Source organism: Marmota monax, unplaced genomic scaffold, assembly GCF_021218885.2.
Source record: "Marmota monax isolate L192 unplaced genomic scaffold, Marmota_monax_Labrador192_F-V1.1 WCK01_AAM20220418_F8-fsc00005, whole genome shotgun sequence".
In the NCBI taxonomy this organism is placed as follows: Eukaryota; Metazoa; Chordata; class Mammalia; order Rodentia; family Sciuridae; genus Marmota; species Marmota monax.
Genome location: NW_026692254.1, coordinates 3,842,125 through 3,907,577, shown reverse-complemented (window position 1 = coordinate 3,907,577; position 65,453 = coordinate 3,842,125). Strand labels below are relative to the sequence as shown.

General features: G+C 40.4%; 2 protein-coding genes and 2 non-coding genes across 5 annotated transcripts; 2 read left to right on the top strand and 2 right to left on the bottom strand.

Annotated features, from left to right (window-relative positions):
* Positions 1–9,156: 9,156 nt before the first annotated feature.
* On the bottom strand, positions 9,157–9,265 carry LOC124089563 (U6 spliceosomal RNA). Its single transcript, XR_006850794.1, has one exon. It is a non-coding gene; the product is annotated as a U6 spliceosomal RNA (small nuclear RNA).
* An 11,181-nt stretch (positions 9,266–20,446) lies between these two features.
* On the top strand, positions 20,447–61,952 carry Snx5 (sorting nexin 5). 2 transcript variants are annotated; one of them, XM_058576335.1, is made up of 13 exons: positions 20,447–20,466; positions 48,957–49,061; positions 49,908–50,018; positions 50,694–50,815; positions 52,334–52,457; positions 53,430–53,525; positions 54,668–54,773; positions 54,860–54,935; positions 56,175–56,214; positions 56,304–56,390; positions 57,652–57,811; positions 60,213–60,298; positions 61,758–61,952. In XM_058576335.1, the coding sequence occupies exons 4-13, from the start codon at positions 50,742–50,744 to the stop codon at positions 61,806–61,808; spliced, it is 900 nt and encodes a 299-aa protein (XP_058432318.1). In that variant the 5' UTR covers positions 20,447–20,466; positions 48,957–49,061; positions 49,908–50,018; positions 50,694–50,741; the 3' UTR covers positions 61,809–61,952. The 2 variants fall into 2 exon arrangements, with proteins under 2 accessions (XP_058432318.1, XP_046290512.1); XM_046434556.2 differs by lacking the exon at positions 20,447–20,466 and adding an exon at positions 39,201–39,338.
* Positions 21,931–39,569, bottom strand: Mgme1 (mitochondrial genome maintenance exonuclease 1). The gene is made up of 4 exons (XM_046439186.2): positions 38,834–39,569; positions 32,579–32,798; positions 26,425–26,557; positions 21,931–26,047 (listed from the first exon to the last, which is right to left on the bottom strand). The coding sequence occupies exons 1-4, from the start codon at positions 39,567–39,569 to the stop codon at positions 25,886–25,888; spliced, it is 1,251 nt and encodes a 416-aa protein (XP_046295142.1). The 3' UTR covers positions 21,931–25,885.
* Positions 44,124–44,361, top strand: LOC124089611 (small nucleolar RNA SNORD17). Its single transcript, XR_006850807.1, has one exon. It is a non-coding gene; the product is annotated as a small nucleolar RNA SNORD17 (small nucleolar RNA).
* Positions 61,953–65,453: the final 3,501 nt, after the last annotated feature.

Below are 65,453 nucleotides of genomic sequence, written 5' to 3'. Positions count from 1 at the left end.
CACTAAATTGCTGAGGCTGGCCTTGAACTTGAATCCTCCTGCCTTGACCTCCCAAGTCTCTGGGATTATAATAGTGTACCACTGCACCTGGCAAGGAAGCCAGTTTTGATGTTTGGGAAGAACAAATGATTGGTCGAAAGCATTGAGCAACAAGTTGGTGGGCAGATATACCTGGAATGGGAATACCAGGGAATTCATCCACTCTGGTCTTTATTGATGGCCTGGGGGCACCTGCAGAGGCCTTTGGCTTTTGGGGACAGGGAGTTGTTGGGTGGAGGCTCTGCTTCCTCCCTTGAGTCTGGCACTGGGTAAAGTATGCGGCAAACCCTGGAGCATGAGCAACCCGCTTGCACACAAGAGTGTACCTGCCTGGTGCAGTCTCCTTTGCCATCTCTGCTCACTTTGGATGCCCATTCCCTGAGGCAGGGGAGGTTAACAGTTAAGTCAAGATGAGAGTTGAGATGAGAGAGATAGGGCAAAAGTTGAGATTAGAGAGATAGGGCACGACAAAGTAGTTCTCAAGGTCCTTCCATGACAGAGCAGCAGGAAGGGTCCAGAACCCTCTCCCAGGAAGCCCCATGGTTGGGAGAGGCTTTTACTCAGACATGTGAGCTGCTGCCTGAATTGAGTAGGAATTGCTGATCAGCTGCTTTATGTTATCTCTCTGCCTACCCGGGTTCCCTGGGCACTGCCAGGGCCTGTCCTTGGTTTATGGAAATGTTGGGATAATGAGTCTATTTTCTTATTTCTTCCCTCCCCATTCCCGTCCTTCCCACTCTCTATCCTCTTCCTTTCTTTTCTCTCCTCTCCTTTCTCCTTTCATTTCTCTCCTGTACTCCAAGCCAGGCGTTATGCCAAGACCTGGGCATTTTAAGTGTTTTGCGTTATCATTTCTCTTCCAAATCTCTGCATTTCTTTCAGAAGGAAGGAAGCAAAACCCTTTTGTGAAACACCTGTGATGTGCCAGGTGGTGAGCTGGGCAACCTTCCCTGCACAGATGTCTTCTGGAACATCTGCAGGGCATCCCCAGGAGTCAGCAGTCTTGTCTCTACGAGCAGAGGAGGCCACTGCAGAGGCCTTCAGGTCTAGTTCAAACCATTCTATTTTCTCCCTCTCTCAAGGAGGAAGAAAAAAGGCTTCAGATTCAAATGGGAGCACACGGAGGTGGTTCCTGACTTTGGGGAACCTCATCCCTTTCAGCTCCCCTGACTGGTGAGGCTTAACCAGCCTGCAGGATCTTTTCTGCCTTACCAGAAGCCCCAGGTACATGAGTTGAGTTGTGGCACAACACAGTCTGACTGACCACATTCAACCCTCAGCAGTGTTGACCTGGGGACTGCAAATGGCACAGGGTGCAGCACGCCAGGAACATGAAGGGCTTGGTCCTAATTCCAGAGGACAAGTTGCTGACCTTGTATCTTCTAGCTTTTGCCACAGAGAAAGGTTAGAAAGCAGTTGACTTGTTTTTTGGTTTTTTTTTGCCTAATTTTTTTTTTTTCTTTTGCCTTAGTTATCTGGGTAATGCAGACAACAAAACAAACCTTCCTAGCAAGGAATATCTGTGGCAGGTTCAGACAAATGGCCTGTGGCCTGTTTCACCCAGGAAATATGTCCATCAACAACAAAAAAACATTTTTTTAAATGGCTTCAGCAAAGAAGGGAATGTACTAATTGAAAACTCTAGGGTTATTCTGGTTTCAGGGGTGGCCACAACTAGTACCTAAATGACAGCTTAATCTCTCATCTTTTCCTCCATCTCTAAGCTCTGTTTTACCCATGGTGGTTTCTTTCTCAGGCTCTCAAGTGAAGCCCAGATGGCTGTCCACAGTTCTGCATTTGTATCCCACAGTGCAATAACCTGGAGGAGGGTTTCTTTTTTAGCCTAAGATCTTGGGTTGGTTTGGCTCTGGTATCCACCCTGAACCATCACTCCTTTGGGATGTGTGCCACCTTCTTGGCCCAGGCCTCAGTCACATGCTCCTGCTTCCCCTGAATCAGGTGCAGTAAGCAGGTCAGCTCCATCCTAGCCTACAAGTGGTCGGAGGGTGGTTCCCCTGCAGCAAATGAAGAGGCCATGATCTGAGGATGGAATGGATGTTGGGAAGGGGATGGGTACTAGTTAAGATAAGGCACAGGTGCTCTCACAAAGATGCCCAGCAAATCCTGTGGCATAAAGGAGAAGGTTGTTTTTCACATAGCAGTTCTCGGTTAGGTGCTTCTCCCCCAGTGCATCACTCAAGAACCCAGATTTCTCCTATTGCTCTGCCATGTCCGAGGATGTTATCAAGATATGCATGGTTGAAGCTGGGTTTCTGTGGGTCTCAATGCATAGTCATCTTGGTTTCGATTCCTCTAGAAGCCAGTTGATTGCTTAGGAGGTGACCCAGGAAGCATCTGTAGGGGCCCTGACAAGTGGGACAGGAAAGAGAGACAGTAAAAGCAACAGAGTTAGAATTTCTACAGTGGGCAACTGGAGTTCATCCCCTCTGGGAAGCAGTGTAGAACATGTCTGTTTCCTGTGGTTGGGAAGAGGAAAGTCCACTAACTACCCATCCATCATTGGTGGAGGGACACTGCCATTTGGGGCATTCATTTCTGGGCTCTTCCAACTTGCCTGGTGCATTGGCCATGCATGTTTTATATGCCTGGAAAATCTCTATGCAGAGATAAATAAAAGCAGCCTTTAGCATATAGACCTGGAAGCTGACGAACCTGGGCAAGGTGACAGCCGTATCTGGTATGGGTATGGTAGAGTCACACTTGCTACCTGAAGGTGCTAGCCTGGATGAGGCACATGACCTTTCCACTCACATGAGAAGGACCCATGGGGAGGATTTTGCCACATTAACTAGATGGGAAAAAAAAGTCACACTTTTGTGTGTCAAAATGGGGGGATGGATTATTATGGCGGATGACTCACTGTCTCTCTCATGGCAGGCAAAACCAATGGATGTTCACTCTCAACTTTTCGACCCCCTCCTCATCCTAACCCTGCTGTGCTGTCCTGTCCTGCTTAGCCAGTTGCCAGGAAATCCAGCTAATGAGGCCAGGCTCATGATTTAGGACATTGGTTCAATGGCTGGTGGTCCTGGAACCTTGGGTCTATAGGTGGCGGGGATGGAGACTCATGAGTTGTTGACCTGTACTAAGTTTGCCCAGCATAACCTGTGTTGGTGGCAAATGTTCTTGCTAGGCACAAAAATGCATACTGAGCATTCATTTTGGAAAAAGGCATCTATTATCTTTCAGTGTGATTTACTTCATGGGTGTCTTTGGTTGGGTCCCATAAGCAGAACCAAAGACAGGGATTCAGAGGTGAGTAATTTATTGCAGGCAGCTCTCAGAAGAAACCAATAAGGAAGTCAGGGAAGCAAGACCTAACAGGAAGAAACGAGGCAACAATATGGGTTCACTAAAATCTAGTTGCAGCCTGATTTCATACATACGGAGGAGTGTGAATGGCACCATAGAAGTTCCACCTTGAGCAAGGAGCCAGTTATCACATGTGACTTGTACTCTAGTGTGTATATATGTGGAAGGGGAGTACATAACCTCTGAGCATTTTCAGTTAGCAGCAACTAAGCTCTTTAGTAACCAATGTTCAAAGCACCTAGGGGCTGATTCACTTGGAGATCTCCAAAGTGGGGGAGAGAAAAGACAGAATGGATTCTTAGAAGTAAAAAAGGATCTGATGATTTCTCCCTGGAATATTGGCATTTTGATGAAGAATCTGCTTTTGGAGCTAAAGGAGTGAATCAGTTATTGCAAAATTAGGTAGTGTTTTGGGAAAAAAATTAAAAATATTTCTATAATAATGTATGCAAGAAAAAAGTCATCTCCCTCATCTGCCAAATCTGTCCTCTCCCATCATAGTTAGCCACTGTCATTTGCTTCTAGTGTAACTTCCCTGAGTTTCTTTACCCATATGTAAGTAATATGAATGTGTATATTTGCTTCCTACTATTTTTGTAAAGTTGTAATTGACAGATCTTTTGTGTTTTTCTTTGTTTTCCCATTTATTATTATTATTATTATTATTATTATCATCATCATCATCATTTCTATTTGTTCTAATTAGTTATACATGATAGTAGATGTGTTTTTCTTTTAATAGTACATCCAGCAGTTCTTTCCGTAATAGTTCCAAAAAGTGTTCTTGTTCTTCTTTACAGCTATCTAGGATTGAGTTGTATGGATGCACCATAATTTAGGTTATTGGTTTTTCTCTTGATGGACATTTGTGTGGCTTCCAAAGGTTTGCTACTATAGACAATGCTGCAGTGAGTAACTTTACACATATGTCACGTCACATATGTGCAAATATATCTGCGGGATAAATTCCCAGAAATGCAATTGGCAGTGCTAACAATTTCACATCAGTAAGGGCCATTTGTAGTTCCCTTCCCCATTTGTTTTCCCCACTGGATTTGGTAGTCTTTTTGTCTGCCTAACTTGGGTGGGTTTTGGTTTTTTTTTTTTTTTTTTTTTTTTTTTTTAGTTTTGTACTGGAGATTGAACCAGGGGCACTCAATCACTGAGCCACATCCCCAGCCCTTTTTATTTATTTGAGACAGGATCTCACCAAGTTGTGAGGGCCTCGATAAATTACTGAGGCTGGCTTTGAACTTGTGATCCTCCTGCCTCTGTCTCTCAAATTGCTGGGATTACAGGGCTGCACCATGGCACCCTGATCCTTTTTTCTTTTTCTTTTTGCTCTGCAGGGGATAATGGACTAGGCAAAGGTTCTATTCCTGAGCTACATCCCTAACCCCTCTGCCTAACTTCTACAAGTTGTATATGTATGTGTGTGTGTGTTTTAACTATCAGAAAGTTTGGTCTTTTGTGATGTAAGCTGCTGACTTTTGTACTGTTGGTAGATAGGACTCCTTTAGAAGGAGAAAGTGCCAATTTGCAATGTGTGAGAGTCCCCATGTCCTCACCATTAGACCAATGTTGTGTTGCTCCAAGTTTGGATTTTTGCCAATCTGATAGGGGAGAAATAGTTTTTCAGTGTCGTTTCTTTACATTTGTCTTATTATGTGTGAGAGAAAGAGGTTGAAGGTCTTTTCATATGATTAAGGCCATTTGTGATTCCATTTATTGTTAACTGCCTAAATATCTATTTTCCCACCAGGTTTCTGCCTAATTTCTTGGTCTTTTTTCTTGCCTAATTTCTCAGAGTTTTTTATTTATTTGCTTGTTTTAATGTATCAGGCAGTTTAGACCTTTGGATGGTTTTTCTTTCAGATTGTCATTTAGCTTTTGATTTTGCTTATGCTAAAGTATTGTTTTGTTTTGTCTTTTTTTCTTTCACCAAGCAGAAGTTTTTGACTTTTATGTAGTTTGAATTGACCCATCTTTTTCTTTTATGGCTGATGGAAATTGAGTTGTAGTTAGAAAAGACTACCCACTCTAAGGTTATATCGGAATTCTGCCATGCTTTTTTCTAGGACTTTAATGGCTTCATTTTATCACGTAGAAATCTTTGATCTGTTTGGACTATTTCCTGGTGTATAGTGGGAGGTATGGATCCAACTTTATCATTTTCCAGATGGCTGACAAGAGATATTTTTTAACAGGGAGCTGGTCCAAAGCACACCAGAGAACACTTTCTTCAGGAAAAGGTCACGTGCCTCAGCAGAAGGTGTTGCGAATTATAGTAAGGAGCAGTTTTCTTTAATTAGCAAAGATTCATTTGTTCAACAAATATTTCTCAAGTGTCCACTATGTGCCAGATAGTTTTCTAGATACTGAAGCTAGAAAAAATAGACCATAGTCCCTGCCCTTAAGGAGCTCACGTTCTCTTGGGGGAAGATAGACAATAAATAAGCAAGTAAATACATTTATACCATGTTAGGAATTATAGGGAAGAAAGACGTTCCAGTTACCTTGGCTGTGTAACTAATTGTGCCAAAACATACTGGTTCTGTGGATCAGAGATTTGGACAAGGCACAGCACAGGAGCATAAGGGATAGGATAGCCGATGACTTTTCTCTACCCTTTGAGATCTGGGGCCTTACTGGAAGACCTGAAGGCTGGGGCCTGGAATTGTCTGAAGGCTCGGTCACTCATGTACCTTGTGATTAATGTTTGCTATTGGTTGGGAGCCTTGATTCCTTTCCACATGAATGTCCCCTTATGGTCTGTGTGGCCCAGTTTGGGCTCCAGTGATATGGTAGGTTCATATAGGTAATCTCGAAGAGTCAGGTGGATGGTGCATTATAGATTGAGACCCAGTTAACCAGTTGTGCAAGGTTGCTGCTGCCACAATTTGTCAGAAGCATGTTACTAAGGCTGGCCCATATTCCAGAGAAGGAAAATAAGGCTCCCTTTTGATGGGAGGAATGGTTCTTGAAGAGCTAATGGGACCATATGTATTGCTGTGGCCATTTTTAGAAAATACAATTTGCTACTGAAGCAAAGAAGGCTGGAATGAGAAAGAAGTGATGTTGGTGGAGACTGGTGGCATTGTATACAGGGGGGCCAGGGATATGTGACCCGACAGAAGTGGGGGAGGAAGCTTCCTAACTGGGGAAGGATTCCAGACAGAAGGAACAGCAAAGTCATTTTGGCCAAGAGGCAGAGGGAGTATATTCGACTTATGTGAAGAGCATGATGAGCATTAGCTTATGTGGAGCAGGAACAGGTGGGGGGCATGTAGACAGATGGGGGTCAGAGAGATTCAGGCAGCAAATCGCTACTGCAGGCTGGTTGTAAAGACTTTAGCTTGCTTTCTGAGTGAATTGGAAAACGGTTAGTTTTGAATTACTATAACAGAATACCTGAGATAACTAACTTATAAAGAGAAAAGGCCTATTTAGCTCAGAGTTCTGGCAGCTCTAATCCAAGATTGGGTTAAATCCATTGCTTTGTGCATCTGGTGGGGATACTGGAAGAGTATCTGCTCTGGTGGGAAGCACATGGCAGAGCAAACCGCTATTCTCATGACCAGGAAGGAAAAAGAGTCCTATAATCCTCCTCAAGGGCATGCTTGCTCCCAATGACCTAAGGACCTCCCATAAAGCCCCACCTCCTAAAGGTTTATAACACATCCCAATAAAGGGCCCAGTCCTTAATGCATGGGCCCTGGAGGACACTCACCCAAACTATAACAGAAACCAAGGAGAGCTTTGAGTGGAGGAATAACATGCTCTCATTTATGTTTTAATGGATTTGCTCTGGCTGCTGTGAGAACAGATTTGGGGGTGGGAGGCAAGGGTGGAAGTGGGGAGACCAATTAAGAAGCTGTTGCAAAAATAAAGCAGGACACAATGAATGCTTGGACCAGGATGACAGTGGAGGAGTTGGTGAGAAATGGCCGGATGCTGGATATATTTTTTAAAATAGAACTAACTGGGTTTGCTGATGGGCTACATGTGGGTTAATGGCTAGACCATACATCCTTATTTGTTTGGGGCACTTCTGGTTTATGTAATAAAGTATATGGTCATCCTGGTTAGAAGGAAAAGAGAGGATAACAGAATGACTCCAAAAGGTTTTGCCTTGTACAACTTGAAGAATCAAGGCTTCATTTGTATGGGAAGAATTGTGAGGGGAGTCGGGTCTGGGGAGGGTGTGAATCAGGAGTTCAGGTTTGGATTTTTAAATTGCTAATAAGACACCCAAGTGTCTCAAAGGCACAGGGACACAGTGAGTGGTGGATAGAGTTAAAGGAGGAGGGATGAGGAGGCAAAGAAAATTTGTGTTACTGGATCACAGGGAGCAGGAAGCCATAAGCTTCATGTCCTCAAGTTTTAGTGAGGAAGAATCAATGAGGGAGAGTGTATTAGTTGGTGTTTAGTCATTACAAGAAAATATCTGAATGGATTATGTATGAAGAAGAAGAGGTTTATTTTGTTCACAGTTTTGGAGGTTCAAGAGCAGGGCACTGACATCAGCTCAGATCTGGTGAGGCCCCCTATCCCAGCTATGTCATCTCACAGCAGAAAACAGTGAGTGTGTGAGTTTGCATCACCAAACAAGAAGTCAGAGAGAGAGAGAGAGAGAGAGAGAGAGAGAGAGAGAGAGAGAGGCTGGGGTCCCATAATCCATTCTGAGGGGAAAACTCCAATTACTTAAGAACTTCCCATAGGCCCTGCCTTCTAATGGTTCCTTTTCTGAATCCCACCACACTGGGGCCCAAACCTTCACCTGTAATGGACCTATATCCAAACCATAGCCACAGTAAGATGGAGCTGCTGTAGAAAGGGAGGGGAAGTGGTGGAAGTCAGTGGAGTCATTGTTATGTGGAGGTGTATTTTCTACAACAGGGTAGGTTCGTGATGTTACTTTTTTGTTTTGTTTTGTTCTGGGGATCAAACCTGGGGCACTTTACCACTGAGCTACAATTCCAATCCCCCCTCCACTTTTTAAAAATTCTTTTTCATTTTTTATTTTGAGACAGGTTGCTGAGAGTCTTACTAAGTTACTGAGGTTGGTCTTGAACTTGGATTCTCCTTCCTCAGCCTCCCCAGTTGCTGGGATTGCAGGTGTGTACCACCATGCCCAGTTACTATTTGTTTTGAAAGAGAAATTTTCTTAGGCATGTGTACTTTCTTATATTAAACAGGAGAGCAAATATTACCAGTTCTTTTTTCAAATTTAACAAAAATATTTAATGCTTCCAAACAAAAATATAAAAATACAGTAGGAATGACAGTTTGCTACAAAGTGGTCTCTCCTAACTTATTTCTTTTATGTCTTTTCTACTTTGTGTGTTGCTGGGATTTGAACCCAGGGCCTCATGCTTGCCAAGTGAACACTTCACCACTGAGCTATATCCCCAGCCTGTTTTCAACATTTCATACATGCATTTTAAAAAGCTTAACAATGCTAGAGATGGTGGCACTTGCCTTTAATCCCAGAGACTCAGGAGGCTGAGGCAGAAGGATTGCAAGTTCAAGGCCAACCCCAGCAAGTTAGCTCGCCTAGCATGTGTGGGGCTCTGGGTTTGATCCTCAGCACCACATAAAAATAAAATAAAGGTATTGTGTCCAACTACAACTAAAATAAAATATTTAAAAATATTTTTAAAATTTAAAAAATAAATTAAAAAAATAAAAAGAGCTGGGGATATAGCTCAGAGGTAAAGCGCCCCTGGGTTCAATCTCCTGTGCCAAACAAACAAACAAACAAACAACACTTAACAATACATAAAAGATATGGATCACTTCACAAATATGCACATTATCCTTGCCCAGGGGTCATGCCAATCTTTGCATGGGTCTGACTTTTTAGTATATGTGCTGCTGAAGCAACAAGCACTCACTGACTCACGCCACCAACTGGTACAAGGGATTGAAGCCAGGGGCACTTTACCACTGAGCTGTATCCCTAGCTCTTTTTAATTTTTGTTTTGAGACAGGCTCTTGCTAAATTGCCCAGGCTAGTCTCAAATTCACCATCCTCCTGTCTCAGCCTCCTGAGTTGCTGAGTTTACAGGTCTGCGCCACATGTCCAGCACCATTGGCTCTTTTAAGTAATGCCACAGATGTCAAATAATTTGTAGGCACATCCTCCAGAGTTGCTGAGGCCCCTGGCTGGCTTGTTCTTGCTATGCGGCCCTAGATATGCGGTGCTCTGAAACACCACCCTCTATTGCTTTTTCCTGCCTTTTCTTTGTGGCAGCTATTGTTTTCCTTCTTGTCCTGGGTCCCTCCTCCTTTAATCCTGGGTTTTCCAGGATACAATTGCTGATAAGGAGTTTATCAGGTGTGGAAGAACCACAGGTGAAGGAGGGTCTGTCCTGTGACCTTTAGTCACTATTTGAGCTGATTCAAGGCCTCTTCCTGCTTCCTTCTTCATTTCCCCTGGATAATTGCTTGCGGGAATGTGACTTTTGGGTAAACCAAGTGGAACTATAAAAGTTATCTTGTTGCTGAATCCATTCAGTCATTCCGTATTGGCCAGGGTCTTCACACATTGTGTCACACATTATGTTAGACCCAGCTGGGGCTACAAAGACGGATCAGTTCCTTTATATAACCAATACCAGTTGTGGGCTTATAGCCCAAACAGACAGCAATCCCTGCCTCTTTTGAATTCACATTCTAGAGGGAGAAGGACAACCACCAATATGATAAATGTATACAATATCAAGTATGCACATGGTGCCAAGCACCATGGAGAAATTGTCAAGCAGAGAAGGAGTATGGAGAATGCCAGGTGAGAACTGCACGGTGACACTAGGAGGCTTGGATCTTGTGGTCCTCTTGCCTTAGCCTCCTGAATCGCTGGGATTCCAGGAGTGTGCCACTGTGCCAGGCTACATTCCCACCCCCTTTTAAATTGTTTATTTTGTGACATTAAAGTTGGCCAGGCTGGCCTCAAACTTGCAGCCCTCCTGCCTTGGCCTCCTGAGTAACTGAGATTATAGCCAACACACCCAGCTCTGTCCTCTGATCTTTTTTCTTTTTTTGTGGGGCCTTATGATAACCTGGCAGCTTTTGCTTTTGAATGTTGGGAGCCCCAAGCTGCCATGTCTGGCCACACTGCTAGAAAGGTGTCGCGAGGTGGCAAAATTGTAATGCATGCAGTCGAGGGGAGAAATAAAGAATATCCACGCACTTCTGCCCCTTTCAATGCTTTATTCACTCAAATTACTTAGAACAATTTTACTCTATAGGTTCTTAATGCTAGGCACAGCAGTAGACATAATCAATTCACAGCAAACAATTCTAGATTAATTCTAAGCACTGCAAAACACACTTAATCATAATAGGCTAATGACAGACATTTCCTCTGCATGCTAAATTCAAATGTCAGATCAAAAGTCTTAAGCCTTAGGCTTTAAGTCCAGCTGATGACACTCACTTAGACTGCGGTGACCAGGTCTGGAACCAAGGCAGGCTTTTCCTGGCATGGAGTGGAAGACCGGTTGAGGAGAGGTTTTAGGGAGAAGTTGTGGCTCTCACCAAGGTCCAGACGAGGCGGTAGAATTTGAGAGCAGTAAGGATCATGCAGAGGATTAGGAAACGATGACAAGTGATGGGATGTCAGGTCCTCATCAGGCTCTCCAGTTCGAGTGCATCCTTAATTTGGCTGGCTGAATTCCTGTTCATTTGCTCTATTATTTATACTAAATTTGGGGGCTTTTGACCCCCCTTTCAATCCTTATCAGCTACCTCTGGATTTCTCAGTGACATCATTTACCCTGGGGTCAGAAACCCTGGACTGGTGGTCTCCACCCTGATCTTCTTGCCTTTCCCTCTGTTCAGGCGAGGATAGCCTGCCAGGGGCTTCACTCTGTTTGTCAGAGTGAGAGGAAGTAACTTGTTTGAGGCCATACTGGAGGGCTCTGTGGGTGTGCCTGGTGAGACTGCAGGTTTCAAACTGGAGTTTTTAAAATGGAGTTGCTTAGGCTCAGGCCTAAGGCCATCCTAACAAAAGGCCACACAGACCAGCCTTGTGTCAAAGGAAAGGACCTGAGACTACAAGAAGAGCCTAGTTGTCCCATTCCAACATCCAGTTGGGCCCAGGCTCTCAGCCATTGCCTGATAGGCCATAGAAAAGTGAATGAGTTGTTTTAGATGTTCCTGCCTGGTCAAGTCTCAGATGACTGCAGCCTCCATAAAATCCTGTGTGGATGAAGAACCATCTAGCAGAGCCCAGTTAGTCTGTAATTTTTTTTTTTTTGTCCCAGGGATTTAACCCCAGGGCACTTTACCACTGAGCCACATCTTCAGTCTTTTTATTTTTGATTTTTTTCAGACAGGATCTTGCTGAACTGCTTAAGGCCTCACCAAATTGCTAAGGCGGCTTTGAACTTGTGATCCTCCTGCCTCCTGCGACAGGCTACATCCCCACCCACTTTTAGATTTTTTTTATTTTGTGACACTAAGTTGGCCAGGCTGGCCTCAAACTTCCTGAGCCACTGGGATTACAGGCATGCACCACCATGTGTGGCAGTCCACAAAATCTTGAGAGATGATAAAATTATTGTCATTTTGTGGTGGTTTATGATGCCGAAACAGATAGCCAGAGTACTTTTGCTGACCACCCTCGCTCAAACTACAGCTTCTGTGTCTTTCTGTTTCCTTTCCTCTGCTTTGCTATTCTCCACAGCACTTAAAACATCCTGACATTTATACCCATATTGTTCATTGTTCACCTCTTCTAATCTCCATGAGAGTGGGGAATTTTGTGTGATTTGCTCATGGCTTTATTCCCAGAGTTTAGGACAGTGCCTAGCTTCAAGTAGGGACCCAATAAATATTTGTTGAATGACTGACTATTTAAGTATTTAATTTTCTAAGATCCAAATAGTGCAGGGTGTGGTGGCTATAATACCAGATACTCAGGAGGCTAAGGCAGGAGGATTACAAGTTGGAGGCCAGTCTGGGCAATTTAGCAAGACCCTGTCTTAAAATAAAAAAGAAAAAGAACTGGGGATGTAGCACAGTGATAAAATGCCCCTGGGTTCAATTCTCTGTGTGTGTGTATCCAAACAGCATTGCTTTTATAATGGCCTGGAGGAGGATTCATTCTTAGCTCACAAGGACACATACTGTTCCCTGAGGTGCATCCTGCAACTGACCTCATGCATGAAAATCCACATATTTTTGTTGAACTGCTACATGGAAGACTGATTGGAAAACTACACATAAATATTTTAAAATAAACAGCAATTTTAAGCAATCAGTTGTATGTTTGGGCATCCCCTCTGTTGTGGAGGGGCAGGAAGTAGTAACTGATGCAAGGGCTGGTTCCAGGAAGGGGCCAAGAGCCCTGAGGTACTAAGGAAGAGGGGGATGTAGGGCTCTTATCCAGCTGCTCATGCTTCCCAGGGTCTACCTCTGAGTCCCCTCTATATAACAACTGCCCCATGAGATGCCTCCTGGACTCCCTCTGCCCCTACGCAGAGGGGCAGATTTGTGTCACCACCATGGTCCACACAGTTGCTATTCTCTCCTCTTGTTCTATCAGCCTGACATTTCCTCAGCCGATTCCAAGCCCAGAGTACCATTTTAGCTGACGTGGGTGAGTGTTTCGCGGGGACAGCAGATGGATGGAATGACAAATAGCAGGATGGTGGGGACAGCTGAGAAGTGCTTTTTCCTATGCCGGAACTGTTGGCTGTGCACGTGTTCCGACGTAGTCTAGACACACTGTGGCAGCAGCAGTGTGTGCTAGGGGACAGCCGGCAAGCGGCTTCCATTTTACTGCAAAGCATACTCATCCACACACACAACCAGTCCACTGACTATCTTAGTCTGGGTTCCCCAAGAAGCAGACCTTCAGACAGTCATTTATGTGACCCCAGGAAGTGTGTAAGGCAGTGAAATGGTGAATAGGGAAGAGAAGAAAGCCAGTACCGAGTGGTTAGGGAGAGGTCTCTGCCATGGGAAATGGGGGCCCAGTACTGTTGGGCACCCTGGGTGACTGGCAGAACTTGGCCCAGAGTTGCTCTAGGCTGGCTGTTTATCCACTAACTCCTGATTTTCCTTGGTTAAGAATTGCCCCAGGGGTGTAAACTCGTGGAACTTTGGTCCCCTCTGCACCCAAACAAAACCTTCAGGCAGGAATTCTCAAGTTCTCCTAGGTGTGGTGGCCCACACCTGTAATCCCAGCTACTTGGGAAGTTGAGACAGGAGCACAGAGAAAAGTTAGTCTTTTTCTTATTTTTTAAATTATTTATTTACTTTGTAGTACAGGGTTTTATCCCAGGACTTCACATATGCTGGGCAAGTGCTCTACCACTGAACTACACCCCCAGCCCTTAAAAAAAAAAAAGTATTTTGAATAAAATAAAATAAAAAGTATTTTGAGATGGGTTCTTGCTAAATTGCTGGGGCTCACCTTGTATTTCTGATCCTCCTGCTTCAGCCTCTCCAGCAGCTAGGATTAAGGGTGTGCACCACTGCACCTAGATAGGTTAGTGCTTTTTATATTTTTCTGATCATTATTGAGAAGAAAACTTCTGGAGGTAAGAAGTTGGCACCTGACTTTTGCTGGAGTATACTCCCCCCTCCCCACTTTTTTTTTTTTGTATCAGGAATTGAATACAGGGGAGCTTAACCACTGAGCCACGTCTCTGGCCCCTTTTTATTTTTTATTTTGAGACAGGGTCTTGCTAAATTGCTTAGGGCCTTGCTAAATTGTACCTGCATTTTCTTTCTTTCTTCTTTATTTTTTTTTCCCCAGTGTTGGGAATTGAACCTGAGGCTTTGCACATGCTAAGCAAGTATCCTACCACTGAGCCACATCCCCAGCCCTGGAATACCCTCTTTTTTAAAAAAAGAGAGCAGCCCTTAGATTTAGCTTTTGGAAAGAACTGAGTTAGAATTAATCAATAGCCTTGTTTTGTTTTTATTATATTTATTTTATGGTCACCATCTATTTATGCCAAGGGAGAGCTATTTTCCACTGTAGTAGTAAGATAAATGTTTATTTTTGAAATAAATTTCTTTAAATAGTTAGCTGGCATGGGAGTCACTGAAGTTTAAGTAATATCGAGGCCAGGCGTGGTAGCACATGCTTGTAATCCCAGAAGTTTAGGAAACTGAGAGGGGAGGATCTCAAGTTCAAACCCAGCCTCGGCAACAGTGAGGCATAAGCAACTTAGTGAGACCCTGTCTCTAAATAAAATACAAAATAGGGCTGGGGATGTGGCTCGGTGATCGAGTGCCCCTGAGTTCAATCCCTGGTACAAAAAAAAAAAAAATTAAAAATAAAAATAAAGGAAAAGAAAAGAAATATCAGCTAACCCAATAGAGATTAAACTTGATCATTATTATGATAACAATTAAGCAGCTATTATTGAGTATTTGTTATATGCCAGGGATTTTTAAATTTGTCATTCTAATCTTTATTATAACCCTAAGGGGGATGAGAGGGTGGTGCACACCTATAATCCCAATTATTTGGAGGGCTGGAGGATGGCAAGTTGGAGGCTAGCCTTTGCAATTTAGTGAGACCCTGTCTCAAAATAAAAAGGGATAGGGATGCAGCTAGCAGTAAAGCACCCCTGGGTTCAATCCCCAATACCAACAAAACAAAATTAAAACAAGAACAATAGATGGGGACGTGGCTCAGTGGTGGAGTACTTGTCTAGTGTGTTCGAGGCCCTACCTGAATTCAGTCCTCGGCATTACAAAAACAAACCAACAAAAAACAAAAACAACAAAAATAAAGAAAACTCTATGTAGTATTTATAATTTTCCATCTACAGATGAATGAATGGAGCTGCAGAAGCTTTAGATAACTTGCCTGGGTTATGCTGTTAGCATAATAGATAATAAAAGTGTTCACAATTCTTTCCTTTCCTGTATCCACACCCCTTTATAACGTGACTTTTTGGCTCCTCTCGTGAAGAGGTGGAGTTTGTTTCTCCACACCTTGTCTTGGCCATGTGATTTGCTTTGGTGAGGGGGACAACAGAAAAAAGTCCTATAAAGTGCTTGTTCATAGGGCCTTGTTTTTTGCTGCTGCTGAGAACCCTCTGTCACCACTGCATGAACTAGCCAAGGCTAGCCTCTTGGAGGTTGAGTCACAGGCATCTCCCTGGCCACGGAGCCAATCCTTAGACATGTGAGGTCATCCTAGATCATCTATCTGGCTCTGGCTGAGCTGGCACGAATCAGAAGTGTTTAGTTCAGAAATACGTTTTAAACCAATAAATTTGGGGGTGATTTGTTACACAGAAAATGCTAGCCTTAGAGTTAGTGAAGAGAAGACTCAGAATAGAACCGGAGTGTCTCTCCTCCAGTCTTTCCTGTCCTAGCAAATAGCTCTCAACTGCTCATGCCTCAAACCTAGAAGTTGCTGTTCACTTATTGTCTTCCTCGTTCTATTCATCCGACCATGAGGGAGGGCTCCCAAAATACATCTCAAATTTGGCTCCTTTCTGGCATTTTCTGTCACTCCTCTAGTCTGAACTATTTACTTCTCATCACAAGTACATTGACAATTTTTTTCTGATGAAGTCTAGATAATAAATTAAGGCTTTGTAGGCCATATAGTCTTTGTTGCAAGGCTTAATCCCATTGCTATAGAATGAAAGCAGCCACGGATGATATGTTAACAAATGGCTGGGTTTTCACAAAACTTCATTTATGAACAAAGGAATTTAGAATTTTTATAATTTTCATGCATCATAAAGTATTTTTTTTAAAGAGAGAGAGAGAGAGAGAGAGAGAATTTTTTTAATATTTATTTTTTAGTTTTCAGTGGACACAACATCTTTATTTGTGGTGCTGAGGATCGAACCCAGCGCCCTGTGCATGCCAGGCAAGAACGCTACCGCTTGAGCCACATCACCAGCCCCAAATTTTTTATTTTTAGTTTTTCAGTGCTAGGGATCAAACCCAGGCCTCATGCATAATAGGAAAGAGCTCTACCACTGAGCTGTATCCCCAGCCCTACTTTTTAAATTTTGAGACAGAGTCTTCCTGAATTGCTGAAACTGGCCTTGAACTTGCAATCTACCTGCCTTAGCCTCCTGAGTTTCTGGGATTACAGGCATGTGCCACCACAGCTATCTTCTAGCCTTACTTTTGATACCTTTCAAAAAATTTAAAAATAGGGCTGGGATGTAACTCAGCAGCTGAACACTTGTCTAGCATGTGGAAGACCCTTAGTTGCCCAACCAGTCTCTTTGCTTCAATTCTTTTCTCCTGTATTCTGGTCTCCAAACAATGCAGATATTCTTGAAAGGGAATGGAATGATGATATTCTCCTGCTTATCCTTCCTCACCTTCCCATCTTATTTAAAATCCAACCTCTTCACCAGGAGCTATTGAGTGTGGCCTCACCCCTCCCCAAAGTTGGCAATCCCTTAATTCCTTTCCTTTCCTTACTACTTTCTGTCTTCCACGTGTAGCAACATACTTTCCTTTCTACCTCTAGGCCTTTGAACCCACTGATCCTTCCACTGGAGTGCATGACCATGTTGGCCACGTTTCATCCTTCAGGTTTCATCTGACTTGTTATGCCTGAGAGGAGCCCTTTCCAACTACCCAACCCAAAATTGCTATTCCCTTCTCTGCCTCAGTGATTCTCACTTTCTTCATGGAACTTCTCAATCTGTAATGTTCTTGTTAATTGTTTATTTTTTTTGGCATTAGGGATTGAATCCAGGGGTGCTATACCATTAAGGTGCATCTCCAGTTCTTTTTATTTTATTATTTTTGGTACTGGAGATTGAACACAGGGGCACTCAATCACTGAGTTATATCCTCAGCCCTATTTTGTGTTTTACTTAGAGACAGGGTCTCACTGAGTTGCTTAGGGCCTCACTTTTGCCGAGACTGGCTTTGAACTCAGTATCCTCCTGCCTTAGCCACCTGAGCCGCTGGGATTTTAGGCATGCACCACAGTTGTGGCTTTTTTTATTTTTTATTTTGAGATTCGTCCTCAATAGGTTGCTGAGGCTGGCTTTGAACTCATGAGCCTCCTGCCTCAGCCTCCTGAGTTGCTGGGGTTACAGGTGTATGCTACCACACCCATTTTGTTTGCTACTCTTTTAGATTGTGAATTTTATGGATCTAAAATTTTTATGTCTGTTTGGTGCCTCTCATATTTTGCACAAAGCTAACACAAGATAGATGCATATGCCCAATAAACATTTGTTGGGTGAAGGAATGAATTACCATTGGTGATGGTAAATTTAGTTATTAACTTGACTGAATTAAGGAATATCCAGGTAGATGGTAAAGCATTATTTTAGGGTGTGTTTGTGAGGGTATTTCTTTCTTTCTTTCTTTTTCTTTTGGTACTGGGGATTGAACCCAAGGATGCTTAACCATTGAGCCAAATCCCAGCCCTTTTTATTTTTTATTTTTTGAGACAGGGTCTCACTAGGTTGCTTACAGCCTTGCTAAGTTGCTGAGGCTGGCTTTGAACTTGCAATCCTCCTGCCGCAGGCTTCTGAGCTGCTGGGATTACAGGTGTACGCCATTGCACCCTGCCCTTTTGTGAGGGTATTTCCAGAAAAAAATACATGGCATTTGAATCAATGGACTAAGGAAGACCCATCTTCATCCAATGTGGTTGTGAGGAGGCACCATCTAGTCGGCTGAAGGAAACAGGTAGAACAAAAAGGCAGAGAGGAAAGGCAAATTCTTTCTTTCAAAGGCAGAACACACTTCTTCTGTCCTTGGAAATCAGAACTTCAGGTTCTCTGGTCTTTGAACTGCAGGACTAGGAGCATCAGGTCCCTGGGTTCTTAGGCCTTTAGCCTCAGACTGAGTCACATCATTAGTTTCCTTGGTTCTGAGGCCTTCTGACTGGGATTGAGTCAGCTTCCTTGGTTCTTCATCTTGCTGATGGCAGATTATGGGATTTCTCAATCTCCATCATCATGTGAGACAATTCTCCAAATAAATCCTCACTCATATACCTATCTACATATCCTATTGGTTCTATCTCTCTGAAGAACTCTCATTTCCATGACTTTTTTTTATTTAACAGAGAGAGAGAGAGAGAGAGAGAGAGAGAGAGAGAGAGAGAGAGAGAGAATTTTTTTTTAATATTTATTTTTCAGTTTTCAGCGGACACAACATCTTTGTTTGTATGTGGTACTGAGGATCGAACCCGGGCCGCACGCATGCCAGGCGAGCGCGCTACCGCTTCAGCCACATCCCCAGCCCCAGTTCCATGACTTTTATAGCATCATGTCCACTGTGTTGCCTCACACATCCTATTTTATAAATTCTGATCCACTATGTAGGACTTCTAGTTGACACATACCTTTCAAATCGAGTTCACAGGTGTACTCATAGCCTCTTAGTCAGGGGCTGACCAGCACTAACTGGAATATTTAAGATAAAAAAAAAGTCTCTGGTAAGTTATTCTGGCCCCTAGATCTTTTTCTGTCATTATGGGGCAGGGCAGTTTTCCTGTTGTTTGTCTTCTCTTATCTCTCTTAAGGAACCCTTCTATGTGGCTTTTGTATACTTCTTTCATTTGCTTGACTTTGAATTCAAGATGCAGCCAATTCTTTCAACTTGTGACTACCTGTACTACATATGAAGTTGTGTAACTATTACCCAAGTCTTAGGTTAAAAAGCAATGTGCACTTTCCCCACACCTCCAATACTGAGCCTCACACATGCTAGGCAAGTACACCACCACTGAGCTATATACCCCCCGTCCTTTTTGAAATTTTGAGACAGGGTCTAGGTTGCCCAGTCGGACCTCCAACTTGTGATGCTCTTGTTTCAGCCTCCCAAGTAGCCAGGATTATAGGCATGCACCATTGTATACAGTACAATACACACATTTAATTGGAGATTATAGTAATGGAAAATAAGGTGTCCACATGTAGGAAAATTCATTTAATAGACAGTATGCTGGATGCCTCACATTTCTTTGGCACTGTAAACATTTCTCATGAAGTGGGGAGATGATATTCATATCTGAATCGGTGTAGTGACAGACAAAAGTAGAAACAAAAAATTAAAGTGGGTGATAAAAATAGTGGCACCACAGGAGTTCAATGAAGGTGGAGCCAGTTCTGAGGAGGGACAAACTAATATTTGCCCAATGCCTATTCTATGTTGTTTGTCACATCTTCTCATGTTAATATCCAACAGCACTGATTTCACTACTCTCCCCAAATTACCACTGAAGAAACAAGCATGGAAGGGTGAAATGACTTACTTAACTCTGCAGGGCTGGGACTCACACCCACATCTGCATGATTCTGCAGCTTCCTCCTCTCTCCACTAACTTGCTTCCTGGGGAACAGGTAAAACTTGGGCTGGAGATGGGTAGGATTGGGGTATGGGTTTAGGCACTTAGACAATTAAAGATATGGCTGAACAAAAGGATGAAAGAAGTTGTTTTGGGCAAAGGAATCCTTACAAACAGAAGCTTAGAAATGGACACGAACCTGGCGTGGTGGGGCAGTGCAGATTGCTCTGAATGTGTTTCTAATTACAACCAAACTTTACTTGCTGTTGTTTAGGTTTTATTTTCTTATTATAAATTTTGATATAAATTTAGTGACAGTAATTTAAAGATATGTAACATTTCCAAAACTTTTTTTTTTTCTTTTGTGGTACTGGGAGCCAAACCCAGCGGCGCTTTACCTGAGCTACGTCCCTTTTTACTTCTGATTTTGAGACAGGTTCTTACTAAATTCCCCAGGCTTTCCTTGAACTTGCCCTTCTCCTAATTTAGCCTCCTGAGTTGCTGGGATTACAGGTGTGCGCCACGGCTAATGTAGTTTGTTTATATCCTTAACTCTCATGAACATTTTTGTACAGATATTTTAAAATGCATCTATGTCTTTGATGATCAATATTTAACATCTTAAGCATTGTTAACTTCTTTCAGACTGATTCCAGAAGTCTTCACAGCAGGTAATCTGAGGCCAATCTAGAAAGATATTAATGGCGACCCTCTTGAGTCAACTCAGCTCAGCCTTCTGTGGTGCTTGTGTGACTAGCACTGATGTTCACATTACCGTCTTTCCCACTGGAGATTCAAGACTGCTCAAGGAATGGCAGTCTCCTGCCCATTTGGTAAGTAGCCTTTTTCCTATTTTATCTCACTCCTCTTTTCTGAGCAGTGACCCAGATGCATTCAGCTGCAAGAGGCTTGGCTGGGCTTTGCAGACAGATCTTCCTTCATCTTGGACTTACAGAAAAGGCTATCACCATAGTAGAAAAAGTAAGAAGTACAAGCTGCCTAAAAATAGAGTAGATAATGGAAAAATCATGTAATTGATCTTATTCAAACCTAATAGCAACCAAAATTGCCTAATTTACCCCAAGATACAAGAAAATCTGTTCTTTTTTGGATCCTGCCCCATAACTGCAGTGTACTTCTCTCACCACTAGAGGGCAATCCCGTTTTAAAGCAGATTTCAAAGGCAAGCAGTAATGGTGTTGCAAATAAAAAATGAACGTTCACCCTAAAAGTAGGGACTAAAAGGTCTTAAGATACGTGGAAAATCAGGAAATTCCAGACATTACTCGTGGGAGTGGAAGTTGATATTACCATTATGAAGAGAAATTTGGCAGTAATGTTCAAGCTGTCACCGAGCAAAGACATGTCCAGGTCTGATCATTTGACAATGACGACAGCTGACATTTTGTTCCTGCTCTGTAGCAGGCACTGTTCTAAGTGGTTGGCTCATTTAATTCTCACAACTCTAAGGATTATTATTCCCTCTTGTTATGATTTAGATTGTGTGTCCTGCAAAAGCTCACAAGTGAAACAATGCAAGAAAATTGAGGTGAGATGATTGGATTAGGAAAGCTGTGACCTAATCAGATTAATGGGTGTAACTGTGGGCAGTTGGGTGTTGGGAGGAGGCAGGTCCTGGGGGAGTGCCTTTGGGGTTTATATTTTGTCCCTGATGAGTAGAGCTCTGCTTCCTGATTGCCACATCCTGAGCTGCTTTCCTCCGTGATACCTTTCTGCTATGATGTTCTGCCTTACCTTAGGCCCAGAGCAATGGAGACAGCTGTGAACTGAGACCTCTGAAATTGTGAGCCCCAAATAAACTTTTCTTCCTCTAAATTGTTCTTGTCAGGTCAGTGAAATAGCTGACTAAAATACCCCTGAATTTACAAATGAAAAAATTAGGTCAGGAGGTCAGGTAACAGAAGGTCACAGAACTAGTAAATGGCAAAGCCATGATTCACACCCTGCTTTCCACTCTAATTGCATATGCCTTGTATGTATGTACTGGGACACACATGCAAAGGTGTTCACTGCAGTATTGTCCATAGTACCAAAACATTGTCAGCCTTACAGACCATTAGTATTACAATAAAAAATGAGGAAATATTAGAGAGCAGCTAAAGCCCAAGCACTAGATCTAGAAGTGGTCAACCTGGACAGATCTCAGAAAGAAATGTTGAGAGTGGTGGGTTAATCTTAGTGGTAGAAAGCTTGTTCACTATGTATAAGGCCTGGGTTTGATACCCAGCACTGTGGGGGGAGGAGTCAAGACAAACCAAGTAAAAATTACAAAAGCATAGAAAGTAGGACTATATTACTCATGGAGACCATACATATAATAAAACTATAAAAAGGATACACTGGAAAGATACATACCAAATTTATGATGTTTGTCCCAAGGGAGAGGGAAATGGGATTAGGGAAACAAACACAAGGGCTTTATCTGTAATGTTCTATTTACTTTCTTTCTCTTTCTTTTAATCAAAAAAGAAAGACTAAAACCCTAACCCAGAACATCATTTTGATTAGTTTTTTCACAACTGCATTACTCAAACCTGAAAACTGTTAGTGTCAAGGTGACATACAAGCTTTTTGTTCAATAATGAGCATCTCCCCAAAGAGATTCTCTCAAGCTCCCTTCTATTTAAGAGGATCAGCTGGTTAGACATCCAGGAGCAGCAAATTTGTGCTTAACTTTTAGGCCTGTGGGACTAGAAGGAAGAGTCAGTTCTGCCTTTTATTTAGCAAATGTTTAAATAATGTTTTTCTTCAGGTATCAGCTCAAAACACCTGAAGTGCTTCTTTATATAAGTTCCCACTATTCCCTTGTTTCACGTTTCTGTGGGGGTAGGGAGGGAGGGTATAGGGCAGGTTATAATCAAATGTCTAATTGTTCAGGTGGAAAGCTGCAGTGATTTAAACAAATTACCCGTCTCCAGCTCCTTTTAAAGTCAGCAGGCAAATTGGTTACCTAGAAACACTGACTTGTGACAAACCCTCTTCCTGTATTTACCAGGGTCAACACATATGAAAAACCAGAGGTCATATGTTGACAAGTTTTCCTGGAATTGTAATAGAATTATAGGGGTTAATGTTCTCAGATTGTCATGGTCTAATGGCTCTGAGGAACAGACCATGTTTCAAGGGGGGAAAAAGCCATTCTTATATTTTTAAATTGAAATTGTTTTTAAGTACCACTTTGAAGCTTTTGTCAGCTGCTGAATATATTAAGAAAGAGCAAAATTACATCAGAAAAGGGAATATAGTTAGTTTTGAATCTAATACATTTTTTGTAAAAGTAAAAACTACAAGGTTATGTCCTGAACTTCTGTGAGGAAGCCTCCTAAAGAGCAATATTTATCTCTTTTAAAAAATGTTTTAATAATGCTTAATTAGAAAATCTCTCCTTATTGTGCAACCTCAGTTTCATTTCACAGAATTTTAATATGCTGTGCATCACTTAGGAGAAAAGGTAGTATCCAAAAATCAATAAGTTACATATTAATTCTTGAAAAATTGTGACTCAATTCAGAAATTCAGATTTGGCTTTCTCCTGTCTTAGTAGTGATAACTTTTTAAAAAAATTTTAAATAAAGAAATAGGGTCTCATTATGTTGTCCAGGATGATCCTGAACTCCTAGGCTCAGGTAACCCTCTTGCTTCAGTCTCCTGCACCATGTCTAGGGCAATAACTTTTTTGTTTTTTTTTGATGGTACTGAAGATTGGACCCTAGGGGCACTTTATCACTGATATAGTCATAGTCCTTTTTTATTTTCAGACAGGGTCTTGCTAAGTTACTGAGATTGGCCTTGAGCTTGCAATTCTCCTGCCTCAGCCTTCTAAGTCACTGGGATTACATGTGTGTTCCACCACACCCAGATGGTTAGTTCAACTTTTAACAGTTTCACTTGATTTTTAACTTTGAAAATTATTTGCTACAGGAATATATGCAGTATGGGAATCCATCCTCCATACTCCACATTAATACCGAAGTGTACAGAGCAAGTATAAAGGTCTCCCACAACCCTCCTCTTTCCTACCTGTACTGTATTCTCTAACAGGTGACTATGGTTGAGAGCTTGCTGAGAACACCATATTCTGTGCGTTTATGTAGAACCAAGTAAGCTACTGGGTTGGTAACAAAACTGAATTTAAAAACAAAGTCCAAACTGGGTGCAGTGGCACATACCTGTAACACTAGCAACTCAGGAGGCTGAGCAAGAGGTTCACAAATTCAAGGCCAGCCTTAGCAACTTAATGAGAACCTGTTTCAAAAAATAAAAAGGGGACACTGGGATTGTGGCTCAGCGGTGGAGCGCTTGCTTTGCACGTCTGAGGCACTGGGTTCGATCCTCAGCACCACATAAAAATAATAAAGATATTTAAAAAAAGAGAAATTAAACAGAAGAGAAATAGTTTAAAAAAATAAAAATAAATTAAAAGGGCTGGGTACGGTGGCACACGCCTATAATCTCACTAGTTCAGGAGGCTGAGACAGGAGATCATCAGTTCAAAGCCAGCCTCAGCAATAACAAGGTGCTAAGCAACTCAGTGAGAACCTGTCTCTAAATAAAATACAAAATAAGGCTGGGGATATGGCTCGGTGGTTGAGTGTCCCTGAGTTCAATCTCCAGCACACACACACACACAAAAAAAAAAAAAAAAAAAGAAAGAAAGAAAGAAAAAAAAAAAAAAAGATTAAAAAGGGCTGGGGTTGTGGCTCAGTGGTAAAGAACCTTTGGGTTAAACCCAAACAAAATCCACAAAGTCCTGGGCATGTAGCTCAGTAGTATAGCACATGCCTAGCATGTACAAGGACCTGGGTTTGATCCCCAGCACCAGAGAAAGTAAATAAAATTTATAGAGCCTATTATTTTAAGTCATCAACTGTAACTTAAATGCTACCAGACTTACTTCATAAAACAGAAGAACTTCTCCCAGGGCAATAACAGGTATTTATTTAACTTTCTCAAACCCAAGAACAACTTATTACTTATCAAACATAGAAAAAACTTAATGGATTTTGTTAGTGTTCCCATAGCTACAAAGTTCTAAATAAAAATTTTATGCACAGCATCAGCTGACTGACACTAGAAGCAGTTACTAAACACATACAGTGACAATTTCCACATGTCTGGCTACTTCTAGGGGTTATGTGGTATGCCATACTGTCAATGAATTGGTAAGTGTGCTCCATCTTTACAGATAGCAATGCTTACTCCAGGTTAAATAATCACATGTGTATGCAGTTAGTGTTCAATATAAGTTTTTCCCCTTAAATGAAATATATAGAGAACCCCAATATGTAAAAGCAAGTTTTAGGAAATTGCATTGGCAGTGGTGACTGGCTAATATATATCCTCATTCTACATACATGCTGGGGAAATTACAGGTTACAGGAATATATGCAGTATGGGGATGGGGGGAGAACACACACAAATACAGAATTGTACAGAACAAGTATAAAGGTCTCTCTCAACCTTTACACCCCTGGGGATATGCCCCTTCTCTCCCTGTGAACCTTGGGGAAATGCTTAGCACATCAAGCCTCAATGCCTTCCAATCTCAATTCAAAGACTGGGCATTGTACCAGAAACACAGAAGTTCTACAAATGTGGTTACCAATCCTAATTGCCCTCTTTTCAGGTAAATAATAAGAGGCAGCATAGTTCACATGCCATTATCTAGCTCTTTAAATCTTAAATTTTTCTGGCTTTTTAGTAACAACACGTTTTCTTTCTTTTTAAAATATTTTTTTATAGTAGATGGACACAATACCTTTATTTTATTTTTATGTGGTGCTGAGGATTGAACTCAGTGCCTCACATGTGCTAGGCAATCACCCTACCAACTAAGATAGAGCTCCAGCCCAACAACACATTTTCAACAAATTAATATTTCTTCTTGTGTTCAGGCCAACAACATATTTTCAATTAATATTTCTTCTTGTGTTCATATAGGTTTTAAGATTCAGACATATCTCCTCTTTTAGAAGAGTGAATAGCAATGAATCTGTCTAAACAATGAGAAAGTACTTAATATTCCTAAAAGGTATACTATCCTGTTTTCTTTCTTTTCCAGTACTGGGGATTGAACCCAGTGGTGCTCTACCACTGAGTTACACCCCCAGCCCTTATTTTTTATTTGGAAACAAGATTTTACTGTTACCCAAGCTATCCTTGAATTTGTGATTCTCCTGCCTCTGCCTCCCAAACAGACGGGATTACAGGTCTACACCACTGTAACCAACTCTAATCTGTTTTTTGAATACGGTGGTTCTTTTTCTTTTCTGCATATTCTTCTAGCCGAAGAAGCCACTTGGTCCAATACTGGGAACAGAGCTCTGCATCCATGAAATGTGGGTGGGCAGGGGATCCATCTTTGTAAGCTACCACAATCAGGCCACGCTGAACCTAGAAAGAAGCACAGGGTGATACCAGTATTTCTACATTAGGTCCAGAATTAGGTTTATTTTCTTCTTACTCCAGGGCAAACTCAATCAGTACTAAGCATAATAATTCTAACTCAGTTTCTAAGGTGGGTTGATCAAAGACTTCACCAGGACACATGGAACTCAAAGATGACAGATAAAACACTAAAGAATGGTCTGTGATCATTAAATAACTATTTAAACAAATGCCCAGAATGAAAGGAAAAACAGTGATATTTAGGTGAGACAAGGATAAGAGACAGCAATGGGATAAAAATAGGGTAAAAACCAAAACCAGTGAAGCAGCTGTAAATAAACATTGAGCAAAGCTTTAAGTAAGTAGAGGTTCAGTGCCCTAACCTGAAAACTGTAGTTGGCATCATGGTTTATGGCACCCACATATGCCACAACTTGTAGAGGGTTGTCATATGTATTTTGGATAAAAGGCTTTGGTTTCTCTGATGTCTTCCAATCAATCACACACAACTTGCCCCTGAGGAGAAACCAAAGGAAGTCTTTGTAGGTAACAGTCCAAACTGAGAAGCTCTATTAGGTTAACTCTTCTGTACCATTTACTACTTAGTTTACCCAATGACCTCCTGTTTCTATTCACCACTTTCCAAAACTAGTTTCACTTCTTTAGGATTAGAAAGGCGCAATACAGCTGGGCACATGGTTCAGTGAAGAGCACTTTCCTAAGGTGCATGAGGTCTTGGATCCTGAGCAATATAAACAAGAACCTCAGATGTGAACTATGTGGGCAAACTGAAAAAAAAAAAAAAACAAAACAAAACAAAAAAAACCCCCAACTTTTCTGCAGTTTAAGTTTCTAAACTTTCTTTGTTTTTATTTATTTTTATGTGGTGCTGAGGATTGAACCCAGGGCCTCGCATGTGCTAGGCGAGAGCGCTCTACCTCTGAGCAACAACCCTTGCTCTAAGTTTCTAAACTTTCTTGTAATTCCTTGGACTTGTTTAATAGTTGACAGATGAATTAAAATGTGATTTTGCTTCAAAATCTTCAGAATGAAACACAATATGTCAATAGTGAAAGTCCCCATCATGAAAGATTATGTATCTTGGCACTTCAAACATTTTCTTGCTCAAAAACCAAAGCTGGGGTTCAAATTCATTAACAATCAATAGGCACTGATTCCTCTACTAAAAGTTTACATACAAGGAAGGGAGTCTGGGATATTGGGAAAATAAAAATTTCTTGCCATTTTTTTTTCTTTTGGTACCAGGGATTGAACTCAGGAGGACTTGACCACTGATCCACACCTCAGCCCTATTTTGTATTTTATTTAGAGAGAGAGGGTCTCACCGAGTTGCTAAGTGCCTTGCTGTTGCTGAGGCTGGCTTTGAGCTGGCAATCCTCCTGTCTCAGCCTCCTGAGTCACTGTGTCCAGCCCGCTATTTTTTTTTTTTCAAGGGAGGTGTCAGGTAACCAGTATACCCCTCCTCACTCCCCAATCCTGGTGGGGGTCTTATTTATTTATTTATTTATTTATTTTTTGGTATTGAGGATTGAACCCAGGTATATTCACCACTGAGCCACATCCCCATTCCTTTTATTTTTTGAGACAGGGTCTTGATAAATTGCTTAGGGCCTTGCTAAATTGCTAAGGCTGGTCTCAAAATTGCTATGCTCCTTCCTGCCTCAGCCTTCCAAGTTACTGAAATTATAAGCATTCATCACTGTGCCCAGCCTGGTGGGCTCTTATATTACAATTATAGATATTAAAGGGATTGTAGTGGAGAGATATCATTGGTGCTATCTGTTCAATCTGTCTTTTAAAACTTCATTTCACAATCAGAAGTTTGGCTGGGTGCAGTGGCTCAAGCCTGTAATTCTAGTAACTTGGTAGGCTGATGAAAGAAGATTGTAAATTCAAGTTCAACCTCAGCAACTTAGTGAGACCTTGTCTCAAAATGAAAAATCAAGAGGGTTAGGGATGTGGCTCAGTGGTTAAATGCCCCTAGTTTAATCCCCAATACCAATAAATAAATAAATAAAAATAAAACCGCAGTTTGTAGAGTAATTTTATACAAAGTATGTATGTTACTTTCGTGTCAATATAACGCTAGATAACTACAACTTATGCAGGCTTATATAAATAGAACAGCACTTTCTTTCTTTCTGTTACCAGAGATTAAACCCAAGAGTGCTCAACCACTGAGCTACATTCCCAGCCCTTTTTATATTTTATTTTGAGACAGGGTTTCACTAGGTTGCTTATAGCCCTGCTAAACTGCTGAGGCTGGCTTTAAACCTGCCATCTTCCTGCTCCAGCCTCTTGAGCCGCTGAGATTATAAAGGTGTGCCACCCTGCCTAGCTAGAGTAGCACTTTCTAAAATAAAATAAAATAGGAATGGGGATATAGCTCAGTTGGTAGAGTGTTTGCCTCACATGTACAATGTTGAGAGCCACAGCCAAAGGGGCCCCAGCAAACTTCCAGCTGCCAGCAAACTTCCAGCTGCTGGCTGATGATTGGCTCACAGCGGCCCCAGCAACATCTAGCTGATTGGCTCCTCTGCGGTGATGCTCATTGGGCTGTTTCCCTGCCCTTTCAGACCACGGAGCTGCTCATTGGGGGACTTTTTTGGCTCCGCCCACGTGACCCAGCCAATCGGCCTCAAGAGCAGGAGGATTGTGGGAGGTGGAGAGAAGCTTGTGGGGGGAGAGAGAGGCTTGTGGAAAGCCGGTGGTGGCAGTTGAGGCTCTGAGGGTTTTTCCTGAGAGGCTGTTTTGTTTGGCGTGTGTGGTTCTAAAAATAAAGTTAGTTTCTTTTGACAAGTGGCTCCTGATTGTGCCCAGCCAGACTGCGGCAGTACAAGGCCCTGGGTTCAATCTCCAGCACCACTAAAAAATAAAATAAAATGTCAGATACCTGAAGTCCTAGCAACTCGGAGGTGAGGAGGGAGCAAGTAAGTTCAAGGTCAGCCTCAGCAATTCATAAGCAAGACACTATTTCAAATAAAAAACAAAAAAGAATGGGGGGATAGAGCTCAGCAGTAAAGTGCCCCTTGGGTACTGTCCCCAGCACCATTAAATAAATAAATAAATACATAAAACAAATAAGATGCAAGCCATATGTCATTTTAAACTTTCTAGTAGCTATGATTAAAAAAAGAAAAAAATAGGTATTTAGTATTTTATTTAACCCCAGATGTCTAAAATATTATCATTTCAGCATATAATTAATGTGAAAATGTTACTAATGGGGTGTTTTGCCTTGTTGTTGTTCTAAAGCATTGAAAACTAGTTTGTATATAGTCACAGCACACCTCAGTTTGTATTGCCCACTTTCAAATTCTATATAGCCATTTATGGGTAGTAACTACTCAATACAGGTCTAGAGATTTTATTGTCTTTATAGTTGTTTTGTAACATTGCCAAGTCTGAGAATCTACCTAAATGAGAAGAGAGCCCCAGTAACTCCATGAGGATGCTATTTCTAATTTTCACTTGAATAAATCAAAATGCCTCTAAAAAACAAAACAAAGAAAACTCCAACTTTCTGCCATGGACCACTGTTTATAGAAATGTACTATAATTATAGAATTTAACATTGGTTGGATATATAGCCTTAACCAAAATGCTTAGGACATTAAGTATTTAAGATTTAAGCCACAGGCACATGCCTGTAATCCCAGTGACTTGGGAAACCACAAGTTCAAAGCTAGCCTTGGAGGTAACTGGGTGAGACCATCAGCAATCTGGCGAGATCCTGTCTCAAGATAAAAAATAAGAATGGCTGGGGATGTAGCTCAGTGGTAAATTGCCCTGGGTTCAATCCCTAGTGCAAAAACAAAAATGAAAACCCAAAACTTCAGGTTTAGAATGTTTCAGATTTTAGACTATTTCACATTTCAGATGAGAGATGTTCAACCTGTAACGTGAAATATCTTAGTAGCATATCAAAGACTGTAAAACATTGATGAAAGAAGATGAAGACGACACAAATAAAATTTAAGATATCCCACATTCATGGATCGACAAAATACTATTAAAATGTCCTCACTACCTAAAGCAACATACAGATTTAATGTAATCCTTAATAAAATTCCAATGTCATATTACATAGAAATAGAAAAAAAAATCCTAAAATATTAATTTGGATCTTCAATAGCCAAAGCAATTGAGCTAAAAGGACAAAGCCAGAGCATTGCACTTTTTTTTTTGGTACCAGGTGTTGAACCCAGTGACCTTAACCACTGAGCCACATCCCTAGCCCCTTTTTTCATGTTTTATTTTGAAACAGGGTCTGGCTAAGTCCTTGGTGCCTTGTTAAATTTCTGAGGTTGGTCTTAAACTTGTAATTCTTTTGCCTCGGCCTCACAAGTTGCCTGGACTATGTAAGTGTACCACTGTGCCCAGCACCACACTTCTTGATTTCAAATTAAAAATTATATGCTGGGCATGGTGACTAACACCTGTAATTCTAAAGACTCAGGATCGGAATCAGGAGGATCTCAAATTCAAGGCCACTATCAGGAACTTAGTGAGACCCTTCTGAAAATAAAAAATAAAAAAGGTTGAGAATATAGCTCAGTGGTAATGTACCACTGGGTTCAATCCCTAGTACAAAATAAACAAATAAATAAATCAAGTTTAGTAATCAAAACAGCATGGTTCCAGCAAAAATAAGAGACACACCGACCAATGGAACAGGACAGAGCCAGAAATAAATCCATGCATTTCAGTCAATTGATTTAAAAAAGCTGCCAAGAACACAATAGGGAAAGGACAGTATCTTCAATAAATGTTTAAAAAATGGATATCCACTTGCAGAAAAACAAATCTGCATCCTTATCTCACACCAAATACAACAACTGACTGAAAATTAAACACCTAATTATAAGACCTGAAACTATAAAACTTCTAGAAGGGGAAAAGTTCTACAACATTGGTCTGGGCAATGATTTTTTAAATATAACCCCAAAAGCACAAGTAACAAAAGTAAAAATGACAACTGGGATCATATCAAATTAAAAAGCTTCTACTCAGCACAGGAAACAATATAGTGAATAGACAAACCATAGAATAGGAGAAAATATTTATAAACGATACATGTAATAAGGAGCTATTATCCAAAATATATAAGAAATTCAACTCAATAACAAGAAAACAAATAACTCCATTTAAAAATTGGGCAAAGAAGCCAGGCATGATGGTGCACGCCTCTAATCCCAGTGACTTGGGAGGCTGAGGCAGGAGAATCACAAGTTCAACGTCAGCCTCAGCAATTTAGTGAGATCCTGTTTCAAAAGAAAAAAATAAAATGGACTGGGAATGTAGCTTAGTGGTATAGCACCCTGAGTTAAACTCCCAGTACTCCCCCTGCCAAAAGAATTTTTTTTAAAAATATTTTTTAGTTGTCAATGTACCTTTATTTTGTTTATTTTTTATGTGGTGCTAAGGATTGAACCCAGTGTCTCACACATGCTAGGCAAGCACTCTACCACTGAGTCACAACCCCAAACCCTGCCAAAAGAATTAAAAAAAAATTTTTTTTTGGCGTGTGTGGTGATGCTGGAGGTTGAACCCAGGGCCTGATGCATGCATGCTAAGTATATATGCTATCACTGAGTTACATACCTAGCCCTGTCTTTTTTTTTTTTTTTTTTAAGTTAAATTTTAACTAGAGCTCTATGGGCTATACACACAGATACTGCCCCCACTCCCCATCCTGTTATCATTGCTCACATGCTTTATTTGGAATAAGGGTGCCTGCAGGTTATAGCTACTCTTGGAATCTGGACTAACTGGGAAAAAACAGTAATAGCAGCAATTTTAAAACTGCAGGAAGCTTCAGTAAGTTTAGAATTCTTCTTATCATGTCAACAACTTAACAGGAAGAAAGTTGATTTTCAGGGCCAACAGGTCATGGTACTACGTTTAGGAAAACAGGAAAAAAGAAAAAAACCCAAAATAAAAAAAATTGAGAAAAAAGGAAATGTAAGAATCAAACTGGATCTATGGCTGGTATCCTGTTTGGAGAGAGGAGAAAAAGGAAAGGCTGGAAAGCACCATGTTGGGGATACTGAAAACTAGACTTTTTTTCCCAGCAGTTTGATTATGAAATACTGATTATCAAGGACTATGCATCTTTCCTTTCTGTATCTGTTATATCTCCTTCCCTGCACCCAATACTTTCACCTATAATATAGGTTTGACTTTAAAGAGGCAATGCCACAACACCTACAGGTATCCCTTGAAGCAGGGGTAATGAAGAAAAAGTAAGCTGGGTACACGCCTAAAATCCCAGTAAGTTGGGAGCCTGAGGAAAGACTGCATGATCAAGGCCAGCCTGGGCAACTTAGCAAGATGGTCTCAAAATAAAAATGAGCTGGGAATATAGTTCAGTGGTTAAGTACCCCTGGGTTCAATGCTCAGTACCAAAAAATAAAAATAAAAAAACAGGAAAAGAAGTATCTCTTGACAGGCACCATCTGTCCTACCTGACATTCACTCACCACCACACTGTGACAGAAACAATTTCATACTTACTGATACTCAGCCACACAGTCCAGTAGACCTACATACTTTAAGGTCTCATGCTGAACAGCGCTTTCAAGAGCCCGCACTCCACTGACATCTTTCAGAATATGTTGGATGCTTTCGATGTAGCCACATTTGATGAGTTCTTCATCTCTCTCTTTTATGTTCCCCTGGGGTGAAAGTATGCTTTCCAAGGCTTCATGGAACTGTTTCCCTTGTAAAAAGATGTCTGAAAGAAAAATCAAGGAAAAAGAAGGAAAAAAAAGATACAAACAAAAACAAAGCTAATCTAAAAATCAATGCTCTAGACAACTCTGAATCATAAAACTAAAAGTCACATGAAAGTTGCCACGCATGGTGGCACAGCCCTGTAATGCCAGCGAATGGGGGAGGGCTGAGGCAGGAGGATCACAAATTGGAGGCTAGCCTCAATAACTTAGAACCTTATTCAAAATAAAAAAATAAAAATGACTGGGAATGTAGCTCAGTTGTAAAGCATCCATGATATTGGTTAAATCCCCAGTACCAAAACCCCAAATCCCAAAAAACAACAACAACAAAAACACACAATCCATAAAAGTTACCTTTAAGAGGCAACCCCAGCAGGGCACAGTGGCATAGGCCTATAATCCCAGTGACTCAGGAGGCTGAGGCAGGAGGATTACAAGTTTGAGGCCAACCTTAGACATTTAGTGAGGCCCTAAACTTAGCAAGACCTTGTCTTAAAAAAAAAAAAAATTAAAAAGGACTGGGGAAGTAGTTTAGTGAAATACTCCAGTACCAATTAAAAAAAAAAAAAAAAAAAAGAGAGAGAGAAAGGGGCAACCCCTATGATACCAAAATTTAGCTTCTGGTGGACCCTAAGAATGTGCTTTCAAAAACCAAAGGGATCAAAGGGATCAGATCTGTTTAGAAATGAAACACATTAAAATAAAATATTTCTAGTAGAATTAAGCCAAAGCTAGAACTGAAGATCTGGGGGTGGCTTGGGGGGGGGGGGCTTAAGGACCACATCTAATTTATGGTACTGTCTGTGTAAGTACCCAATTTAAAGAGTTTTAACTGGTTGTAATAAAAACCATTAGAAATTTAGGGCACTATGCTTCTGTTTAGTTCTTTTTACAACTAAAACTTAAGACAGGCATAGATTAAAAATATTTGGATGTTGTGGAATTTGGATGGGGAGGTGAGAAGAATATGTGGCATTCTTCCTCTGCACTTATTTATTTTTTTGGTACCAGAATCTGCTCTTTTTAATTCACCCCAAGCAAAGAAAGAATTTTAAACTCAGAGAACACCTTTCAGATACACACAACAATTAGTAGGAGATAATACATGCTTGGAGACAGACCCTCATAAAAGGAGAAAAACAATCTCATCCAATAGGTAAAATTAAACCATGTTAAGTTTTTCAAGTTTGTTTTGCACTACTGGGGATTGAACTTAGGGTCTCACATATGCTAGGCAAGTGCTCTATCCCAGCCCTTGTCAAGTATATTTATATGTGGTGCTGAGGATCGAACCCGGGCCACACGCATGCCAGGTGAGCGCGCTACCGCTTGAGCCACATCACCAGCCCCTCAAGTATATTTATGAAGACTTTGAAAGTTGAATTCTACCACTGGCAAAAAAAATGGCATTGCTTCTGAAATTACTTGGAGAATTAAAGATGAATTCAACTTAGTAAATAAATTATTCTATTCTACATATACTTTGCTCAATTTGGATTATTAGCCCATAGAAAGCTTACAAAAAATTTTAAGACTGATGGAATTAAAACCTAAAGAATAGAGATGTGGTATTTATCTATAGACTAGCTTAATGAATCAGAAGATAAACATGTTAAAAACAGGAAGAGGGCTAAGGGGAGTAGCTCAGTGATAGAGCGCTTGCTCAGCATATGTGAAGCAGCTGGTATTCCCCAGCAACATACATAAGAAAATGTTGCTATATCTACTGCCATGCAAACAGGCAATTCATTCTTTGCTGCAGACTTGACCTGTGGCTAGATTCTTCAATATATGTAACCTCACACAAGGAAATCTAGACTTCAGAGTCCCTTAGAGTATGCGGCTCAGAACATCAAACATGACTCAGTTTATAAATTTGGTCTGAGATGAGGTCATGAATTCAATCCCTGGCACCAGGAAAAAAAAAATAATTCAAGAATAGATTACAGGTATCATCAAGTCAGAGTATTTATTCAATAAAGGAATGCAAGTGAAATGTTTTAAGTCTCAGTACAAGTGCATTTAAAAAGAAATCATGCATCGTCAATATTCTAATGCTAGAACTGGCAAGATAGTTGATATTTTAGGATTAAAAAAAAAAATTAGCGTTGACTGGAGGGTGTAGTTGTGGTAGAGTGCTTGCCCAGAACATGTGAAGAGTACCACTAAAACAAAATAAAAACAAATGAGTGTAACAAAAATAAATAAATTGGAATAAACTTCAGCCTTTTTCATCATGATCAACACTTAAATCTGAGTGTAACAGACTTTCTCATCCTCACCCTTCTTTTAAAAAGTGAACTGATACTTGGAAATTGCTCAAATGTTTGGAAGAAGGTGAGCCTCTGGGCACATCCCTATGCTTTGGGCTTTGGATCGACTAGAGAGAATTTATCAATCCAGTAGTATTCAGATTGCCTCTCTAGACCCAGTAATCAATTTAGTAACTTTTCTCCTTCCTTCTTTTTTTCTCTTTCTTGACATGACACTAATCTGTATGTGATTGCCCCTATTTTCTTAAAGAGTGAATTGAAGGTTGATCTGGAGTTAACAGAAAAACACAGCAGAAAGCTCATCTAGATCAACAAAGTTGACCCTGAAATGCGCCCTGGGTTACAGGGGCACATTTGCAATCCAAAGAGAAATTCCTTTCCTTTACCTAGGGGGCCACCAGTGCATTTCCTTACTCTGTGCCAAGAGCTGCAGACCCTAGGCTCCCATGTGACCCAGCAGGTTTCTCCCTTTACAATTCTTAAATTACCAGTAAATTCAGATTCCTGAAAGTTGTTTAAGGAAAATCAAAACAACTCCTCATGAGGAACATAAATTCTAGTGGTACAAATACAAAACTCAGGTCATTAGAAGAGTTTTTTGGTGCTTATTTAGAAAGCGGAGAATAATTTCATGGTTATCCCTAGTTACCCATTTTAAGAAGGCAGCCCCTGAGCCTGGCATGCTGGTACATGCCTTTAATCCTAGAAACTTGGGAGGCTGAGGCAGGAGGATTACAAGTTCAAAGCCAGCTTCAGCAAAAACAAGGCGCTAAACAACTCAGTGAGACCCTGTCTCTAAATAGGGCTGGGCTGGGGATGTAGCTCAGTGGTGTACCCCTGAGTTCAATCTCCAGTTCCCCTGAAAAAAAAAAAAAGGTTGGGGATGTAGTTTAGTTGTAAAGCGCCCCTGGGTTCATGTACTGGTCATACTTAATTTTCTTTAAAATGTGTGCATGGTTACATCATCTTTTCTAAAATGCTTGAGAATAAGTACACTACTTTTACCTTTTCAGTACTAGGGACTGAACCCAGGTGTACTCCACCCCTGGGCAACATCCCCAGCCCTTTTTATTTGGAGACTTAGAGGTCTCCCTAAATACTGAGGTCAGTCTTGTGATCCTCCTTCTTCAGTTTCTTGAGTTGCTGGAATCACAAATGCCACTATGTTAGATTATAAACACCACAGTGCCCCTATGTCTAGTAAGCATACTACTTTTAAAACAAAAAGAAAAGCGCTCATGTACCACTAGAGGTATATTTACTGATCTTGAGGAAGCAAGGGCCAAGGAATGTCTATGTAAAATTTAGTTTGAACAAAACATACACACAAATCTTGCCACTGAGCTAACTCCCTAGCCCCACTTTTTAAAAATTAACTAATTATTTTTTTGGTGGTGCTGGGGATAAAAAACAGGATCTTATGCATACTTTTTTTTTTCATTTTATTTTGAGATAGGGTGTTTTATTAATTTGCTGAAGCTGGCCTTGAATTTGTAATCCTCCAGCCTCAGTTTCCGAAGTACCTGGGATCACAGTGGGTACCAAGACTGTCCTCATGGGACCAGCTAATTGGCTTAAACAAATCATTTGTTTTTGAATGGAAGCTATTCTTACCCATCTAAGAAATTTAGGACTTGAAAGCTAAAGTTAATTTACTTTTAGTTCCTAATCAAGAATATCTGAATAATGGGCCATGTGTTCTGGCTTATTGCCAGGATCTTTAAATTTACGTCAGTTTACACTTGATCTACTGAACAGGTGTTTATTTGATTCTGATGCCTACCAAATGAGAATTTTATTATCAAGTGACTTTTTTCCATAATTAGGGAAAATAACCAATTCTGATATAGTTTGTAGCTTATAAAACAAATTAATTTTATGTTCATGTAGTCAAATTATTGATCTCTGTGCTTCAGTTTCATCTATGAAATGGGGAACTAGTTTACGTTTCACAGGATTGTCATGAGGATTGTGTTAATACATATGAAGTGCTATTTTATGCTAATTAAATAAATAGTTCCTCACTAGTAAGGTTAAAAATGCTTAATTCTGCCAGGTAAAGTCGTGTATACCTCTAACCCAGTAACTTGAGAGGCTGAGATGGCAAGTTAGAGGACAGACTCAGCAACAAAGCAAGATCCTATCTCAAAATTAAAAAATAAAAATAAAAATAAAAAGGGTTGAAACTGTAGCCTAGTGGTAGGGAATCCCTGGATTCAATCCTTAGTACCCCACCCCCCAACAGAAACCATCTTCATTCTTTTGATACCAATGCTTTCTCTATATTCTAAAAATTATAGAACCAGAATTAAGAGAATTACTTGAGGTGTATTCTGCAAAGCCATCTTCTCCCAGCTCCAGAATCATTCGCTGTTTCCACCTCTCCAAATAGAAAACCTGTTGTGATGTCATGGTCTGCTGAAGTACCCGGGTCACACTTGGTATCATATTCCTTTGCAAAGGGATTTTCAAAGGCATTGAAGAATCATTTGGATCAGAAGTGTCATTTCTCTCTGGATTGAAGATGGGAAACCAGTTTCGTGGGACTCTTGCCCCCTTATCTTGCTTTGAGAGTTTATGTTTACTCACGGGTCCATATAGTAAACAATCTTCCTCAAACAATGATTCTGGAGTCTGGGCAAGGCCTCTGAATGACAAAACAGACCTTACTAAACTAGAGTATTTTGTTTGGTCCACTTCTTCATAAGGGTTTTTTTTCTTCCGGCCACATGAATAAAGGGAAGTGGAGAAATTCACAAGGGGAGCTGGCTCTACAGAAAACCCCTTTACACTTCTGAGATGCCTGCAAATGGTCTGAAATGCCTTCATCTTTAGATTTTTTTTTCACTTCTATCTCTGCAATGTCGAGAACCTTTTTTATTTTGTATTCCTATTAAAAAGAAAAGTGGTGTTAGATACCAGACCTATAACATATTTGAACCACCAGTGAAAGCTGCATCGGAATCACGTTGCATATCTAACTGTATTTAGTAAACCTTTTCGACGTGTTTGCAGAAAGCTATTTCCCATGAAAGAATCAATCCCAGAAAGGCTAGCACTTATTAAATGCCAACTAGTAGATAGTTTGGGCAAGACGCCCCTAATCTGAAGAGATGCGACGCTCAGGAAGGAAGGTTTTCCTGGGAGACCGCAAAACAGAACGATGGAAAGCGTCCTGCAAAAGCCGCGAGTCGTAGTTATGGATCTCTAAATATCAGGTTTTTTGTTAAATATTCTGTACGGATATTTCTTATTTAATCCTCACACCCTCTAAAGTGGGCATTATAGTGATGCCGTTTTACGGACGTGAAATTCGAACTTCTGAAAGGTGGCCTTGTTACAGGTCGGTGCTAGTAAGCCGCGGTCAGCAGGGCCCACCGACCTATCCGGACAACGTGGTCTCCCGCTCCACCGCAGGTGCAGACCCACGGCGGGGACAGAGCGGCTGTGGGCCGTGTGGGGAGAATGTGGCTCAGGGAAGAGTTACAACTGAAACAGAACGTCAGCTTACAGCAGGGTTAGTACCTTGGACGCCACCACGCTTTGTTAACTCCCAGGGCGCCAACACCTTCTCGGGAATCCTACTTTTATCAGTCCCGCGCTTTGGCCTGGAGTCAAGCCCCGCCCCAGGCAAGACAGCCCCGTCATGCACTGCGGCGCTCACGCCCCACCTCCTGCCCTTTCTCAAGCCTCCATAGGCAAGCAACCCATAGGGAGTCCCACCCCTCGTGCTGAAGCGCGGGCAACTCCAAATCTCGTACTTTCTCTCTCACGAGATCTTGCATACGTCACTTCTCGTCGCCATCTTGGACTCGGGCTGAGCAATAAATTGCTTGGTACAGGTTCGTGATCTCTCTGTCGAAGCGTGCCTCGCAGGAAGAGGGTCAGTGGCTCCGCTCCGCATCGCAGTCCTCGGGTCAGCGGTCTCCGCGTGGTGCGGAGCGAGGGTAGGCCCCGCATTACTTCTTTGCCCGGCTCCAAGATGGACGGCAGCCGGGACGGGGAGGCCGCTCTAGGGGAGCACGTGGCGTGCCGTTTGCCTGCTCCCGGGGCTGCTGGGATGGTGGCGGAGTCCCAAGGCCTCCTGCCGCCGTCGGGCAGGGAGGCCAGCGGAGGCGGGGCCGCGGTCGCCCCTGAGAGGCGCCCCGGCGGTGGTGGCCCAGCCTCTTCTTTCCTCGCACAGCCAGGCGGCCCCTGCTCTAGGCCCGCGTCGCCATGGCCGCGGTTCCCGAGTTGCTGCAGCAGCAGGAGGAGGACCGTAACAAGGTGAGGTCCTCCCCTCAGTCTCCAGGACGGGAGGCCCAGTCGACTTCCCGGAGCCTTGTTCCTTTCTCCACCCTCTCCCAGGGGCCTGGCTGCTCTTGGACCCCAACCCTCCCTCCCAGTACCGTAACACCTGCGAGATCTGGTGCCCCTTTTCTGCTCTGTTCCATCTGAAGACTGCTCGGGGTCATCCCGGTGACCCCCGATTCTCCCATTGGGGCGAGGACCACGCATGCTGGAAGGACCTTACTTAGGAACCACGCCTCTACTGCCTGATACCGATACTGAGTAGTCTCTTGGCCAGTCTCCTTGACTGATTCTCGAAAACCCCAGAATGTGTTTTAATATTAGAAGTTCATAAAACTTCCGTTGGTTTCCATTGGTGACTGGAAGGTGGACGTGAAATTTACTCATTATGAAACAAAAGTCAGTGGTTTGTAGTCTCCAAACTGGCGCCTCTCCCAACCCACTTTAAGAAAAGGGTCTTTTTGGCCCAAACAACTGGGGAAATTCAAATCTGTAGCATGTTCCTTGCAACTTCGTAAACGCTAAATGCGTCCTCGTGGGAGTTGTGTAATTTTTAGTAGGTCTGAAATGTTTACTGAGCTGCGCTTTTATTTTTAAATTCTGTGTATTTATGTAAGCCCCAGGCGCGTTTCTTGAAGTCCAAAAGATTGCAAATGCCATAAACTGAGGTTACTATAGCCAATTAAAGATTTAGAGGTGAGTCTCCACTCTTTATTGGTCCTTTAAGTTTGAATTGTTCGGAGCCGCTATCTTAAATGCAGAATCATCATGTAGTTTTCTTGACAGAAAGTTTTAAAAAGGAAATATAAAACAAATAGGCGCTCTCAAATTTAAGAATTTTGGATCCATGTTAAAAATAGCTCTTTGGAACTCACAGGCATCTTTGGAGAAAGTATTCTTCTAGTAAGTAAATACTGAAGTTGCAGGCTGAGCAACTGGACTGTTGGAACAAGGGCGCCATTGTATTAGTTATTGAAACAGAGCTTTGTACACGGGAGGGGCTTGATTTTTTTAAGTTGAAAGAGGTTCATTTAAGTCAAAGTAAGAACTTGAAGTTAGTTTGAGTATTCTGGTTATTTTTCTCTTCAAAATGTAGATTTTGGATAGAAGTTTTTATAGCCATTTGTTTTTCTTATTTTCTTTGGTGGGGGGTACCAGGGATTGGAACTAGGGGCGCTTGAATCATAGCAGCTCAGGAGGCTGAGGCAGGAGGATTTGAAGTTCAAAGCCAGCCTCAGCAACCTAGCCATACCTTGTCCCAAAACAGCAACAACAAAAAAGATTTGATTTCTTTAGCTCACCTTATTTATTTAAATTGGTTTTTAAAATGACTTCCCCACCACCCTGATCCTCCATCAAAATTGGAAGAGGGTTATGAACACTATCAACTGCCTCTTGGTTTTAGTAGTTCCAGGAACTTGATCTATCATTAGCGAAGATATTTTTTTGGAAACTATGGGTTCTTTACCACTGAGCTACCTTTTTACTTTTAAGACAGGGTCACACTAAGTTGGTGAGACTGGCTTTGGTGTCCCTGGGATCCTTCTGACAAAGTTACAGAAATCAATTACCCTTCATTTTGCTGCCTGATCTGTGCTGATAACTAGTATTGTGCTGTGGTGGATCAGGTCTAGATAGTTTTACAATTTATCCAACGGGGAGTCTTGGGTAAAATCTTGATTAAAAAAACAGTTTTAGCCTGGCACGGTGGCACACCAGCTGTTCCAGAGGCTGAAACAGGAGGATCACTATTTCAAAGCCAGTCTCAGCAAGGGGAGGCATTAAGCAACCCAGTGAGACCCTGTCTCTAAATAAAATACTGCTGGGTAATGTAGCTCAGTGGCCAAGTACCCCTGGGTTTAGTCCCTGGTGCAACCCGCACCACCACCAAAAAAAAAAGTTTTATAGTTTGTTAGTCAACTGAAATATTTGGGGAGGGGGATGGTACTTGGAATTGAGTCTAGGGTTGCTTTATCACTGAGGTAACATCCCTACTTAGTTCTTTTTTTAGATTTTGAGACAGTCTTGCTGACTTGCCCAGTCAGGCCTAAAACTTAAAATCCTCCTGCCTCAGCTTCCCAATATGCTGGAATTACAGGTGTATGTGCCTGCATCACACAGAAACATTTACATGTTAGCTTAATGTTTAGATGTTATTTGCTTTAGTTTGCAATTTCCACAAGGGTGGAATTCATGGATTTGCATAGACCCTACCACCCTATGGGGTTAAAACAAAAGTAGAGGGTAAAATTGATTATTGAGGATTTTGAATGCTAGTACATACTCATTTTGGCAAAGTGAGCAAAACTAAAAGTATTGAGCTGTGTCTGGTAGCTGAACACTCCAGTATTTGTAATATCCTTATGCCTAATGTGTTTGCTTGTTCCTCAGAAATCAGAGTTCAGGGGAAAAGTTGCATGGTTAATTTGGTCTTTCCCATTAGTGTAAGGGCAAATGTTAACATTTAACAGCATTTTTTTGTGGGTGATAGAGTCTCTTTGGTTCTGAAAAGCTTCAGATTTCTCTCCTTTATTGTGAGTGGACTGAAGTAAGCTGAACATTTGGAAAGGAAAAGCTGTCTAAGATTGAAAGCTGGTCTTGATTTGGAAACTTTTAGGGGTGAGGGCCCTTAAGCTAGGATGGAGAAATGTCCTGCAGGGCCATTCCTGAATTTTGACCAGCTTTATAAGTCCAAATTTACCAATTTCTGTGGTCTAATGTTTTTTGCTACACTCATGACTATTTTTTCCAGGAAGTATGACTTATCAAAGCTGCCCACGCCCTAGTTCTGGATCAGTAACTTGCACACAGTGTCTTAAGGTCCCCATTTGTGAATACTATTTTGACAATTTATGATGATCTCCTATTTTTTGGTTACAGGAAGAAATGACCAAGAGGTTATTTGAGAATTTTCTAGATTTGACTTTTTTCTGAGATCTGAATTCTCATTTGGTAAGACCTAGTAAGTGACAACATCTAATCTAGAAGTTTACTTTAAGCCAGGATTTTTTTCCAACTTGAGCACTGTTGACATTTTGTTTTGGGAACTTGTCTTGTACATACATAGTAGGTTGTTGAACAACATTATCAGCCTCTCCTAGGTAACAGCAGCCTCCTCTCCTTCATTCTGATAGTCAGAAATATCTGTAGTCTTTGTCAAATGTCTTTTGAGGCCCAGTAGATTCACCCTTGATTGAAAATCTCTGTTTAAACTGACTCTAAAATGATGTGCTAATGGCTGGAGTAAAGTTGTTTTATAGATGCTAATCTTAGTTGGCTAGTTTGATGCAAGTTTATGATTGTGTAAGGAAGTAACATAAAACTTAGATAATTGATTTGATATCTTTGGTAGCTTTTCCACTAACATTGAAGAACTTTGTTGAAAAATGTTAAATGGTTGTCTTCAGCATGTTCTGGGGGCACTTAAAGGTTATAAAGGGGCAGCTTTGTATATGTTATGTTTGTGAATGAAGTCCTGGGTTTGGACATTGTAAACCTTGGGTTCTTGTGCCATAACACCTGTAAAAGCTCTGTGGGCAAAAATTGAAGCTCACTGAGTAATGTGCTGTGGTGAGATGATTTTAAATTCTACTGTTTATTTAATTTTGCTTGCTATCTTTACTACCAGGGCTTTGTTGCTTGAGCAAATTAAGAACAGTATATAGATTAGAAATCTGAATATCTCAAATAGCCAGTGGTCAAAGAAGTATGCAGCAAAAGTTAGTATTTAAGGAAACTTGTAAACTTGATACCCATATTTTTAGAAGACTTTCAGAACTTTGTAAGTTCTGCTTTTTCTTTTTGAAACAGGAAAAGAAGATGGCTGTAGGACATCATGTGTCATGAATGTGGTAAACTTATTTAAGTACCATAATAATTAAAGTCTCTGGGTTGGGGATGTGGTTGACTGGTAGAGCACTTGCCTAGCATTCCTGGGTTTGTTCCCCTGCACCAAAAAAAAAGAAGTTTCTCTGATGTAGCTTTTCAGAAAAAGCACTCTCTCAGCCTCCAACCTATTTCTGATCAGGTGATACGTTACTCCTAAGATAGCTGTCTTAATTCTAAAAGAGGGACATGGGCTTTGGTGTTTTTTTTTTTTTTTTTTTTTAATTTGTTTTTTGGTACTAGGGATTGAATCCAGAGTGCTCTACTGAGCTACATTCCCTTTTGCTTGATTGCTTTTTTTTATGTGTGTATTTGGACATGGGGTTTTGCTGAGTTGCTGAGGCTGGCTTTGAACTTGAGGTCCTTCTACCTCAGTCTTCTTCTGGGCAGTGAGATTACAGGTGTGTACCACCGTGCCCAGCTCTTTATTTTGAGATAGGTTCTCATGAAGTTGCTAGGCTTGATAGGTTCTCATGAAGTTGCCTCATTCTCTGGAATTGCTGGAATTATAGGCATGCATCACTTTGCACTGGCATTTGTTGAGCTTTTTAAGGAAAACCCCAAAGGCAAATCATAAATATGCAAATTTTGGGTGGAGGTGAAGGGCTTTAGCTCTGAATGAAAGAAATATTTTTTTTCAACTATGGGAGCTTTTTCTCTTGCAGTGTTGTGGTTGTTTCCCAGTAGGATTTTTGTGCCAAGAGATACTTGCAGATCATATGGTTCACCCAACCCTTTTTGCTTTGTGAACTCATTTGAAGATAGTCCAGATAGCAACTAATTAGATGGATTTCTAGATATGAACTTAAAGCAATTCAGTGGAATCTCTTTTCTATTTCTATGTTCAGATTTGACTACTGAATGGACTGCAGCCTTGTGAAATGATGATTCGGTTTATCCATTCGCTGAGTGTGCTGCATTGACCTTCTTCCAAGCCTTAGTTCCTGTTCTAGGAACTTTGGTGCTATGTAGCTTCCAAATGCCCTGCAGTCTGCAATGTTCTATTGCAGATTGCTTGTGTGTTGGTAGCCTACTGGTAAGAGTGGTTGATGTCAGCAGGGATGGGTCCCTCTGGGTCCTATCTCACCAAGATGAGTGGTGCAAATCTGATCACTTGCTGCAGCCCTTCCAGGTTTTTGTTAAGCCTGTGCCTAAGTAATTTTCATGTTATTAGTAGCCTGAGATCTAGAAGTCCTAAGTTCTCTTTAAAAAAGAATTATACACATTTAGTTGTTGATAGACCTTTATTTTATTCACTTATTTATATATGGTGCTGAGAGTTGAACTCAGTGCCCCTCAGATGTGAGGCAAGTGCTGTACCACTGAGCTACAATCCCAGCCAGTTTTCTTATTTTTGAGGATAGATGTGTGGTTATAGGCCTCAATCAGGGGGGAGAAAGAGCGAATTACCCATAAAGGCAGAGATAATTAGTATAGTGGTTATAATTGATTCAGTTGTTTTATGTACCAGTGCTACAGTGGAGATTAAATTTTAGTTATTTGTTTTTTAAAAAATATTTTTAGTTGTAGATGAACACAAAAACTTATTTTGTTTATGTATTTTTTATGTGGTGCTGAGGATTGAACCCAGTGCCTCACGTGTGCGAGGAAAGAGCTCTACCACTGAGCTACAACTCCAGCCCCAAATCTTAGTTATTTTTAGGGTAGGAGAAAACAGTAACAATTCAGAATACCAATACTTTGAATCATTTTTGCCTTTTAATACACTTAAACCATGAAGGAGGTGTAGGGAAGGCTATGGTATTTCTTAGAGCACTTTCTTCTTGTGAGTTAAAACAGTAACAAATTAATGTTTTATAAGCATGTGTGAGACGGATCTCAAATGTTTGCAGAAAATAGTATAAATCTGGAGTATTTGGACAAGTTTCTTTTTTCTATATTGGATATTGATCCCAGGGGTACTTTCCCACTGAGTTACATCCCCAGTCTTTTTTTGAGACAAGGTCTCTTAAGTTCCTGTGGCTGACCTCGAACTTGAAATCCTCCTGCCTCAAATCTCCCCAATCTATGGTAGAATGTTTTTGCATTTTATTTCATACTAATGAGTATTAGAAAGGAAGGTATTAATTAGTGCCTTGCCAGCTGAAATATGCCTTGCTTTTTCTTACTATGGGAAAAAAATGAAAATCTGATCCAGAAGGCATCTTTCCCCTCTCAGTTCCTTGTACACTTATACAAAACAAATAGTGTTTTCTCTGTAGTAGTTTATTTGTAATATTCAGATACATAGGGGAATATTGGGACTGACATACAACTTTGTAACATGGTGTACAAAACTGATTAGATTAAAATAGCTATTTCACTAGCTCCCACTCTGGCATATCCCTGTTTATGGAGTTTCATTTTGGCTATATGGCAATAGTCTAAATCAGAATTTGCAAGCAGCATAACATCCTGGTGTTTATCATTTCATGTGTTTTTGTTTCTCCTGTGGGTTTTGAATTTTGGAACTTTGCCCTTTTGTCATGAAGGTACCCTTTGCCATCTGTGATCCTTTAGATCTTTTGAAGAGGGAGCTTTGCTGATGGCATTAAGTCAGTCTTGAGCCAGAATGAGTCACAAGAGAGATTTGAACCAAAAGTGAAGGTCCCAAAGTTCTGCCGGGTTGTCCTACCACCAGTGCCTGATTGACAAGTGGAGGAAAATGCACAGGGGAGTCACTAACAGTTTTTCTCCCTTCAGGAAAGTGCCTGGCTCTTACCAAAAGCATTCAGATTTCTTAAAAATGGTTCAAGGTTTGTTTCTAAACAAAGCAATGCTTCTTTACCCCTTGTTGGCCTTGAGGAAGGTGCTTGTAGTCTGTTGGTTTTAATACTGGGGATTGAAACCAGAAGTACTTTACCACTGAGATATATTTCAGCCTCCCCTTTTTTTCCCCCTCATACTGAGGATTGAACTCAGGGGAACTTAACCACTCACATCCCTACCCCCTATTTTGTATTTTACTCAGTGAGACAGGGTCTCACTGAGTTGCTGAGGCTGGCTTTGAACTCTTGATCCCCCTGCCTCAGCCTCCTGAGCTTCTGGGATTATAGGCATGTACCACTGTGCCTGGCTGTATCTCTTATTGAAAAATGGATCTGGTAGAGAGGTTGCGTGTGTGATGCAGTGGTTTATAGGGAAATCTAGAAGAGTCAGTTTAAAACTCAATTCCATTGTTTGGGTGTAGGTATTTGAAATTTGATTCTCTCAATGATAAGGGGTCTGAGAGAGAAATGAAACTCTACATGTCAAATGTCTGGCATTGAGCCATTTTCCCTGTCCCTAATGTCCAAGGTTGAACCTGGTTCTGAAGCCTTCCTTACCTTGCTGAATGTAAATGTCTGTGTAAATTCTAGGTATTTTAACATCTGTTTAAGTCATTTAATATGTGGGTCAAGTCAGATGTTCACAATATTGGCCTCACCATATGAGAAGTAGTACTCTGGGTGGTTTAATCAAGATAAGGGGTAGAGGTGGGTAAAAACCCCTGAGTCTAACAATTTATGTAGCAAGTACTGGGGCATGGGTCTGAAGGGTGTTGGTTTTGTTAATCAAGTGTAAGAAGGAATGCTGACTTAGAAGCTCTAACCATTTCACAGTTATTTTTTTCCCCCAGTGCTGAGGATTGAACCCAGGGCCTCATACATGATAAGCAAGAATTCTGTTGCTGAGCGACATCCCCAGTACATTTACAATTTTTTATTCCATGATGATGTATGCTTCATCTGGAGGATTGTTTGCTACAGTGTGAGACAGTTGGTGATGTCCTCCTTCCCCTGGGAATTTTGTCAGTATTCTGTTTCAGATCATTATTTAAGGCCCACATACAGACCTGCTTATTTGGTGGTTAAGACTATCATGTCAAGTTGTTGGTATTTTTTGTTTGAATTCCTTCTAGTGGTGATATGAGAAGCATATCCTGCTTGGTTACTTGGTTGCCATTTTCTGGGTTTTTGATATTTTTTTTGTGGTACCTGGGATTGAACCCAGGTTGCTTAGCCACAGAGCCACATCCCCAGCCCTTCAAAACCATCTTTATAGCGCTACCTCTGGTTTGTTTTTTACAATTTGAAACCTTTTCTTTGTCACCATGCTTACAGAAAAGAGAAGTACTTACAACTTCTAAGATAGGGGAGAGAGAAGTAATTATATTTATGGTTTGTTTGGTACTGGGAATCAAACCCAGGACTTCATGCATGGTAGGCAAGCATTTTACCATACCCTAATTATATATTTTTAACGAATGTAGTCTTTTTATAGCTGATTGGGCCAGGTTTCTTATTTAAGTTCATCAGTTCCTAGACTTTAAGTTTGTACTTTGAAGACAAGAATTAAAAGGGAAACACCTCAGACTTCACTGAACATTTTCTAGAGTTTTATGACTTTAGCATTAGTTACATTGAGGAATGGGAAAGGAGATACTTTTGAGCTTTAAGAATTAAAGAATTGTTTGGGTGCATTGCTGCACACCTACAAAGCCAGTTCAAAAGCCAGTCTTAGTAAAAGTGAGATGCTAAGCAACTTAGTGAGACCCTGTTTTTAAATAAAATACAAAATAGGGCAGAGGAAGTGGCTCAGTGGTTGAGTGCCCCTGAGTTCAATCCCTGGTCCCCCCTCTCCAAAAAAAAAAAAAAGAATTAAAGAATTTAACTTGATTTAAATTTAGTAATAAAACTATTTAACTGCTTTTTACTAGTAACTCAGTTTTAGTGTTTGTACTATTTTTTTTTTCCTTTTTCTGAAAAGAAATATTTTCTTAAATCTGACAAAATGAAGATGGGTGTGTAGGCCCCCCACCCCATTTTTTCCAGATTTACAGCTCATAAAATCAGTCATTTAGTTTCCAGGGCAGGATTCACACTTGTGCTCCTGTGTAACCATAGTAGGATTCTGCTTTGGTTAGTATCTGGTTTCTGTAATTCACCCTTCTTGTCTAGATTTCTCAGCTGTTTGTAACTGTCTGAATATAATTAGGTCCATTTATTTCTCCATCTAGGACCGCATACCAGGAGACTGTTCTCTGTCATTTTTCAAGGTTTTTCTAGTCTTTTGGATCCTTATGATATATAATCTTTACAGTCAATAATGCTACTGGGGATTCACCTCAGGGGTGCTTAACCGCTGAGCCTCATCCCCAGTCCTTTTTTTTTTTTTTTTGAGACAGTCTCACTAAGTTGCTTAGGGTTCCACTAAGTTGCTGAGACTGGCTTTGAACTCCTCCTTTCTTGGCCTGCCCCATCCCCAACTGCTGGGAGTTTTGTACCACTGTGCCCAGCTAATAATGCTTCTTGAGGGTCTGGGTCTGTAGCTCAGTGGCACAGCACCTACCTAGCATGTATGAAGCACTGGGTTTGATCCTTTGCACCACATAAAAATAAACAAAGGCATGCTGTCCATTTACAACTACAAATTATTTAATAATAATGCTTTTTGAATGTTGTCATTAACATTTACATAAGAACTCAAGATTTCATCCTCATCTAGTTAGCATACCGTCATAAGAAATGCAATCTCATGTACATAATAATAGAATCATACAGTTAATTGCTTTGTTCAGTTTACAGGAATGCTTTGGATACATGGATTCGACTTAAAGAGCAGGTTTCCCTGTAATTTCAAATATCAAAACTGACTTTGTTCTAAATGATCTATATCAAGAATACTTTTTAGGGATGAAATTAATACTCAAAAAAAAATGTGTTTCAGCTGAGGTCTGTGTCTGTGGACCTGAATGTTGACCCCTCACTTCAGATTGACATACCTGATGCACTCAGTGAGAGAGATAAGGTCAAGTTTACAGTGCACACCAAGGTAAGTGACAAAATGGCTTTGGTAATACTAACAGTGCTAGGTTATAGCCTTGTTCGGATGTGAGAAGACTGATTCCATTAACTACAATGGTTACTGTTTGCTGTGTACCAACTGCAAAGTATGAACCTCTCTCATATGTATAGCTTGCTGTTAGCAAGTGCTGTTGCTTCAGCATCCTTCTGCTATGGTGAAGCCACAATGACAAAGTGATGTAGCTGGGTGCTGCCTATTTATATAATTCAAACCTTGCACCTTTGGTTTTATTTGCATCTGAAGGTAGTGTCTGGCTTTAAATCTTAAGTTTGGAAGGCCCTTTTTTCTTTGTGGTATTCTTCGTATACCTCAGGTATACTTCAGGGGAAGTGTCAAGATGGGCAACCTGATTTCTCTACTTGAGTTGACTTGATCATAGTAGATAAAATTAGCATTCACAGGAGTTCAGAGGAAGCCACAGATAATTTCCACCACCCTAGTAGCTAAGACTTTTTTAAAAAGATGATGATGATGATTGATACTTTTTGGTCATAACTGGGATAAGTTCCTTTTTTTCTTTTTTTAAGATGGAAGTAGGGTTGTTTAACTTCCTGGAACTTTTTCTTTTACTAGTAGATATTTTTCTCTTTGATTTGATACCTTTGGCAAACTTCCAAAAAGTGTAGTTTTGTGAAAAGTCTTCCTTAAAGATCAGATTGAGTCTTAGCTGTGGCTAAGTGGTAGTTGGAGATCATATACTGCTACTTCTTTATCATGATGTTGTATTATGCAGAATTTTCCCATAGTGCAGCCCAGGAAACCCAAACCACATTATCAGGTGATGGTTAGCAATTAACTTCTTCCTCTTTACAGACTACACTGCCCACTTTTCAGAGCCCAGAGTTTTCTGTTACAAGGCAACATGAAGACTTCGTGTGGCTACATGATACGCTTATTGAAACCACAGACTATGCTGGGCTTATTGTGAGTATGTTTTAGCATACCAAGTAATTAAGTTATGCTACCTTGGTATTAGAGTTCACCAACATTTTATAATGGGTTGTGAAAACTCTTGATTTTTATCTGCCTATTAGAATATTTGCTAACTCCAGATTGGTATAGTCTTTAACTGTGAATAGTGCTGTGAGAGAAGCATACACAGAATATAGTATATACATTATAAGTAGGTAAACAAGTTTAATGATTCAAGTCCTATCTACCTTTTCTCTGGCATCATTTTTGGGCATTAGTAAGTTGATTTCTAGGATACTTCAGTATTGTTATAGTTCCCAGAGTAAGGAGGCCATTGTCACCTTTTGAGAATTAATTTTTGGTTGTGGGAACTACTGTTCAGGGGTCTTCCCTTCATTTAAAATTAGGATCTTTTGATTGTCCTTAGAGGTTGAAAAATTTGCTTTTGCTTAATCATTTTTGTCATTGATTATCTTAATTTTAAGCTGCTAGTTCTCTATAAACTGAACAAATATTTATGTCAGAATGCCCAACTGTGGGGAACATACTCTGGGGTCAAAAGATTTAAGGTTTGGGTGAAACCCAGTGACTTTAGATAGCCCCACTTGGGTGGCCAGAGTTGAATGAGGCATTAACTAGAATGTGGCGGGCAAAATGCTCATCATGTATTACCTGACTATGTTGCAGATTCCCCCTGCTCCTACAAAACCAGATTTCGATGGTCCTCGAGAAAAGATGCAGAAACTGGGAGAAGGTGAAGGGTCTATGACCAAAGAAGAGTTTGCAAAGATGAAGCAAGAACTGGAAGCGTAAGTGGATTTTCTTTTTAAAGTTTTGAGACTGGGTTTCACTAAGTTGCTGAGGCTGGCTTTGAACTTGTGAACTTGTAGGTGTGTACCACCACACCTGGTGGGTTCTTTTTAAACAGTATAGCTGTTAATTGCCTAGTGTTGATTTCTAAAACTACATTTTGTAAATATAGTTTTGTGGGGTACAGTTTTTGTACTTCTGACCTTTATTCCTTGAAGTTCATTTTTTCTCCCACATAAACCATACTTTTATTAGGGCATACTGGTCTGGCATAGGGAAGAAAGTAGACCTTTAAATCTTCATAAACAACATTTTCAACGTGTTAAAATGTATAAAAATTTCTCCCTTGAAGTTTTGTTACAAGAAGTATTAGAAGAAACTAGGTTGTAACAAATGCTGTTACAAAGCATTCTAAATAACCATATCGATGGTTTGAAAGAGGCCAGGTACATAGGCAGCATATTTTAATCTGGTTGTAATTTTAAAGCAAAAATGTATTCTTTATTCTGTATCATAGGTATAGGTTCGCATTACTGAGTACTGAAAAACTTATAGCAGATGTTTTTCAACTATTATTTCTCTCCTTAAAACAAATCAAATATGAATTCTAAAACCACATACCATACCATTTAAGTACTGGAAGGTTAGAGTAAAGGTACTGTGCTCTCCTCACCCACACCTTGTATTAGGGATTGAACTCCTGAGTGCTTTAGCACTTAGCTATGTACCCGGCCCTTTTTATTTTTTGAGACAGAGTCTCACTGAGATGTCAAGGCTAGCCTCAAACTTTCCATCGTCTTATCTCATCTTCTCAAATCCATGGAATTATATGTGTGTGCAACTATGTATTTCACTTTGCTAAACTGGTTACTTATAGATGATTTTTTTTTTTTAATTTGTTGTTCCTCTACTTTTGAACTTCTTTATCTTGGCTCAAAAGCATTCACCCTTTCCTTTTATCATCATCAGCAAGTTGGAATTCAGGTGCTCCTTTCAGCAACTCTTATGCTCTGTCTTAAGCCCATGTTGGGTAGGGCAGGGCTCACACCTGAATAACTCTGCATTTTGGAGTGCCTGTGAGTCCAGCCCTGGGGATAAAGCACTCAACACAAGTTTCCAAACCCTAACATCTTGAATGCCTTAATTGAGGTAACATTGCTTTGTAATTTCTGCTGATTCCAATCCTTATTAAGGATTTGTGCTGTGTACATGACTGCCTAAAGGGGTCTCATCCTTTTTAAAGCAACAAATGTCAACGTAGCTGCTAAATTTCAAGTAATTACATGTAGGCTTTGGGAGTCTCAGAAGGCAGAAAAGCACCACTTTCCTCCTCTATTGGTTCATTCTAGATTCTAAAATGCCAACTGATTAACTACCAAATCAAACCGGTATGTTGTTTTGGCCTAGTAAAAATGAGCAGATCACTAGATTATATATAGTTGGCCAGCAGCACATGATAATATCCATCAGGTAGTAGAGTGATGCCAACTGAATTGTGTATGCATTTGTCTTTTCAGTGAATATCTCGCTGTCTTTAAGAAGACTGTGTCCTCTCATGAAGTATTTCTTCAGCGGCTTTCTTCTCATCCTGTTCTCAGTAAAGATCGAAACTTTCATGTTTTCCTGGAATATGATCAGGATGTAAGGCAATTTTACTCACATTTCCATGGTTCAGTTGAAATGTATGATTATGACCCAGGCATGATGGCAAATGCCTGTAATCCTAGCTACTCAGACTGAGGCAGGATTGCAAGTTTGAACCCAGCCTTGGCAACTTAGAAAGATCCTGTCTTAAGCTTTAAAAATGACTGGGAGTGTAGCTCAGTACTGGAAAAGAAAAATTTATACTTTCTGAAAAATGACTTATCACAGAAACACAGTGGAAATGTTTGGGGATGCTCCCCCCCCCCCCAATCCATTTTAGAAGTCATTTTTGTGACTCTGCCTAAGCTTTGGCTTTTTATTCATCTTCCAAAGACTGGTTTTTTCCTTGTTAAGTTTGGGATTGTTAGAAGGAAATTAAATTGATTCACATTGATTTCTTTTGGTTACCCTTTCTGTTAGAGGAGATGTGCTCGTGTCCTTATTTTTGTATTTTTTTTAACATGTTATATTTATTGTCCCTTGATGAAACAATCCCTGATTTAGAGTTCTGAAGCTTAAAGCCTAATCAGCATTGTAGATTGAAAAGAATGTAATTCTGCCAAGAAAATCCTCAAAGACTTGGTTCCTACATATGTGATCCTTTTAGAAAGAGATGACTTAGATTTAACATTATCCATTTATTATGTTTTTAGGTTTAGTTGGTAAAGCAGAACTAAAGATATCTATATTTCTGTATTAGTATTGTTTGGAATGTTATTCTTTTTTTTTTTTTTTTTTTTAAAGAGAGAGTGGGGGAGAGAGAGAGAGAATTTTTTAATATTTATTTTTTAGTTCTCGGCTGACACAACATCTTTGTTTGTACGTGGTGCTGAGGATCGAACCCGGGCCGCACGCATGCCAGGCGAGCGCGCTACCGCTTGAGCCACATCCCCAGCCCCATGGAATGTTATTCTTAACTTGAGAGCCTAGAAAAAATATATAACAAACTGTTTTGGAATTTTCTTTTAGCTAAGTGTTAGGCGGAAAAATACCAAAGAAATGTTTGGTGGCTTCTTTAAAAGTGTGGTGAAAAGTGCTGATGAAGTTCTTTTTTCTGGAGTTAAGGTAAGGGACTTGAGCTTTTTAAGAAAATTCATAACTTTTTCGGAATAGATCATCTCTTTCTTTGGATGAGATAATACCACAATGTACTAATTTTAAGGAATGGGCTATTTTCATTTACTTAATTCAGTTTTTGCTTATTTCTCCAAAACACCTTGTTCTCAGGAGAAGTGACGTGAACCTTTCCACACTTGAGTATTTTCTCCTTTTTAACATGTTATATTTATTGTCCCTTGATGAAACAATCCCTGCCTTTCTCCAGTATGGTGGCCGCCAGCCACAGGTGGCAGGTGAGCACTTGACATGTAGCTTAGTAGGCATGGTGAAAAAAAATAGATTTTGTTTTATTTACATACTGGATTTAAGAGTTTACTACAAAGAAAAAAAAATAAAATGTCTTACTAATGTTTTACATTAGTTATGCGGTTAAGTATAATATTAAAATTAATTTTACTCTTCTCACAATACCAGTAGAGAAGTTAGCATCAGAAATTCCTTTTGGGTAGTGCTGTTCTAGAAAATAAGAATTAAAGCACAAGTCTCTCATTACCCTCATAGATGTGATTTCAAATTTCTTTACTCTTCAGGCCATTCCCCTCCTTTTAAACTGAGATACTTTAATATTTACTAACAGAATCTGACTTTGTCTTTCCAGGGTAAGGGTTAAGTGGGAAACAGTACAGGTGCATAGTAGAGAGGGTAGTTTCATGAATTTGGAAACTCTTAGGACAGTCCACACATCTCAGCACTGTGCCAGTCAATTCACTGAATGATATTTAGCATCTTTGGCCAGTGCCTACCAGGTGTACCAGTATGGCCTCTCAAACTGAAGCCATCTAAATTTAAATAAAAAATAACCACATGCATATTCTAGTATTCAAGTCTGGGTGGCAGTACCTGACTTGGCAGAACTGCTGTAATAGTAATAAAAACATTGGGTCTTGGGTTACCAGAGATTGTTCTTCAAAATGATTCTCTGTCGACATTTTCTTGATTATTGCTAGTCCTGGGTATTATCACTGTGTTTTAAGTTTGCAATCCTCTTATCTGTCGAGGTTAAACTTTTTACTTAGAAATTTGTCACAAAATACATTCTTGTAATTTATGCTAAAGTTCTTTTTTTTTTTTTTTTTTTCTTCTTTTAGGAAGTAGATGACTTCTTTGAGCAAGAGAAGAACTTCCTTATTAACTATTACAACAGGATCAAGGATTCCTGTGCTAAAGCTGACAGAATGACCAGATCTCACAAAAGTAAATATCTTTTACCCACTAGCCACTTTTGTCTTTGCTAGTGTGCCTGCTCTGCTCATATAATAAGGATTGCACTGTCTCTCCAGATGTTGCTGATGACTATATTCACACTGCGGCCTCCTTGCAGAGCCTGGCTTTAGAAGAACCCACAGTCATCAAAAAGTAAGCTATTATTGTGAAAGCATTTCCCTGACTTCCTGATTGAAGACTACTGAGTGATATAATTAAAGAATAAAGAGTACTGTCAGAGGCAGTTTTTCCCTGGAACACAAACTTATCAAGAACACTACACTGTTCAGCACTCAAGTGTTTGGAAGGCACTAGTAAGAGAATCATAGGAGACTTTGGATTCTTCTGTATGTAGCTGAATAGATACGGTGTAGAGCCTTTATTTCTGTCACATTAAATGACTTCTTTTAAAAAATATATTTTTTTAGTTTAGTTGGACACAATACCTTTATTTATTTTTGTGTGTGCTGAGGATGAACCCAGGATCTCATGCATCCTAGGCAAGCACTCCACAACCCTAGCCCAAATGACTTCTTTTTTGTTCATTTTAATTTTGTGGTTGTCTTTGAGAGAAGTTTGCCTTGGTTTTCTTTGTTAATTGGTTCTTGCCGGTCTATCTGGTCTTTCTTTTGAAGAGATTTCTTTTTGTTGTTTGGGGTGTTTGTTTCTTTTGCACTATAGTTTGAACAGGGACACTTTAATACTGAGTTATAACCCCAGCAGTATATCTTCGTTCCCCCACCCCCACCCCCTCCGCCCTTTAAAAAATTTTTTCAGACAGGTTTTTATAAAGTTGCTTGGGCGTCTAAGTTGCTGGGACTTGTCTCAGACTTATTATTCCTCCTGCCTCATCCTCTTTTCAGTTGCTGGGATTATAGACGAGCACTACCACACCTGGCTCTTGCTGGTTTGGGGAACAATTCAATGACTCTATCCTGATCTTGGACTTTTACATTTGCTTTCCACTTTTTCTCTGTACTGGGCATTTTGAGTATAAGACTTTAACCTAACACATCTCTATTTGGTATAATAGGTGATACAACCTCTAACTTGAAGTTGAAAGTCATGCTAATAGTAGAACCAAGATGAGATGGTAGCATATTTTTGCTTTATGATGCCCTTGGGGGAAGCTCATTAGAATCTGACCTTCTTTGAACATAGGATAGGCCTTTGATAACAGTATCCTGGACACAAGACAAGGTGACTGAAGGGCAAGAAAGAGAGGCTAATGCCAGTAGGCTGTGGCACTGAAAATGTGCTCAGTTTTATAGTCATTTGGAAGGAGAACGAACACTACTTTTAAAAATCAAAGCACATTGTACTCATTAATGTCTTGAGTTTTGATAAGATCATTTATTTAATACCTTAAACCACAACTGTGTTTATTTTCAGATACTTATTGAAGGTTGCTGAACTGTTTGAAAAACTTAGGGTAAGAATTTTTGTTTCTGTCTTAATAAAATATATATTTTGTAATCTGTAGATAACTGCTTTGATGGTGACCTTTACTTTTTTAAATAGAAAGTGGAGGGTCGTGTCTCATCAGATGAAGATTTAAAGCTGACAGAGCTTCTCCGATACTACATGCTCAATATAGAGGCTGCAAAGGTAAGATGAGGAACCGGGAAACCCAACACAGTGCTAGACTACCTGTTGTGACCAGAAACCTAATGCTAGAGCTATTCCTTTTTTGGTAAAAAGGAAAGTTGCTTTATATTAGGAGGGAAATAGGAATTTTATCAGACTTCTTAAGTGATGTGCCCTTTTTTGGCATTGGATCCATAAGTAGTATGCAGAATAAACTCTAATCTCTTGACCTGAGCATACCTTTTCTTATTCTTTTATTTGGACATTTTTAATGCTTTATAGATTTTCATGGAATTAAGAGCTAACTTACAAAACTAGGTACAGTAGTTTCACTGAGCTTCAATAGTTTTTGGCAGTACTTAAGAACTGTGTGATTTTTTTTTTTTTTTTAATACTTGCATTCTAATTGTAGATGTTAGGTGTTGAGGTGACTTCTACTTTGCTATAAGATTGCAAAGAATCATTATTTCAAATTAGGTTAGTCCCTAGTATATATTTCCAGAAGCAGGATTTGCAGTGTAGGGTTATGTGTGGTCCAGACTGCTTTGTTGCTTAGTTGTATTCTTGCAGTATTCTGCTCTGACTCACCAGCAGTAACATGTGGTTTGTTGTTGTCATTATTAGATTTTGCTGGTATTTGTTTTGTGATACTAGAGGTAGAACCCAAGTGCCTCATGTTTTGCTAGTCAAGTGTTCTAATTTTATTTTCTTTTGAGACTGGATTTCACTAAGTTGCTGGGACTGGCCTCAATCCTGTGATGATCCTGCCTCAACCTCCCAAGTACTGGAATTAGGCATGTGCCACCACAACCAACTGTGCATGTGTTTTAGTACACAACATTTAATTTTGTTAATTGCTTTCAATTATTGAATCAACTAGAAAATAATCCTTATTTTTACTTTGTTGCATCATCCCGCCACCCCTGCCCCAGGGGTGAATCCAGGGGCTCTCTACCAGTGAACAACATTCCTACCCTTTTAAATTTGGAACAAAATATTGCTGAATTGTCTTGGTTGACCAGGATCCTGGGATTCTTCCCCTGCTGAGTTGCTGGGATTTAGGCATGCATCACCATGCCCCACTGAGTTTTGTTCTGTTTTAACCTTACACATAAAGAATTCTGGGAAAGCCCTCAAATATAAGAGTGGCATACCCCTGCTAATCTTATGAGGGTAGATATAAGCATAAAGGTAGATTAGATTCTAGATTGTGTAAGCTATTTGGTATTCCTGTTTTGTTCTCTGGAGATTTTTATGTTACAACTGTTAATTTTCTTCTCAGGATCTCTTATACAGACGCACCAAAGCCCTCATTGACTATGAGAACTCAAACAAAGCTCTGGATAAGGCCCGGTTAAAAAGCAAAGATGTCAAGTTGGCTGAGGCACACCAACAGGAATGTTGCCAGAAATTTGAACAGCTTTCTGAATCTGCAAAAGAAGGTTGAGCAGGAACATTCTTTACTTATTTTACGTTTTATTTGGAAAAGCTTACAGAGAGGAAAAGTTTTTCAAAAGTGCAGTAATACCCACATGTCCCATGTTAGTGTCACTTGGACACTAACACTTGCCTTCACATGGTATAAACATGGATGTCTGGTGTTCCTAGTCCATATGAATGTCCTAAAAACTTTGTTGGGTTTCCTATCCAGTTATCCTAGATCTTAGTCTCCTTTATGAGGAAGTTTTTGGTTATTTAGTTTTTGTTGTTTGCAATATTTATATCTTTTAACTATTTTATAAATATCTCTTTGTAAAAAGATTTTTACAAATAGATTGTAATGTTTGTGTGCATCTTCTTTCCAGTTGTGTTCATTTTGGTTACTTAGTCAAGTGTCCACTTTCTCCACTGCACTTAATATTCCCCATCACCTACTATAGGGGAGATAACTGAAGATCACATACATGTCCTGCTTTTCACTAAACTTCCCTGGGCTTAGTGTGTATGATTCTTTCCTAACCAGCATTTATTCTGATGGTTGCAATTAGGTGATGCCTCCTCCCTCAATTCTAGCATTTCATCTGCAGGTTAGCAGTTGCCTACGTACTTCAAACAAGAGCCCTGCCCCTCCACCCCTTTTAAAATATCATCTTAATTCTTTGTGGGACGTTGGGGATTGAATTTAGGCTTTTGAGCGTGCTAACCAAGCCCTCTACCACTGTGCTACATCCCCAGCCCTTCCTTTTCTTTTAATTTGTTACTATCCTTAATTATTTTGGTGCTCAGAGTGTCCACACTTTTCCAATGGGAACATCTTGAAACTAGCATGTCTTTGTGACACATTACACACACTCTTTTTTTTTTTTTAAAGTAGTTAGTTGTTCTATGTAGACATTTAACTCCAACCCTGGATTTGACCATTTTTCATGGAGCCAAGGTTCTTTTTCTTAGGGAATAGTAGCCAAGATCTGGGTGTGCTGGGGCACTTATTGTTTGGGGTGTCTTTGCATCTAGGCCCTTTAGGAGACAGAATTGGGAGATGTAGGTGAATACATGTGATTGCACACCTAGGCAAGTTTTAGGGATCATGAGTCTATTCTGATGACTCAATTCCAGTCTGTGTCCACTCCATTCTTTCTTGCCTTTACCCCATTCCAGAACAGGTTATTTAATTTATTTTTTTAAATTCTGGGATTGAACCCAGGGGGTCTTAACCACTGAGCTGCCACATTCCCTAACCCTTTTCATTTTATTTTTAAGACAGGGCCTTGCTTAGGGCCTTAATAAGTTGCTGAGACTGGCTTTGAACTTGGGATCCTCCTGCCTCAGCCTCCTAAGTTTCTGGGATTACAGACACGTGCCACCATGTCCATCCCTATCTCATTTTAAAGCATATTTGTCACGGGACTTTTTGGTTTTCTTTTGGCCAGTGGTAGAGCCATTTATGTGTACTGGAAATGTCTTCATAATAACAGTGGTCTGATAACAACCTGCTTGTAACTACCTGGCATGTCTAAGCCTAGATTTTGTAGAGTATAATATCTTGCTTTGCTTCATATCTGTGCTTTGCTTCTCATGCTTTAACTGTATAGCAAAGAGCTTTTTATTGCAAGTTGGCAATTGCATGCAAATATTTATGTTGCTGGCTGTGTTGGATTGTTTCAAAGTATCTTTTTTACTGCCCTGTTCTTTCTTAAAAAATAAATTCTATTTTTTTTTTTGTTGTTGTTGTTGTTGTTTGTTTGATTTTTAAACTGGGGATTGAACCCAGAAATGCTCTACCACTATACTACCCTGTTATCTTTTATTTGAAACAGGATTTTGCTGAGTTGCCCAGGCTGTCATCTAACTTGAAATCTTCCTGCGTCAGTCTTCTGAGTCTCTAAGATTACAGGTGTACTCCACCAGTTTAGAATTTTGCTTTATTTATTTTTTTCTTTAAGGCTGAATAATACTCAATTGTGTCTGTAATTCATTTTTTTTTTTTTTAAATTTATTTATTGTCCATTGATGGGCACCGATTGATTCCATGTCTTGGCTATTGTTAGTAAAGTTGCAGTGAGAGTTCAAGAAGCTTTTGACTGTTGTATTTTGAGAAGAGTTTTCACCCAGGGATCCTCCTGACTCACTTCTCCCACAATAAGACCCTTTCTGCAAGCATCACTATCTTGAGGGCAAGAGTGAGGCAGTTCCTCACAAGTTCTTCAGTGGTACTTGGTGATTGAGTAGTGTGTGGCCTGCTTAGGATCACAGTAACAAGAAGACAATTAGTGTATGTCCCAGTTAGAGTGCTTAAGAAGGAGGAAATAATGGTGGTTTGATCATAATGATATTTGGAAGCTACATGAATATGAAAATTTAACATTTCTTGGTTTGATAAACTTTAACTCTTTCTTCTTGTAGAACTTATAAATTTCAAACGGAAGAGAGTGGCAGCGTTTAGAAAAAACCTAATTGAGATGTCTGAACTGGAAATAAAGCATGCCAGAGTAAGTGTTTTCAAATTAAACCAATAACATTTTAGGTTCCACCCCTCTTTCTCAGTTCATTGCCCCAATGTCATCAGGCAGATAAGGTTTGCCATGTGGTTTTAATTCCATGTGGTACTTAGTAAATGGGAACCACCCATCAGAATATTTTTGTTATTGCAAATCAGAAATCCTTATCTTGAAACAGTTTGCCTGGTGGGGGTGGTACTAGGGATTGAACTCAGGGGCACTCCACCACTAAGCCACACCCCCATTTTTTTTTTTTTTAATTTAGAGACAGGGTCTTACTGAGTTGCTTAGCGTCTAGCTTTTGCTGAGGCTGGCTTTGAATTTGTGGTTCCCCCTGCCTCAGTCTCCCAGGCTGCTGGGGTTACAGGCATGTGCCACAATGCCTGGCCTTGAAATAGTTTTGAGAAGAGCATTCTTGGTAAGACTCCCTTGGTTACCCCTCACAGGCCTTGTGAGCCACACTCACACGCCTGCTCTAGTAATTTAGCAGTAAGCTTTTTAGTATCTTGGATTTTGTTGGCTTTCAGAAGAAACAACTTTTTGTTTGCCAAGCTTCTTTCAGTACTCTTTCTTGGTTTAGAAAGGAAGACAATCTTCTGTTGCATATGTCTGTAGCTTAGCACAGAAGCGAGAGGACACTGGGGTCTTTTGAGAGTTTTTGGTACCTGAGGGTATCTCCTTGGGCCATTCCAAGGACTTGGCTTCAGACTGCTGTGGACAAGGTCAGCCTGTCAACCTTAAGGGCCATAACAGGGATTCCTCCCTTGGAAGGAACTGTCACTGGCCTTCAGTTTGTGCTTACTTTTAAGTTGTTTTTGGGGTGGTACTAGATATTGAACCCAGTGATACTCTACCACTGAGCTACATCTCCAGTCCTTTTTGAGACAGGGGCTGGCTTCGAACTTGCAAGCCTCCTACCTCAGCCTCCTGTGTCACTGGGATTACTTCGCAAAGCAATTTTTAATCTTGCCAATGACTTTTTTTTATTTAGAGACAGGGTCTCACTGAGTTTTTGAGGTGATCCTCCTACTTCAGCCTCCCTAGCCACTGGGAATTATAGGTGTGGGTCACTGTGCCCGGCATCAATGACTAATTTTTAAGCAACTCTTTATCTGGTCTTTTTAAGACCTTGTAAAGCAGAACAGGCATGGTTGCATTTGGGAGCAGATAGGGTGGGAGATGCTAGAGTAGTGACCAGTAGTCCCAGACAGACTCTCTTAAGGGAGAGGAAACTCTCCACATGAAATGGGTGGTGAGTAGTTTGTGCACTTTAATTGGGATTTAGAGGAGAAAAATTCCAACCCACTTGGGCTAGTTGTAGATCTCTATAACATGCTATGTCAGTTGAATTTATGTTTCATTCTTGAGTATTTAACAATTCTTAGATTCTAGAATGATTTTTTTGGTCTACTTTGACTTTGATGTTACTTGTGTTTTGTTTTTTCCCTAGAACAATGTCTCCCTCTTGCAGAGCTGCATTGACTTATTCAAGAACAACTGATTTATCTGCCTTTTCTCTGAAGGAAACAAATGTGAAAACTGCATCACTTGCACTTAAATCATTACCATAGAATATGATTAACTTTGACTTTAGTTTAAAATTATGTGAATAAATATTTTGATTTCTAAAAATCTTAACACTTAACCATGTTGGTTTAAAAATATTTTTATTGCATGCAACTTGGATATAACTAATTTTTTCCTTGTGCGTTTAATACCTCAGAGTGGGCAGAATCTAAATACTGGATTCTCCTGTAGTTTGTCTTCAGTTACTTAAGAAAGGGTGTGGAAGACATGTGCCTTCTGGAAATATGTAGAAGCAATCACCAGGCTCATGTCTTGTCACCCCGATTCATGTGCCCATGACAGACTGATCTGTCAGGGAGGTGCCAGTTCAACAAATGATAATAGCTACTTGTTACAGCTAACATTCCATTCCTTCATTAGGGTTTTTTTTTTTTTCCTCGTTACTTTCATGTTCTTGAGTCACCTAAAGTGTTTATATAATAACAAGGGCAAAAAATATCTCATTTATCTTTTTAAAAACCCTTTGCAGTCCATTTTTATAGTTGGGATATAAATATTTGAGGGGAGAGAAGTATGTAGGGGTATATATAGAAATAAACAGTATGGCCTGCTTTAAAGATGGCTACACAAGAAAAATGTAAGCTCTTTCCCTGATGTTGGGGGAATGTGTGTTTGGGCTTTTGTTTTTTTATAAAGTATGCAATAAAATAAATCATACTACTTATGGAGTTTTTCTGTGAAAAAGATGAAATGCATTTGCAGCTAAGCCTTGTCTGGTTGACCACTGAGCCATCTCTAGCCCTATTTTGTATTTATTTATTTTTATAATTTTTTAATATTTATTTTTTAGTTTTCGGCGGACACATCTTTGTATGTGGTGCTGAGGATCGAACCCGGGCCGCACACATGCCAGCGAGTGCACTACTGCTTGAGCCACATCCCCAGCCCCCTATTTTGTATTTAGAGACAGGGTCTCAGTGAATTTTTGAGGCGATCCTTCCTTCTATCTAATCTTAATTTTTGAGGACTTTAGGCCAGTTAGGAGGTCTCTTAATCCTGGTCTGTTTGTTCCTGTTTTTATTCAGGTTTGTATTTTTGACAGGGGCATATCTGACACTAGTGTCTTTGGGTTTGTGTCATCTTTTATTGGCGATGACTCCAAAGCACCCAAGGTTGTTGTGTCTGTCAGGTTTTCTTTATTGTAAAGCTTAATTTTTACCTTTGTAATAAGATACTTTGACATTAGGTAAAATATTATTACCCAGCATCTTTAGTATCTATTGTAGTGTAATCAGTAGCTGCTACAAGGGTTACTTAGCTGATCATTTGAATATCACAGGGAGCACTTTTCTATTTTAGCAGGTGTTGATGTCTTGCCTTCCCAGCTAGGTACAGGTGGCTGTCTTTATGTGCTGGCCACACTGTCCTCTACTGCCTCTGGTATTTATTTGGGAAGTGTGATTCATGTAATGGATGAATTTAAGCTCAGCTGTTACTTCTCCAGTCTAGCTTCTATCCTCCTTCTCTGTCATTCCCATTAGTGTTCATAGTAGCACAACCACAAGGTCCTGTATTTGGATGGGTGACAGACAGTACAGAGCTAGTACTCAGACCTTGACCATAGCTGCTGAGTATACCCATGTGATCAGACCTGGTTTACTGAGCTGTCTGGTTACTGGGCTTGGGGTCTTATACTTCTTCAGAGTGGATCTTTTGCTGGTTATAAGATAGTGGGATTATACAATAATTGTGTTATTCAAATATGAAATAAAACTTGATTTAAAAAAAAGTCGGATGGTGGCTTAAGCAGCCTCCCCATGTGAACCAGCTGAATTTTGTGCAAGCTGGAGTTGGCATTTTAGACTAGGTGCCCCTCAAGTTACCTTAACTACCATTAGTCTCTAAATCGGCCTTTGTTTCACGATTCTGGATGTGTGTACCTTCCACGCTGCTATAATGTTCCTTCACACTTCCCAAATTTGATGGCGATGAATGAGAGCCTAAGTGGGTCAGGGGTGATTATATATAGTCCTTTTTCTTCTACCCATGTCAGTCAGCTTACAGTTAATATATGCAGTGAATTAGGCTGTAATAATAGTGTCCTTATGGAAGTAAGTGAACTGGCAGGAGAGGTCACGGTGTCTTGAATCATGAAGGCAAGGCTGGGACTAGATGCAGACTGTATATCGTATCCTTTGGGGTCAAATACAGGAATGCTGGAGCTGAGATCTGGGCAAGCAGGTTCTGCACAGCCTCAGCAGGGGTAATTCAGTGTGGGAAACTAGCTACTGAGGAGCTTCTTATGGGAAATGGGTAGAGTTTGAACTGATGCAAAGCTTTTGGTGTATCTTTTTAAAGTGCTTTTTTAAAAAAAAAAATTGTTTTTGGTACTGGGTATTGAACCCAGGGCACTTAACCACTGAGCCACATCCCCGTCCTGTTTTGTATTTTATTTGTAGACTAGGCCTCACTAATTTGCTGAGGCTGGCTTTCAACTCAGGATTTTCCTGCCTAAGCCTCCTGATTATAAATGTGCACCTCGCCAACTGGCTAGAGTGCTTTTAGATTAAGGGTTGTCTTGAAAAAATTAGCTAGTCATCCCTCAGGAAATCTCATATACTGGTTTTATGCACAGTTTTTATGGAACCCTTCGAGAAGGATTCTAAAAGCAAGGAATGGAATGAATGGGGAATAGTTTGGGAGATAGGCCACCTAAGGAAGTCTAGTACTAAGGATCTCATCTGCTGGGGTCACACTGAACATACAGATCCCAAATTCAAGATTATACATTATTCCTAAAGAAAAAATTTAAAATGATCAAGAGAAAAAAACAACATTGGTCTAAACTTTGTAGACAAATTGAGATCCATGCTGTATGGGGTAACACTACAAGCAATAGGCAGCTCACCTCTCCACATCTATACTTGTTCCACATTTCTCTCTTCATGTTTCTTCCATATTTGCCTTGCTCAATGTTTTCGGAAGTTCATTTGAGGTAATGCTTGGGCTCATCCCTAAAGGGGGGATTTCCACTTTGAAGGTCTTTTCAGGTGAAGTAAGCATCTTGCACCACCAATCTTCTACCTGTAGGTGGCAGACCAGACCCAGCACAGTTACAGGCCCAGGGCTGGTGGTGCAGGTGGGCCCTCCTTGGTGCAACTGAGGGAACCCAGCATTCCTGCAGAGTTCCTCAGATCAATGTCCTGTTGCTCAGGTGCTGATTGTACCAGGAAGAGGAGTGTCCTGCTACCTGGGATCTCTAGTAGTTGTGAATTGTGTCTGCCCAGACTTCTGGGCCTCAGGTTCTCAGTGACCCACGAAAACCTCCCTGGCTGAAGCCTTTCTGTTCCAGGAAGAGAACATAGCCTGTTTAGCAGCTAGTGAGGGTTAATAGGAGCCCAAAGCCTGGCCATGTCAGGTGCCTGAAAAGGAAGCGGAGGACCACAGCTGTACAAAAACCTTGTACAGTGGAACTTTAGACAGCTGGAACTATAAGGTCCAGGGAGGCACTCTCCTATTCACCTACCCGCTAACACATGGGTCCTCTGCTAAGATGGCACTCCCAAAGTGATTATTTATTGGAGGATTGGTTGACTTGAATCTTTTTTGGGTGGGGGGT

What these genes read in the sequence shown, in the direction of transcription:
- Snx5 (XM_046434556.2), top strand. Translation starts at nt 39,288, where the DNA reads ATGGCCGCGGTTCCCGAGTTGCTGCAGCAGCAGGAGGAGGACCGTAAC. An exon ending in AGTTTACAGTGCACACCAAG is followed by an intron (nt 49,062 to 49,907) that starts GTAAGTGACAAA and finishes TCCTCTTTACAG; the next exon opens with ACTACACTGCCCACTTTTCA. An exon ending in AACTGTTTGAAAAACTTAGG is followed by an intron (nt 56,215 to 56,303) that starts GTAAGAATTTTT and finishes TTTTTTAAATAG; the next exon opens with AAAGTGGAGGGTCGTGTCTC.
- Mgme1 (XM_046439186.2), bottom strand. Translation starts at nt 39,569, where the DNA reads ATGCGTGGTCCTCGCCCCAATGGGAGAATCGGGGGTCACCGGGATGAC. An exon ending in AAGATCTCGTGAGAGAGAAA is followed by an intron (nt 32,799 to 38,833) that starts GTACGAGATTTG and finishes TTTTTCTTTCAG; the next exon opens with ACATCTTTTTACAAGGGAAA. An exon ending in ATGCCAACTACAGTTTTCAG is followed by an intron (nt 26,048 to 26,424) that starts GTTAGGGCACTG and finishes GCTTCTTTCTAG; the next exon opens with GTTCAGCGTGGCCTGATTGT.